This window comes from Indicator indicator, chromosome 39 (genome assembly GCF_027791375.1).
Source record: "Indicator indicator isolate 239-I01 chromosome 39, UM_Iind_1.1, whole genome shotgun sequence".
In the NCBI taxonomy this organism is placed as follows: domain Eukaryota; kingdom Metazoa; phylum Chordata; class Aves; order Piciformes; family Indicatoridae; genus Indicator; species Indicator indicator.
In genome coordinates this window covers 815,477-880,953 of record NC_072048.1, presented here as the reverse complement: position 1 = coordinate 880,953, position 65,477 = coordinate 815,477, and the positions used below count along the sequence as shown (strand labels likewise).

At 56.2% G+C, this 65,477-nt stretch overlaps 5 protein-coding genes across 7 annotated transcripts; all 5 read right to left on the bottom strand.

The window, feature by feature from the left end:
* Positions 1-6,777: 6,777 nt before the first annotated feature.
* SMARCE1 (SWI/SNF related, matrix associated, actin dependent regulator of chromatin, subfamily e, member 1) lies at positions 6,778-22,610 on the bottom strand. Its single transcript, XM_054396795.1, has 11 exons — positions 22,422-22,610; positions 21,806-21,856; positions 21,174-21,260; positions 18,255-18,359; positions 15,875-15,955; positions 14,577-14,708; positions 12,727-12,898; positions 9,827-9,999; positions 8,978-9,079; positions 8,305-8,515; positions 6,778-7,631 (listed from the first exon to the last, which is right to left on the bottom strand). Exons 1-11 carry the CDS (start codon positions 22,608-22,610, stop codon positions 7,420-7,422), a joined length of 1,515 nt encoding a protein of 504 aa, XP_054252770.1. The 3' UTR covers positions 6,778-7,419.
* Positions 22,611-25,674: 3,064 nt separating this feature from the next.
* Positions 25,675-29,832, bottom strand: KRT222 (keratin 222). Its single transcript, XM_054396794.1, has 6 exons — positions 29,806-29,832; positions 28,669-28,797; positions 27,800-28,020; positions 27,347-27,423; positions 27,051-27,162; positions 25,675-25,888 (listed from the first exon to the last, which is right to left on the bottom strand). Exons 1-6 carry the CDS (start codon positions 29,830-29,832, stop codon positions 25,675-25,677), a joined length of 780 nt encoding a protein of 259 aa, XP_054252769.1.
* Positions 29,833-32,057: 2,225 nt separating this feature from the next.
* Positions 32,058-35,744, bottom strand: LOC128978750 (keratin, type I cytoskeletal 12-like). 2 transcript variants are annotated; one of them, XM_054396725.1, is made up of 8 exons: positions 35,127-35,744; positions 34,806-34,888; positions 34,326-34,482; positions 33,793-33,954; positions 33,558-33,683; positions 32,940-33,157; positions 32,633-32,715; positions 32,058-32,155 (listed from the first exon to the last, which is right to left on the bottom strand). In XM_054396725.1, exons 1-8 carry the CDS (start codon positions 35,742-35,744, stop codon positions 32,058-32,060), a joined length of 1,545 nt encoding a protein of 514 aa, XP_054252700.1. The 2 variants fall into 2 exon arrangements, with proteins under 2 accessions (XP_054252700.1, XP_054252701.1); XM_054396726.1 differs by having other exon boundaries at positions 32,633-32,712; positions 32,943-33,157.
* Positions 35,745-37,748: 2,004 nt separating this feature from the next.
* Positions 37,749-43,163, bottom strand: LOC128978751 (keratin, type I cytoskeletal 20-like). Of its 2 annotated transcripts, XM_054396728.1 has the most exons (8): positions 42,756-43,163; positions 41,715-41,797; positions 40,342-40,498; positions 39,327-39,488; positions 39,122-39,247; positions 38,701-38,921; positions 38,338-38,372; positions 37,749-37,894 (listed from the first exon to the last, which is right to left on the bottom strand). In XM_054396728.1, exons 1-8 carry the CDS (start codon positions 43,161-43,163, stop codon positions 37,797-37,799), a joined length of 1,290 nt encoding a protein of 429 aa, XP_054252703.1. In that variant the 3' UTR covers positions 37,749-37,796. The 2 variants fall into 2 exon arrangements, with proteins under 2 accessions (XP_054252703.1, XP_054252702.1); XM_054396727.1 differs by lacking the exon at positions 38,338-38,372 and having other exon boundaries at positions 37,749-37,971.
* Positions 43,164-52,653: 9,490 nt separating this feature from the next.
* Positions 52,654-64,897, bottom strand: KRT23 (keratin 23). Its single transcript, XM_054396831.1, has 8 exons — positions 64,325-64,897; positions 60,394-60,476; positions 57,784-57,940; positions 56,118-56,279; positions 55,904-56,029; positions 54,423-54,643; positions 53,320-53,351; positions 52,654-52,757 (listed from the first exon to the last, which is right to left on the bottom strand). Exons 1-8 carry the CDS (start codon positions 64,871-64,873, stop codon positions 52,654-52,656), a joined length of 1,434 nt encoding a protein of 477 aa, XP_054252806.1. The 5' UTR covers positions 64,874-64,897.
* Positions 64,898-65,477: the final 580 nt, after the last annotated feature.

Here is a 65,477-nt window from a genome sequence, read left to right as displayed (position 1 = left end):
CCCCCTCTGGCACTTCTCTGCTGTGGGTATTTTCCTGAACTTTTGTTCCTCAAAATACGAAGAAAAAAAAACCCCAAAGCCCCCCAAAAAATTCCCCAAAGTCCCCACAACCAGTCAAAGTAGAAACCTTGATTTATAAAAAGCCAACAAAAGCCCCATGGCAGATGAGTCACAGGAGGCACACAGCAGCCCCTGTGCCCTGCTGCTGCCCTGCTGCCTGTGGGCCCCAGGGGCTCCTGCCCTGCAGGACCTGGGAGAGGGGGGGAAGGAGAATGGCTCCGTGTGGATGGGAGAGGGCAGGGCTCTGGGCAGGGGGGGGCAGCTCCTGCCCCGGTGGGGCTGGCATGGAGGAGCCACTGCCCACCTCTGCTGAAGGGATCAGAGAGGGAATCAGAGCTGGGGATGCTCCAGGGAGGAGCCAGGGATGCTCCAGGGAGGAGCAGGAGCTGGGGGAGCTCTGGGGAGGAGCCAGGGCCGGGGCTGCTCCGGGGACCACAGGCAGGGCCAAGCAAAGCTGCTGTGGCTCAGCCCTGGCGGTCAGAGGCTCTCCTGCTGTCGGCCAGAGCTGCACAGCACAAGCTGCAGCCCCTGCAGGTTGGCACAGGTGGGCAGGGAGGTCCCCTTTGTACCTCTGGTTTCTGTCGGCTCTTGGGGAAAGCCCTGGGGGGGTTGGGAACATCACAGCTCAGATGATTCCACAGCTGCCAGCTCAGTGCCTCCTTCTCCCCTCTTTGCCCTCTGCTCACAACTGGCAGAGGAAAGATGTCAGCAGCCCTGTGAAACCAGACCATGCCCTGGTGCCAGGGCTTCCTCGAGCTGCCACAGAAGAAAGTTGCCACAGATCTGCCTCAGCCCTGGTAGGAAATTGTGAATCAAGAGGCAAGATGAGCAGAGATAAGGAAATTCATTCTTAAGTGAGTCCTGCAGAGCTGCTTCGAACCTGCCTCTGCCTGCTGGGGCCCAGGGCACCTCCGGCCTGCACCACTGCAGCCTCCTGCAGCCCCCTGCAGCCTCCTGCAGCCCCCAGGCTCACTGCAGAGCTGGAGCTCCTCTTGCTCCCTCCAGGCAGGTTCAGCACTGGCTGCACACTGCCCATGTGTGGAACCTGCCTCTGCCCAACCCTGAGACCCCTGCAGAGCCTTCAGGAGGAGCAGGAGGACTCCTTGGGGAGAAATCCCTGCCTGGAACAGGACTCCTCTGGGGCTGAAGCAGCAGCCAAGGGCAGCAGAGTTGCAGCTTCTTTCCCAGCTGCACCAGAGAGGCTCTGTGAGATTTTTCTGCATCTTCATTTGTTCAGAGGAGGAGAGGGCAGCAGCCTGAGGGGGCACAGCCCCCAGCAGTGCCCCAGTTCTACAGCAGGGCTGAGCTGCTGCTCTGCAGATGTTTGCTCATGGGAACAGTTTGGGAAGGAGCCTGGCAGCAGGGGGCTGAGCCAGGCTTGCTCCCAGTGCCCTCAGCCTCTCAGCCCAGGTTGCCCAGGAGGTGACATCTCCTCCTGCTGTGTTTTGTCGAGGACACAGAGGGAGAGGTCCCAGCTCCATGAGCAGAGCTCATTTGCCTTGGGACTGAACAGCCTCTTGGAATTGCCTCCAAGCCTGGGGCTGGGTTGGGTTTTTTTGTTGAGTGTTTCTGAAGTGATCTGAAGGTTTTTTTTGAGCTTGCAAAACGGAACTTTGCCTTTTCCTTAGCAGAAAACAGGAGGAGGATGAAAGAATTTTCCAGTCCTTAAATGCTCTGTGCCAGAGGGCAGGAGCCTGGGCCCTGGGGCAGAGCAGAACAGGTACTCACCCCCAGCCATGGTCCTGCTCCCCAGGCAGCTGCAGTCAGAAGGTGAACATCCTCCAGTCCCAGCACAGCCTCTGCACACTGCAGCCTCTGCCAGGACCCTCTCTGGGGACCTCTCTTTTATACTTCCTGCACCTCATGACCCGCCCTGGTGTGGCTGACATTTGGTGGACCCTCCTCCTCCTCCTCCTCCTCCTTCTTCTGGGGCTGTCAGTGATGCAGGAAGGTGGTGCTGTGCCATGCTGCCTCCAGATTCTCAGCCCAGGGCTGCAGGAGGCACCAGGAGGGCTGCATAAACCCAAGCCCCTGGCACCAGGAGAGCTGCCCCAAGCCCCTGGTACCCAGAGCCAGGCAAATGCAGAGGGTTCTGCTTTTGCACTGGCACGTGGGGAGCTGAGGGCACAGGAGGGAAGAGGCTTCTCTCTTCTTCACCCACCAGAACCCAGGGCTGGAGGAGACAGGGAGGGTCCCCACTCCTCCCCCAGCCCCTCAGCTGCCACAGGGGGGGTGCCAATCTGCAGCACTGCAGCACCAACTGCTGCCACCTGAAGCCACTCTGCAGCTCAAGCCCAAATTGAACACACCTGAAGCCAAGGGTGCTGGGGGTGGTGTCAGAAGCTCTGCTAACAGCCACCCAGAGCCCTCCAAGCCCCCCTCAGGCACTGTGCCAGACACTGTGCCAGCCCAGCTGCCACTTCACCTCCTCAGGAGGCCTTGCTGGGGCTGGTGCCACCCAGGGGCACTCAGTGTGCTGGGGCTGGGAGGTGGTCAGGATGGCTCCACAGGAGGTGACTGCTGCTCCCTCAGTACCCAGCACACCCCTGGCTGCTCAGCACCCACTTTTGCCTTCTCTGGGTGGGCAGGGGCAGGTCACAGCTCTCAGCTCTTCACTGCTCTGATTTCCTTTGTTCATCACTTCTCCAGGTCCCCCCCAGCTTTGTCTCCTCACCACTTCCTCCGAGGAGGAGGACTGGAGATCAAAGCCTTGCCTCAGGTACAGGCAGAGCACCCAGCAAGGGTGGGGGTGAAGCCTCTGAAAGAAGCTCCAGGGCTGCAGAGGGAGAGGGGAGGTGGAAGGACTGGCACCAGCACCTCCGTGTGCCCTGCACTCACTGCTGCCAGAGCCAGGGGCAGAGGCTGGGGGCAGCCCCCCCCAGCCCGGGGGTCCCTTGCTGACCCAGCCTGTGCCCAGCAGCACTGAGCAGATGCCACCTCCACTCTCATCTCTGCTCCTTTGATGAGCCAAAGCAGCAGGGAGGGTTTCCCCTCCTCGGCTGGAGGAAGCCAGAGGCCCCCAGAGAGAAGCAGAGGGCAGCTCAGGGTGACCTGTGCCGGTGCCCACTTCCCACTGCCGTCCCTCTTGCGTCAGGAGGGACCCTGAGGTCCCCTCAGCTGACAGCCTGAGGTGCTGGGGATCTCCCAGCTCCTGTTTTGCCTTCTGCCCACAGCTCCCCCAGCTCTGAGCTGGCATTTGGGGGGGGGCAGGATGGTTTGGGTGCTGATCACAGGGCTGGCTCCGGGGGGGGGAGTTCTGCCCCAGCTGTTCCTCAAGCAAACAGCAGAGCAGAAGTGAAACTGAGAGTAAATTCCTGACATTAAGAAGGGACTGAGCTGGGATCCTCCCCCCAGGAGTTCTGGAGGGGGTGCCCTGTGCAAAGCCTCCTGACTGTGATCTCACCCTGAGGTTGCTGAGATTCTTATCCTGCCAGGGGAGGAAGCAATCAGTGCAGGCTCCTAGCAGCCACCTGCACTTGCCCACTTTGGCCCCTTGGTAGCTAGGGCAGGGCAGGGCACTGGGTGGCATCCCTGGGCATGTGGTTCCTTCACACCTGTGCCACAGCCCTGGTGGTGTCCTTCCTGCCCAGTGCCTGCTGCAGAAAATGAAGCAGTTTGAGCAGCCTGGCACCTGCTGGGCTCTGGAGCAGCTTCCTCAGCCTGGAACTGAGCTGTGCCAGGGGCAGCGAGAGCAGTGGGGAGAGGCTGGGCAGGCAGGAGCAGACACTGTGCCCCCACGAGGGGCAGGGGACAGCCACTGACTGTGTGCTGCTGCCACTGTCCCCTGGCTCAGGGCTGGGTGGCTGGCCACAAGATCTGCTGCCCACACTGCCAGGCCCATGGGGAGGCAGGGGATCAGGAGAGCCCTGGAGCAGGCTGCCTGGGGAGGTGGCTGAATCCCCAGCCCTGGAGGGGCTTCAAAGGGGCAGAGATGTGGTGCTGAGGGCCAGGGCTTAGCCCCAGCCTTGGCAGAGTTAGAGAAGGGTTGGACTGGAGGGGCTGAAAGAGCTTTCTCCAGTTCCATACTGGGGGCCTGTGGTGAGCAAAGGAATCCTCATGGATTCCTGACCCAGGGTGAAAGAGACAGTGGTGAAGTGGTCAGCCCAGAATGGGGAGTGGGGAAAGGAAAAGAGAGGAGAAATGGGAATGAAAAAGCTCCTGGGATGTTGCAGGACCTGTGCTGGGGAAGGTCTGTGGCCCCTGGCCATGGCTAGAGAGGGTTTGAAAGCCTTCCCTGTGAAACTGCTTGGGAAGGGCCTCCAGGACATCACTCACTGGTGCCCAAGGAGTGGCTGAGGGAGGGGAGAGAGGTTTGTGTCTCTTGGAAGGGGCTGGGGGTTGAAGGTTCTGCTGCCCACAGCCAGCACCCTTCAGGGGGTGCAGGATTTAGCAGCAGTGCCCTGCAGCCTTGGCACCAAACCTGGCTGCAGGGGCAGAGAATGATCCCTGGGGAGGTGCCTGCAGGAGGAGCTCCCTGCAGGAGGAGCTGCCCTGGTCCTGGCTGCCACGGCGCTGCCATTCTTCAGCCCACAGCACTTCAAGGTGCTCTGACTCCTCACTCTCTGCCTTGCAGTCTGCCTGGTTGGGCTTTCCCCTCAGCCCCACTCTGGATTTGGTGCCAGCATTCAGAGGGTTTTGTTGTGGGGTTTTTCTCTTACCTTTTTCATAGAAGTGAGTGAAAAAAGGCAACTTGAAACTGGCTGTTTACAGAGATGACAGAGCTGCCTGGGCCACAAGCCAGGCTGTACCTGCTGGCTGGCAGCAAAATAAGGCTCCAGCCCCAGCACTGCAAAACCACTTCAAAAAAAGCCCCGTGGAGAGGAAAACAAAAAAGTGTCAAAGAAAGGAACTGAGAACAAAAACAGAGCCAAGGCACAGAAGGGGCTCTTGGTTCAAGCCCACGGCCTGGTAGCTGGTGGCCACTTGGTTGTCAGCACAGATCCCCCTGGGAGGGCTTTGCCCACGGCTGGCACAGCTCTGGGTACAAAAGGAGGGCTCCAAATGCAGGGCTCAGAGCATTTGGTTAAGGATCCAGAGCCATGGGTGGAGCTGCCAGCTCCTCTGGGGCACCAGCAGCCAGAGATGAAGCAAGGTCTCACCTGGAGCTGCTGCTCAGAGCAGAGCAGATCCAACTGCACCCAGCCCACAGCAGATCCAACTGCACCAAACCCAGAGCAGATCCAACTGCACCCAGCCCACAGCAGATCCAACTGCACCCAGCCCACAGCAGATCCAACTGCACCCAGCCCACAGCAGATCCAACTGCACCCAGCCCACAGCAGATCCAACTGCACCCAACCCAGAGCAGATCCAACTGCACCCAGCCCACAGCAGATCCAACTGCACCCAACCCAGAGCAGATCCAACTGCACCCAACCCAGAGCAGATCCAACTGCACCCAGCCCACAGCAGATCCAACTGCACCCAGCCCACAGCAGATCCAACTGCACCCAGCCCACAGCAGATCCAACTGCACCCAGCCCACAGCAGATCCAACTGCACCAAGGCTTTTTGCCTTCCTTGGGAAGGTGACTTCAGTCCTGTGCTTGGGAAGGGTCTTTAGGAGCACAGAGCTCTCAGGGAGCCAAGCTGCTCAGCTGTGGAGCACCTCAGAAGGCTCACTTCACACTGGACACCTAAAGAGCTTTCAGTGTTTACCCCCTGGGCCCTCTCTGTGCTCTGGAGCCGTTGCTGGGTTTCAGTTGTGTAGGTCAGGAGGCCTTGGGGGGGATGATAAAATCTAGTAATTACCTGAATGCAAAAAGAAGAATCCAAGAAACCTTTCAGAGCCCCTTTTTTTAACCCAGGCTTCTTAGTAACTTGCACTGAGGCTGTTTTTGTGGTGAGATGAAAGCATAGTTTGGAGAAGCACCCAGCAGAGAACCTTGGCCTGCTTGGTTTCACCTGCAGAGCCAAGCAAGAGCAGAGCCCTGCTGATGGCAGAGGTCACAAAGCATGAGTCAGGCTCTCAATAACCCTCCTGGTTTGTACTCAAAGAGCAAAACAAAGCAAAGCAAACGACTCCCCCGTGGGAGGCAAGGCTCTGGGTTTGCCTCCTCACTTCCTCCTCAGCCCCTTGGGGGTCTGAAAGTGTCCAACTGTCAGCCAGGGCAACCCTGTCCCTGCCACAGTTGTGTGCTGGCTGCTGAAGGGCAGGGTCCTGCAGCTGGGTCAGGCCAAGCCCAGCACAAATCCAGACTGGGTGCAGAATGGGTTGAGAGCAGCCCTGAAGGAAGAGCCTTGGGGAGGTTGGGTGCTGAGCAGCTCCCCAGGAGCCAGCAGTGCCCTCATGCAGCCCAGCAGGCAGCTGTGTGCTGGGCTGCAGCCAGAGCAGTGTGGGCAGAGGGCAGGAGAGGGGATTCTGCCCCTGGGCTCTGCTCTGCTCAACCTCAGCTCCAATCCTGCTCCAGCTCTGGTGTCCCCAGCAGGAGAAGGACACAGAGCTGTGGAGAGAGTCCAGAGGAGGCCACAAAGATGAGCCAAGGACTGGAGCAGCTCTGCTGAGGGAGCTGGGGGTGGCTGGAGAGCAGAAAGCTCCAGGGGGACCTCAGAGCTGCCTGGCAGTGCCTGAAGGGATCCTGCAGGAAGGCTGCAGAGAGATTTTTCCTGAGGGTGTCCAGAAGATGGCTGAGGAAAGCTCTAAATCTAATCAGGCATCACCCTAAGAGACAAGAATCAGACCACTGGAGGCTTAAAAAACCCAAAGGTGTTGGAGTTTATTAGTTTTAGATCATTTAAAAAGCAACCCCAAAGGATTTAACCCCCAGCAGCTCTGCTCCCTGCTTGTGGCTGCAGCACTCAGCCTGGGCTCTCTCAGCTGGCAGGGCAGGAGCAGCTTGGATCAGTTGTGGCAATGATTTTTTTTTCTTATCTAGGGCCAAATGTGGCATTTTCAGGACCTTTTGAGTTCCCAGAGGCTCTCAAAGCCCTGGCAAGCAAACCCACTCTTTGCTTTCCCATTGTAGCACATCAGGGGCTGCCTGCTCAGACAGCACAGGGTTAGACCTCTCCTGCTTTCAGCTTGGCCACAGCTCTGCCTGAGGCTGTTCCAGGGCAGCTCAGCAGCAAATGAAGGAGTTAAATGGTAAAGAAAAGCAAGGACCTGCTGGAAAGAATCCTCACCAGAGGGGAAAAAAAAGAAAACCAAGCACCTCCCTGTGCTGTCCCAGCTCTGCTCAGGCACCAGAGGTTTGCTTTGCTCTGCTCTGAGAGCTCTGTGCCTCTGGAGTCCCTTGGAGGCACCCTGCTGGCAGCCTGGCAGGGTGCCACCCAGGGGCAGGGAGGGCAGAGAAGGGAAGGAGCAGGCTGGGAAATCAGAGCAGGGTTTCACTACAAACTGACACAGCCAGGAGTCATTTTTTATTCTTTCTTCTCACTGTCCTCAGTGCTGGGGTCTGCAGGAGGCTCCTCCACAGTGGCACTGTTGCTCTCTGAGCCAGTGTTGCTGTCACTGGTGCCCTCCTCAGCAGTGCTGTCAGCCCCCTCCTGGCCACTCTCTTTGTCCTCTGGGGTGGAGGTTCCCTCCTCACCGTTCTGCTGGCTCTCTGTGCTCTCCTCTGGCTGAGGCTCTTCTGGAAGGAGACATTTCAGTGTCACCCCCCACTTCTCCAGCTGCTGCAGGCACGATGGGAGGGAGAAGCCCAAGCTGTGACATCCCAGTGCCCCCCAGCAGCTGTGCCTGTCCCTGGAGACTTGCAGGAACAAAGCTCTGAAGGCTTTTCAGAGCTGAGGATATCAGAGTCCTGTCACACAGTGTCCTGAAAGTCTCAGCCTGGCCAGAGGCTGCAAAGTGCCTTTTTACAGCAGTGCCAGCAGGATGCCAGCTCCTTGGGCCTCTGTCCTTCCTGGTGGCCAGCAGTGCCTGGCTGAGGTGGCAGCAGTGGCAGCCTCAGGTGCAAGAACATTTCCTAATGCCACTGCCCAAGGAGCCTGGAAAGCAGCTTGTGAGCAGCATGGCCACAAGTGCAGCTGCCAGCCCTGCCAGACACCAGGACAAGGACACACTGCCAGCTGCTCTAAGAGGTGACTCAGGGTTAGGACCATTTCCCCCTGCACAGGGCTGTGGGCTTCAGCCTCTCCCTGTCTAGAAAGGAGCAACTCAATGAGAGCAAAGCAAAAGTGTCCAGCACAGGGAACCACTCCAGAGCTGCTCTGCTGGAGCCTTTCTCCACACCACCAGCACAGCTGTGAGGCCTTTCCTGCTGGCAGAGGTCCCTGAGTGCTGCTGCAGCTGGGGGCAGTTACCTGTCTCCATTGGGGCACTCTCCTCTTCCTTCTTCTCCTCTGTCTTGGCAGCTGCCTGCTCCTCCTCAGCTGCTGTGCTGTTCTGGCTGCGTTCTGCTTGCTCAGCTGCTTCCTTCTCCCTCTCCTCCTGCCTCTTCCGAGCCTGTTCCTCAGCCTGGGCAATCTCAGCTGCAATTTTTTCCATATCCACTTCCACCTTCAAACTGCACAGCTGGCAAGGGAGAGAACAGGAGAGCTCTTTACTGCCTCAGCTACACTGAACACCCCCAGTAGCAGCAGGGTGGTAGGGGTTCAGCATTGCCACAGGCAGAGCCATTCCCTGGGGCTGACAGTTCACAGGAACAGGCTCAGTGCCCAGGGAGGGAGATCAGAGCACAGGGCCAAAAGCAGCCAAGCTAACCCCTGGGGTGTGCAGCCAGCCAGGGCCAGGCCAGTTAAGTTCTCCACATGGCTTTAGGCCACCTGCCCTGAGCTGCCTGCAAGCACCTGGAGCCTGTGCTGGCTGAGAGTCACCACTGCAGGCCACTGAAGAGCAGGAAATAGCAACCAGTGCAGGCTGCCCCCAGCCAGGCCCCAGCTCTGGAATCCCACCCAGCACAGAGCTACAGCGTGAGCAGAGCTCTAGCACAAAGGAGGAGGAGGAGGAGGAGGAGGAGGAGGGTGAGGGCTGTACCCTTTTGAGTTCGTTGTTGAAGGACTCTGTGCTCTCCAGGAACTTCCTCTTCTTCTCCTGGTGCCGCTCCTCGATCTGCAGCAGCTCAGCCTCCAGTTTGCGCTGGCAATGGAAGCAGTGGTGAGCAGCTGGCCAGAGGGACACAGACCCTGACAGCAGCATTTCAAAACACACCCACAACAGCCCAGGCTGCTCAAGGCCTCATCCAGCCTGGTCTGGAACACCTCCAGGGAGGAGGCAGACACAGCCTCCCTGGGCAACCTGTGCCAGTGTCTCACCACCCTCACTGCAAAGAATTTCTTCCTCATCTCCAGTCTCACTCTCCCCTCTCCCATCTCAAAGCCATTGTCCCTCGGCCTGGCACTTCCAGCCATTATCAGAAGTCCCTCCCCAGCCCTCCTGCAGCCACTGGGAGACTGCTCTAAGGTCTCCCTGGAGCCTTCTCCTCTCCAGGCTGAACAGGAAGGATTTAGGTAACGGAGATGAGTCAGAAGCTGCCCCCAAGTCAGAGCTGGAGGTGCTGAGCTCCCACTGCACACAGAGGGGAGCCAGGGAGTGTAGAGTGGAGATAATCTTGAAGCACAAACACACCTGAACATCCCTCTGAGAAAGAGAGCCCCACGGGGGAGAGAGAGACAGAACCCCGGGAGACCGAGAGAACCACGGGAGACAGAGAGAGCCCCACCCACGGGGCTGCAGTCCCCCCAAGGCCAGGCAGGGCCGAGCCGCTGGGGCATGTGGACCATCCTCAGCCCACAGCAGAGTCATGCAGGTGAGCAAACGCTGCAGGCCTTGGAGCGCAGCCCAGGAGGGCCCTGCCCCAGCTGCCCCCAGGCCCTCTGCCCGTACCTGGTGCACCATCAGGGACTGGACCTGGCGCTTGAGGACCTGCATGCGCGCGGTGGTGACGACGGAGCGGACGTCGGGCACCACGCTCTCGCTGAGGATCTCACTGATGAGGCGATGGTTCCTCTGGAAGCGAGCAGTGGCTGTGTGCTTCATGGAGAAGCCATCATCATAGTCTGCAAGAGAGGCACTGCTGCACCAACACACAGCAGCTCAGCTGGGAAGGGACCTCTCCCTCTGCTCCAACCTCCCCACCATGGGCCTGCTCACCTCTCACACCAGACTTGGCTGCTCAAGGCCTTCAACGCCCCCAGGCAGGAGGCAGCCACAGCCTCCCTGGGCAGCCTGTGCCAGACTCTCACCACCCTCACACTCAACAACTTCTCCCTCAGCTCCACTCTAATCCTGTTGTCCCTCAGCTCCAAACCATTCCCCCTGGGCCTGTCTCCAGAACCCCTCAGCAAAAGTCTCTCTGCAGCCTTCCTGCAGGATCCCTTCAGGCACTGGCAGGCAGCTCTGAGGTCCCCCTGGAGCCTTCTCCTCTCCAGGCTGCACACCCCCAGCTCCCTCAGGCTGTGCTCAGGGCAGAGCTGCTCCAGCCCTTGGCTCATCTTAGTGGCCTCCTCTGGACTCTCTTCACAGCTCTGTGTCCTTCTCCTGCTGGGGACACCAGAGCTGGAGGCAGGATTGGAATTGAAAAGAAGCCCAACAGGAACTGAAGGGTCCTGGCTGACACCCACCAGGGCATTAGCTACAAAGAGCTCAAAAAATTTCAGCTCATGGAGGTCTTTCCCCCTCTCTGATCACAGCAGAAGAGCTTCCAACTGAGAGCAAGATCCTAAACTTTGCCCATTTCAACCCAGTCCCAGAATCCAACACAAGCTGCAGTGTGTTGGGTTGTGCAGGGTCCTCCCAGCTGCCGGCCCACAGCAGCCTTCCTCCTTCCCTGTGTTTCAAAGGCAGCAGCAATGATTTTCAGCAGGCAAAGCTAACCCCAGGGTCTGCAGGAGTCAGTGGTGAGCAGAATTGGTCTCCTTGTGCCTTTGTCCTCTTCAGATCCTGTTCCTGACATGCAGGACCAGAGAGAGACACAAACCCTGCTGCTGGCACAGCTGCAGACACGAGGCAGGGCCTGGTGCAGCTGGCTCTGGCTGAGCTCCTCTGGCCCAGGCAGCACAGAGCACAACCTGAAGCCCCCAAACCCCAGAGTGGCTCAGGTTGGAAGGGACCTCAGAGCTATCTGCTCCAATCTCATGGACAGGGGCACCTCTGAACCAGACTCAGCTGCTCAAGGCCTCATCCAGCCTGGCCTTCAACAGCCCCAGGGATGGGGACTCCACCACCTCCCTGGGCAGCCTATGCCAATCCCTGACCACTCCTGCAGCAAAGAAATTTTTCCTCACCTCCAACCTAAGCCTGGCACAATTTCAGGCCATTTCCTCTCCTTCTATCACCTGAGACTGGGGAGAAGAAACCAAGCCCCACCTGGCTCCAGCCTCCTCTCAGGGAGCTGTAGAGAGCAATGAGGTCTCCCCTCAGCCTCCTCTCCTCCAGGCTGAACACCCTCAGCTCCCTCAGCTGCTCCTCACCAGCCCTGCTCCCCAGACCCTTCTCTGGACACCCTCCAGCACCTCCATCTCTTAAGCACCCCCAGAAGAACAACTACTGTGGCCACTTCAGTAGGAGGAGGAGAGAAATGCCCCAGTGACACCAGTTTGGCAGCTCCCTCACACTGGGAAGCTGCTCCTTGTGCTGAGCTGTATCTCAGGGCTGTGCTTTTGTAATGAGGAAGGAACAAACAAACCCAGGGTGTAACTGAGCAGATTTTTTCCCCCTCAGGTTTCAACAAGTATTTGGTGCCCTGAATTCCACAGCAGACCTCAGGTGCCTGAGTTTCCCTCACTGGGAGGGGTGCCTCTGCTTGGGCAAATAAACCTGCAGCATTTTCTCATCCCCTTGTCAGGAGCAAGGGCAGTTCACCTCCTGCAAAATCTCAAGTGACAGTTGCTGAGCACATTCCAGGCTCAGCTGCTTTTAATCTGCCCAGATCATGACCTGTCAGACTCATGTGCTTCTGGTTAGAGAGCAGAGAGCTCCCTTCAGGCTGGATTAGATCAGGCAGCTCTCATGATGCCTGTGCTGTAGCCCTGAGCAGAGCTGACTGCACACAGCACTGAGGGCTGGCAGCACTTTGCCACCTTGGCTTTGGATGAGGAGACAGAAATCAGCTGCTGGCTGCATGGGATCCAAAGTGCTGGTGACAAACCACAATGATGGAGCGATTCAGGTTGGAAAAGACCCCTGGGACCATCCAGCCCAACCACTGACCCTGCTCTACAACGTTCATCCCTAAACCACATCCCCAAGCACATCTAAAGGACCTCTAAGCACCTCCAGGGTTGGTGACTCCACCATCTCCCTGGGCAGCCTGTTCCAGTGCCTGACCAGTCTTGCAGGACAGAAATTCTTTCTGAAGTCCAACCTAAACCTCCCCTGGTGCAGCCTAAGGCCATTCCCTCTTGCTCTGCCACTAACTACCTGTGAGAAGAGGCCAGCACCAACCTCTCCACAACCTGCTCTCAGGGAACTGTGGAGAGCAATGAGGTCTCCCCTCAGCCTCCTCTTTCTCAACAGCCCCGTTTCCTGCACTTGCTCCTCAGGAGATTTATCCTCCAGGCCCTTCCTCAGCGTTGCTGCCCTCCTCTGCACCCCTCCAGCTCCTGCTGAGGTGCCCAGGACACCACACTGCAGCTGTGGCACCAGCGGGAGCCGAGCACAGTCCCAGGCAGCACCGTGGCAGCTGCACACTGGGAGGGGTCCACATCTGGTGCCTGCTCCTCCACACAGCTGGTCCTGCAGCGAGGTGCTGGTCCTGGAGGTGCCCCCAGCATGCTCTCTCTTACCATCAGGGTCTTCTGCTGGCTGGATGCTCATGTAGGGCTCTCCCTTCTCCATGCGGGACTGCCGCTGGCGGCTCTCCTCCTCCAGCGCGGCCTCGGCGCGGCTCTTGGCGTTGATGTAGGCCAGGTAGGCAGGGGAGTTGTGGTAGGCCTTCATGGACTCGTTGTACTCGATCTGCAAGGTGACCAACATGCCCTGATTGCACCCCTGGTCCTTCCAGGCTGGGTACCCCACACCGGAGTTCTGCAGGTCCAGCTGGCTGCTCCCGGAGCGACCCAGGGCTCAGAGCTCCTTCCAGGGTCACTCCTGCTCCACAAACCCAAGCTGGGCCCTCAGCTACCTTTTCCAGTTTAAACTCCTGGGAAATTGTCATTCTACAGCCTTGGGTTTTTGGTTACTGCAAACCCAAACAGCTCAGAACAAGGCATCTGTGATTCCCCAAGCTCTGGCAGGTGCTGAGCCTCCACCATCACCTCAGGAGGTTGGAGCAGATGACCCTTGGGGTCCCCTCCAGCCTGGCTTTCTGTGAGAAGGGAAGAAATGAGCTACCTTCAAACCCTCTCAGGGATTCTCTGGAGTTCTGCCTACATCTTGGAACCCTTCCCTTCCCCCAGTATGTCACTGCTGTGACTTCTCCATCCTTTGCTCCATCCCTGCACTGGGATGACCCTGAAGGCTGCAGCCAGAGCAGGGTCTCCTCCTGGCAGCAGGGCTGCAGCTCTATCTCCACCTTCTTGGAAGCAGTTTTCTTTTGTTTCCCCCTTTGAATTGCTTCCTTCACTCCCTTTGCAAACCTGTCCAGCTCCAGGTTTTGCAGAGTGGTTGATTTCCAATGTCAAAAAGGTGTCACCTACAACCTTGTGTAGAGCACCCAGGCATCACTGCAGGCAGGGTTTAGAGGGCATGGGAGTGTTGGCTGGAGGGTTGGACTTGATCCTAGAGGTCTTTCCCAACCTTAATGACTCTATAACCACCTTTTCTGTGTGGTTAGGACTGGAATCCTTCTACCTATATAAAAAAAACCCAAAACAACAAACAAGGTGCCCCTGCCCCAAGGAGCTTACAATCTAAACATCAGCAGGGTAGAAAGGATCAATCAGTTCCTCCAGTTGGTTTCTCTTTTTCACCTTTGAAGTCCTTCTCTATTATTGCCTTGGAACCAAAACCAGCTTAGATGTGAGCAGGTTACACACACAGCCTCGGATGCCTACCAGGTTGTAAGCACAACACAGCAGCTGGACCATGTTCCCTTTGTCCCTCAGGAGCAGGCTTGGAAAGGTCCTCAACCACTTACCAACCACCATCACCTTTTGCATTAAGGTCAATCTCAGCCAAAGCCCAAGCAGAGGAAAACCTCTGCCAGGGGGGAGCAGCTTTATGGAGAACCACTAAAGGCACTGTGTAGAGAGAGTGACAGCAGCTTACAGCATGGCCACCAACCCCTGTGGCTGACTGGGAAGTCCTTTCACAAACACCTCCAGGACAATAGCAGTCGCAGAGCACCAGTTTGGGAAGAGGATTTGGGCGTTGAGACAAATCTCTTTCAATGCTGCTGTCCACAATCAAATCCAGGCATTAAACAGTTAAAAAGACAAAAAAAAAAAACCAACAGAAGGTGGCCCCAATCAGCACCACTTCACTGGGAATTAGGTCTAAAAGCTGAGCAGCCACAGGTGCTGTGACTCCAGACCCTACGAGACGAGGCCAGGACACACACACAGGGCTCTCCTCAACGCCTCAACCACCACTGCAAGGCTTAAGATGGATTTAGTTTTTTTTTTTTTTGGTCTCTTCTCAGACCAGCTCCTAGAGGAATCAGCTGTAAGAAACATCCCAGATCTCTTCCATTTACCTTTTCAGCTTCATATTCATTCAAATACTCTTGCTTCTCTTCATCAGTGAGATCTCGCCACATTCCTCCAATTATCTTGCCAATTTCCCATAACTTCAAATCAGGGTTGGACGCCTTCACTTGGTCCCAGACCTTAACAGAAACAGCTGGAGCTTTACTAATGATATCTAAAGACTTCCAAATTACACATTTTTTTTTTTTATATTGTCATCTCAGAGTTCTTTCTGGAATCACCATGAAAAAACCAGGATTAAGTTAGGGATGAGCCTGGCTAAACTCTCTGTGGGGCAGGAAGGCAGGAGGAAGCCATCTACTGCAAACAGGCAATTGCTGAACTGCTTTTGCTTTCCTGAGAGCATTGATTGGCCTTTAACCCTCTTTTTAATGCTCTTCTGAAATGCAGGAGGAGGACAAGACCAAAGAAAAAAGAAATACTACTCAGTACAACACATCCAGCAGGAGAGATTAGGATAAAAAAAAGAGCACTGAGCTTTTCAGATCACAATGGAAACAACTGCAAAGTATTTTTCAAGTCTTGCTGAGCAATTTTTTGAGTTCCAACAAGTTCTGACTCCACCAAAAAAAAAAAAGTTTCTAACTTTAGAAGGAAAAGGCAAAAAAACAAACACCAAAGAGCTGCCAGAGTTATTTCTTGCTGTGCCACTTGACTCTTAAGGTTTTAGTTTTGTTGATGGTTTAGTTTTTTTTGCCTATGCTGGTAAAGATACTTTACCAGAAGTGGAAGAAACTCCTTCTGGCTCCCCTGCTTCATGCCCTCCCCATGCCCCATCAGCTGTCAGACTCCCCCAAGAGTCTCTCTCTCTCCTACTTTCTGTCAAACAGTTCTCAGCATAGCGAAGCAAACGTTGCCACAGAGCTAGGTTGGTGCAGGAGAACATGCAAAGTCCACTCCTTGCTACTCTTCAGTCCAGCTACAGCACTGTACCAAGCCCAGCAGAGCACAAGGAATCCTTCCTTTACATAAAAAAGTTCTGCCAGTAAGTCACAGGAACTCCTGGAAGTGGTGGGGTGGATCCTTGTCAGCAGAGCCTGTGGTAGGATTTAGCAATTTTAGAGAAAAGCTTTTTTTTTATTTTTCTCCCCCCAGAAATTGTGGCAACAGCCTACTGCTGCCTTTCTCCTGCAGGGCCATGAATGCATCTGGGCTTTACAGCTCCCTCAAAGAATGTGCAGGCTGTTAGAAGGCAGAGTTTAGGAAGCTGAAACTCAGATGACAGCAAATTAATTGTTAGCACAAACAAAGACTAACTGCTGCTGAGCGCCAGCTCTGTACCCACCTTCCGGCTGTACCTCATGTAGGGCATCAGGGGCTTGTCTGGGGGTTTGGGGGGCTTGGGGATGGTAATGCCAGAGGAAGCCTACAAAAGAACCAAAAAATGCATTAATGGGAGTGCTGGGCAGCTGCCACACACAGCACTGCTGGAGAACACTCACTCTGCTGCACTTCAACCCAGCCACAGCCCCCCACCCCCCCGAGAGAAGCAAGCACCAGCACCAAGGCTCTACCCACGCTCAACAGGCACCAAGCAGAGCTGCTCCTCATGGCAGCAGCTCTCCAGGCCCAGCTGGTCCTTTGCTGGGCAGGGTTACAGGGCAATGACCCAGATAAACCTTCAAGGGCTGCTCATTCTCACACTGAAACCCCCACAGCTTGGAGATCTGCATGGAGGCACCAACCCCAGCAGGTTGGGTTTGGGTATTTCCCCCCCACCCCACCCCCCCCCACTTCTTAGGAGCTTTTATTTTACCTGTTTGGATAATATTTTTGTGGCTACTGTCCAGGTGAGAAAAGATCAGGAGCAAGTGTAAGAGCAGGAACTCAAGGTTGGATCTGCACATCATCTGAGCTATGGATCTGGCTGCAGCTGATTTGGAGCCAATGAAGGTGCTCCTTGTGGAAAGCAAAGGGAGCTGCCACCAGCTGCCCAATCAGCCACTGCTAGCCCTCTGTGCTCTGCTCTCCCCCTGGGGTTTGCAGGCTGGCAGGGACACAGCCAGGAGGCCACTGAGCACTGCCTGGTGCTGCTGGGACCTTGCTGTAAAGCCCCCATCAGGATTTTCTCCTGGAGTCACACAGTGACATCAGCCCTGAGCTGCAAAGCCTCCACCCTTCAGGCACTCCCACATGTGAGGAGCTCTGGAAGCGGGAGAATTTTCCTGGCAACCTCAAGCAGGTGGAGGATTTCCCAGGACTCCACAGCCATAGAGCTAAGCAAATCCTGGTGGTTAGCCCCAAAAAGGCTCAAATCCAGTGCTCAGCTTTCAAGTTTGTTTTTTTCCTCTTGCTGTTCCTTTGGGTGTTTATTTTTTGCTGCATTCATGGAGCTGTATGAAACAATGCATACAGAGTTGTGTGTCAATAATGTGCATGAGGCATATGCATTACCAAAATGTATACAGAGAGACACACAGATGGAGCTGGGAAAAAAAAATAACAAAAAAACATTAACAGAAATTGTTTAATGCTTTTAACTCAAGAGGTGGTGACAGACACCATCCATATAGCAATATATGCATGGCAGAGAGGCTGTGTGTGTGTGCTTGTGACATACAGAAACAATGGAGAGTCCTCAAGACAAAACCTTCTGGAAGGAATAGAAAAACACCAAAAAACCCAAGAAGGAGAGGTTCAGCCAAGCTCCAGCTTGCAGGGGGAAGGAATTTGCTGTAAATGCTTCAACAAAGCAATCCTGTTGAAGTTGGGGAGAAGGTTTGAGTGAAGAGGTAAGAAAAAGGGCTGAGACTTCCTTACAAACCACACCTTGGCTCCCTGGTGTCACCTCCCAAAGCCAGCAGGGTGCTTGGAGGCAAAGTTGGAAGTGGAAAAAAAAAAAACCAAAACAACACCTCCAAGTTGTGCAAATTACAGAAATTAAAAAAAAAAAAAAAGAAGAAAATCCTCAGGGTTCTGCTGTGCCTCTGTTGGTAGGGCTGAAAATGCTGCATCTCCACAGCCTGCTTTGGCTGTCCATAACTGCATCCAGCACTCAGGGCTGGATCTGGAGTTGCTGTCACCTCTCTCAGCACTCTTTGCTCCATGAAAAAAAAGAAAAACGGAAGTTGCAACATCCCTTTGCCACACACCGAGTGTGTCAGAGCTGCAAGGTTTGTGTTTTATCACCACCACACTTTTGTTTGAGTTTAAAAAAAATAAAAATTGGTGTTTTCTGGGCCTTTGCAGTTCTCACCAGACTGAGAATGGAAGGAAAATTCAAGGCTTGCATCTCCTGCATGGCTCAGCAGCACGATGCAACTGCTGCCACTCATCTCCAGCTGGCAAAAAAAAAAAATGTTCTTCCTTCTTTTTGTGCCAATCAAACCAGCAGCTCCCTCCCTCAGAGTTCCTACCCACGCTACACAACTCCTCCCTGAGCATGCAGGGGTCCCTGGAGACCACAAAAGCCTCTTTAGGAGCCTTGCACCAACCACCACCACCACGTTCTCCTCTCTGCTTGAGCTGAAGTCCAGAATGTCCTGCAACAGGTTTCAGAGTGAAAGGGGAGAGAGGGGAGGGGGATGGGGGTTAGGGGAAGCAGAATGAGGATTTGTGTTGTCATAAAGAAGTGGCAGCAGCCAAGGCTCAGAAAGGTCTAACTCTAAAGCCATTGCTGGTCAGCTCCTGCTGCTTGCTGGATGAGGTAAAGTTGATTCTCCTACCGTGACCCGGCTGTTGGTGCCCGGGTTCCCTCCCAGCCTGTAGTTGTTGTAGGCCAGATGGCTGTATGGATTGTATCCCACAAACCCTGGGGTGCTGGGCATTTGCTGATGGAAACAAATGAGACAAAAACACGCATGAGAAATGAGGGCTCGACGAGGAGAGGACAGAAAAAAATGAAAATGAGCTGCCAAATGAACTGCAATGCAGAAAAAAAGCCAAAAGCAACCAGAATTTCAACAGGGCCAATGGAGGAGGTGCAGCAGCTGGGAGGTCTTCTCAGCACACACAACTGAAACTCCAGTGCACACCTGAGTAAGGGAAACAGGCTGGGGGGAGGGTTAGGCAAAGGAGGCACTGCAAGTCTCTGTCCCAGGCAGGTGAGATTCTTTTCTGTTTCAACAATAAATCCAGCTGGTGGCATCTCCCCACACAAGGCAGCAGGTCAGACTCTCCCATCCAGAGGGTGAAGCTTCCAAGGTCACCCAGCACAGTGACCAGGAGCCCCCAGTACCAACCTGTCCCATACCAGTGAGTCCCTCTCTGCTCTTCTTCCAACAGCTGTCAGGAAAACAGGGAAAAGAAACCCAAAAAAATCTCTCCAAGTGCCCCCTGAGCACCACAACCAGCACCTGAAGACTCTCCTGGTGATTTGTAAAGTGTAAATATTTTGGGGAGCTGGGAGAGGATAGTTCAGAGGCATCCTCCTGCTCTGAGGAACCACTGCAGGAAGAGCTACAGATTGGAACCCACAAGTCCTAACTGATCACTGAGTCCAAGCCAGTCAAAGAAGTTCATCAATACATCTCCACCCAGCCCTGAGAGGGGATTGATTTGTCCTCACCTCAGCTGAGAAACTCCTGATCTCCTTCCAGTCCCCTCCCACCTATCAGCTACACAGCAGCACCTAGTAGCAGGTTCATTCTGTTCCTCACTTCAATCTCTCTGCCTTTTTTCCCCCCCACTGTCCTCCACTTCCCAGCCAAATTTTATTGGGAGCAAAACACATCAAACTATTTCACAGCAAGTGTGGTCCAGTGGTGTCTGTGCTGGGCCACCACTCCACAAGGGTTCACCACCTCCTGGGGTATTTCCACACATCCAAGTGGCACCTGCACACTGTCCCACTCCCTGAACACACTCTGGTGGTCTTCTCAGCTGCTTTGCTGGCTTGGCCCCACCCTAGCTAACTGCTACCCCAATTCCACAAGGCTCAGGGCTTCAAGAAGCCAGACCTGCCAAAGGCTAAGACTGAACAAACAGAACCTCTAAGCTAAACCACATCAACTCCTCAAGCCTTCAGTTACCTGCAGACACATTCCAGGCAGCTCACTTCTAAGCCTTCAGTTACCCTCAGCCACACTCCAGGCTTTTAACAGAATGAAAGGAGCCTCTTTACCAGGCAGCCTTCAGAGGTTTATTGCCCAAGGTCTTGAGGCCAGCCCCAGCAGCTGGCACTGCCTCACTCTGCCTGTGAGCAGGACACACATAGTCACTGTGCCACCAGCCACCACTTCTCTGTGTCACCACCAAGCAGCTCTGAACCTGTGGCACTACAGCTCTTCAACACCATCAGGTGACAACTGTCATCTCCATCTGCTTAAGTCTTTGTTGCTGCAAGTCAGGAGTTGAAGGTTACCAGGGAGCTACCTTGCAGGCCATGGAGCAGTTTTACTTCAGCTGCACAGCTGTGGTTAGCACTGCTGGGACTTAGTTGACTGCAGGAGTTGGCTGTGGAAGAACAAAGTTATTGGTCTGATTTGATGGCTTGCATCAAGACTGCACCTGGACAGCTTCATAAAGACACAAGAGATGCTGGAAGGATGGCATTAGAGAAACTTCTAGAGTGGTTTGTGTCCCTTTCTGAATGCTCCAGGTCAGTAGACACCATGGAACAAGGTCTCCATCCCAAAGGAACCCCACAACTGCACAGCTGGCTGTGCAGGAATCCAGCTGTGGCAGCAGATGTTGCGTTCCTTCTGACCCTGGTCTGTTAAGCTGTGTGCAGAAAACCTCTGCCCAAGCAATGCCCCCCAGGGTTTATTGATGGAGATGTGGCAGCACTGAGCTGACATTTCCACAGGGACTGCTTTCTAAGCCTCTTTCACTGTAAAGCTTGGCATGAGGGCTGTGAGGAACCATACTGCGTCTAACCCCCCTGAGAAGGTCAGGGACACTCTGGGGGGGACAGGCAGCAGCTTTTCTTTGGCACTCCAGCATCTCTGCTCACTCTTCTGGGCATTGGTTGGGATTCCCTCCGGTGCAGTGTGCTCAGCAGTGGCAGGAGAGCTGCATCTGCTGCCAGCTGCTCTCCTGCCCACAGCATGCTGCTCCTGCAGTGCCTCTGTCCATGCACAAATGCAGCTGACACAATTCACAGCTGCTGTCCACGTTCTCCTCACTATCATTCCACACTGACTAGAAAATATCCATTTCCCATGCCAGACTCCCAAACCCCAGTGACCCCAAGGACTTGCCTGGCATCACAATTGTGCCATTACTCCGCTCCAACCCTTTGCATCCTCCTGCACCCCACTGAGGTGCAGCAGGAACAGGCCAGAACTTGCTGTTTGCGCAGGGGTTGGGCACAAGCTGAGTGGGACACTTTAGGATTACATCCACCAGCTTGTCCTTAGAGATTCCAGTGTCTTGTTGCACCCCACTGTGGATAACCTCAGACCACCTGCCTGCTTCCAGACCATGGAATACCTGCAGGCTGCAGCCTTACAGGTGGAACAAAGTTTGTTCATCAGCTTCTCCTTCACAAACTTCAGAAAAAATGAGATTAAACAATGCCTAATGAGCTACAACTAGTTGGCTGTTTTCAGTACAGGGAGGTGATGTTAACTCCACAATTACTGCTCTGAGTTATTCCAGGCTGTTCCCAGCTCTGGGGTAAGGAGAAAAATCACTATACTTACGGTTGCAGGAGCTGGGGTAGGAGGTGGGGCGTAAGATGGCCTTTCTGTCAAGATATAAATGCAAGCACATTTGGTTTGCTTGACAACCTGAACAGTTCTTTAGCAGGCAGCTGCTGTGGCAAAACATTTTTAAAGCACTTGACAAAACCAAGAGAGAAATTCTGCCCTGAAAGGTTTTGCTTTTTTTTTGCCACTGAAAAGCATAAAGCAAAAAAACCAACCACACCAAAAAGAACAAATTTACGACCATTAAGACCAGACCATTGCTCTGCTGTGAGCCTTACTGAGGCAAGAGAGGGAAGAATAGAAAAATCCATTTATAAGCACATCAAATAAAAAGGTGGTAAGGAAAGGTGCAGCAAAAGAGGGTTTAGGAGTAGCACTGGAGGAGTTAGGAACAGCATTGGGGAGTTTAGGAGCAGCACTGGGGTGTTCTAGGAACACAAACTGCCAGCAATCAGCCACAGCAAGATTTAAGGCCATGGGTTTGGTCAGAAATGAGTTTGCTTCCCACGACCCCATTATTCCTTGCATTAAGAGGAATGATCTCCCAAACAGGTTCTGCTGATCTTTAATTCATCAAGTTAAAAGAAAAAGAAGAAGGGAGAAAAAAAAAGAATCTGAAGACTTACTTGACATTTTGATAGGCAAATTTTCAGCCACCTGACATTATATTTGTACTTCTGAAAGACAAAAGAACATCAGGCTGTTAAATAGCATTCCCTTGGCTTTCCCAAATCTTTGAAACTTTAGCTCCCGATGGTGAAACAAAAAAAAAAAAAAAAAAAAAAAGAAAGTTCACCAAGTTTGGAATAAAATCTGAAGAGCTTCTAAACAACTCTGGAAAGGTTACTGAGCTTTCTAAGGAACACAGCCTTAAAGAGCTGTGAAATCACCCTCGTGTTTATGTCACCTTCACAGTCAACTTTTAAGGTTTTTTTTTTTTCCCCTTAAAACCCCCCAAAATTACAGTCCATTATTTTGCACAGTTTCACTGAAGTGCTATCAATGTAGAAATGCCCAAACTGAAGCCTATCTTCTTTCCACAGGACAAAAGAAACCAGCAGCGAACACAGCAGCAGGGCCGTGGAGTGTGGGCAGAGCGAACCTTCCAGCCGCCAGCCCCCCAGGGGCTGGACCCAAGCAGGACTGTTTGCAGCCTTTCTCTTCGAGTAACTCCACCGAAGCTGCCCCAGGCTCGGACCCTCCTCGCTGCCTCATTAGCACCGTGCTGAGCTTGGGCCTCACACGCAGCTCCTCACCGCGGCACCGCTCCCCGCGTTCCAGCGGGGCCTGCCCCGGAGCACGCCCGGAGGCGGACCTGGGAGCGGCAGAGCTCAGTCGGAACAGCTCCAGCACCGCTGCCCCCGCCGCAGGCCTTCGCCGCCCGCTATGGGGAGATCCCCCCAGCCCCAGCGCCCCCTCCCCGGGCCGCATGGCGGAGTCCAGCGCGCCGCGCTGCTCCCACCGGCAAATACCAGCCCGACCGCAGCCCCGAGAGGGCTACCGGAGACCTCCCATCCCTCTACCCCGTGCGCAGCATCCCCCGGCCCCGCCGTAAGCGCCTGTGGAGACCGCAGAACCCCTCAGGCCCCTCGGCTGCTAACGAGGTGCGGCCCGGGGCCTGCCCCTCACCCCCGCTCCAGCTGGGCTGCTCTCCGGGCCGCGGCGTGCCCCAGACCTGTCCGCTCCGCAGCCACAGGGCCAGGCCGCCCCGGCTAGGCCGCCCGCACTCACCAGCTCCAGCGCCGGCCGCGCTCCCTTTGTTCCCCTGCGGGCCGGGGCGGTGAGCAGGGCGCCTGCGCGCTCCGCTCCGCACTTTCCACACGCAGCCGCCGCCGGCTCCTCTCCGCCGCGCCGGTTTGTAACGGGAGGCGGTTTGCTTGCCCTGCCGACCCCGCAGCCTTCCGACCGGACCAGAAGCTTCCCAGCACCTGTCCAGAGGCGGCGGAGGACGGGAAGGGTTGTGCCGAATCTGCGGGACCGAAAGCTGGGGTGCGGCCCCGCCCTTCCCTTACCGGGAAGGAGGCACTGCCGCAGCCTGGTGCTCCGCGGGGAGCCGGGGACGGTCCCGGTGCTGCCGGCATCGTGCGGCCCGCCCCAGACTCGGTCTCCCAACACCAGGCTCGGCACCTTCGCCCCACGCCAGCCGGTGCAAGCGGGAAGCTTCCTGCGCAGCAGGGCAGCCCCGGCCGTGTTCGCTTGCCCGCGGTAGTGGGGCCGGGGCAGCGACAGCGCTGGATCCCGGTGGCGAATCCGCGGAACAGAAGCAGTCCGGGGGGTGGTCGATAGTGGCTCAAGGCCTCATCCAACCTGGCCTTGAACACCCCCAGGCAGGAGGCAGCCACAGCCTCCCTGGGCAGCCTGTGCCAGACTCTCACCACCCTCACACTCAACAACTTCTTCCTCAGCTCCACTCTAACCCTGCTCTGCCTCAACTCCAAACCATTCCTCCTGGGCCTGTCTCCAGACCCCCTCAGCAAAAGTCTCTCTGCAGCCTTTCTGCAGGATTCCTTCAGGCACTGGCAGGCAACTCTGAGGTCCCCCCTGGAGCCTTCTCCTCTCCAGGCTGCACACATCCAGCTCCCTCAGCCTGCGCTCACAGCAGAGCTGCTCCAGCCCTTGACTCATCTTTGTGGCCTCCTCTGGACTCTCTCCAGCAGCTCTGTGTTCTTCTCCTGCTGGGGACACCAGAGCTGGAGCAGGATTGGAGCTGAGGTCTGAGCAGTGCAGAGCCCAGGGGCAGAATCCCCTCTCCTGCCCTCTGCCCACACTCCTCTGGCTGCAGCCCAGCCCACAGCTGCCTGCTGGGCTGCAGGAGGGCACTGCTGGCTCCTGGGGAGCTGCTCAGCACCCAACCTCCCCAAGGCTCTTTTTTTCACTCCTCTTGCTGCAGCCCAGCACACGATGATACACGTAAGATGCAGACGTCAAGACTCACACCATACTCAGGGGCCACCCCAATTTTCATCCTTGTTTTTATTGTAGCACTACCCTTTACTTTGGTAAGTTTGTTTCCCTGTTTAAAGTGCCTCAAAGCAATTAAAACTGAGTTGAAATTCAAGTATTGTAAAATGTACAGACTCTAAGCACACAGACAGAGACCAAATCAAAGCTGCATAGTGAAAATACCAGAGCAGGCTGCTACATTCAGGATGCCAAGGACTCAAGTATTAACAACACCAGCATTAAGGTTAATTAATGATCATTAGCCAGCTTCATACAGCAGATACAGACCTGTGGCCAGTAGAATTGTGGTGTCCTTGCCATGAACAAAAGGGTGAAGCAGAAATTGCACTGCAGGGGATTTGCAGCAGCAGATTGGGCAGCACCTGCCCTGAGCTGTGAGGCAAATTCTGACACTCAGCTTTGCCAACACTTCCCAGAGCCAGGCTCTTGCCAGGCAGCTGTCTGCAGCCTGGAGAGGAGAAGGCTCCAGGGGGACCTCAGAGCTGCCTGCCAGTGCCTGAAGGGATCCTGCAGGAAGGCTGCAGAGAGACTTTTGCTGAGGGGGTCTGGAGACAGGCCCAGGGGGAATGGTTTGGAGCTGAGGCAGAGCAGGGTTAGAGTGGAGCTGAGGAAGAAGTTGTTGAGAGTGAGGGTGGTGAGAGTCTGGCACAGGCTGCCCAGGGAGGCTGTGGCTGCCTCCTCCTGGGGCTGTTCAAGGCCAGGAGCAGCTGAGTCTAGCTGAGAGGTGTCCCTGGGCTTGGAGGGGAGGTTGGAGGAGATGAGCTCTGAGCTCCCTTCCAACCTGAGCCATTCTAGAATTCTATGATGTGGCCCTGGGCAGCCTGATCCAGTTGGATTTGTCCCTGCTCACTGCAGGGGGGTTGGACATGGTGACCTTTTGAGGGTCCCTTCCAACCCAAAGCAACCTGTGGAGTTGTGCATTTTTGGTGGGAATTTCTGCTTCAAACCCAGTGGAACAGTCTGGCTGAGAGGTTACTGCTTTGTAAACCACTCCAGATGGTTTGATTCTGTGAGGGAAGTTGATTTACACATACTGGCCACTTTGAACAGAAAATCCTTTGTTAGGAGTCTTTGCATTTTCAGAGCATCTCTGTCTGGAATTCTTGCTGCTACAAAGTGTTAACTGCAAATGGATGTCAGGAGGAGTGCTAGGAATGATTGCAGGGACTCAGCAGTCAGGAGTCTGCAGCCTGGAGTAAGGAGGAAGTTGGGATTTGCATTTTTCCAGCTCCAGGAGGAGAAAGGCAGAAGATGTCCAAGTAGAAAGAGTTCTGTAAGAGGTGAAGGTCTACAAAAGAATAGCAATGAGAACAGGGCAGGGCTGCACCTGCCGTATAAAACCAGCAGAAGTTGGGCTCCTGGACTCTGATCTCCTTTGGCTCTTCCCCTGGAGCCCAGGAGGTTCCATGGTGCTACTCAAAGTGCTCCTAAGGTTTGCTAAGTTGCAGCAAGGCAGCAGCCTGCCTGAGTCCACCTGCAGCTAAGTCCAGAGCTTCTGGCTGGAGATGGGTCAGGGATGAATTGCTGGAGGTTAAGGTTTGATGGAGGGGATGCTGCAAGACCTCCTCATCACCAGCCTGACCTCGATGTCAGGGAGAGTTTTCTTCTTGGGGTGCAAGCAGCCCTCGTCCGTGGCTGCCAGGTGCAGGTCGAAGCGCAGCGACACTGACTTCTTCCTGAGCCGCGGGTTGTCCTTGAAGAAAGACCCTTCCCACTCCTTGATCACCTCATCTACTTTTTCTGTCCTGAAACCAGAAAGCAAATATGTTCATGATCAGAATTTTCTGCCTTCAGGGAGCTTCGAAAGTGTAGAGAGGAGTTGCATGTGGAGAGAGGCTGCAGTCAGAGGAGTGCGGGCAGCAGGGCAGGAGAGGACATCCTGCCCCTTGGCTCTGCTCTGCTGAGACCTCACCTCCAATCCTGCTTCCAGTTCTGGTGTCCAGACCTGATCCAGCTGGGAGCCAAACTCTCTGCTGCTGCTGGTAATGGGTAAAAGGGAGGAGTCTCCAAAGGGCAGTGAGAGCAGCCAAGCCTGAATATGTGCATAAACACACCCCAGAGGGCCCTCACAAAACCTTTCTTTGCTCTCAGCCTTCACCAGATGAATTATTCATAGTTTCATTCTTAACAGAAACTACAGATCCAAAGCATCCCCAGGATATTGGTAGCTGAGGAAGTAAAATGCTAATGAAAAGGACTTCAGTGCATTGTTTAAAGATGCCAATCAAACACCTTCAGGAGCTGGCCCTGAACTGCTGGGCTGATAGAACAGATGCCAGCCAAAGGCAGCCTGGAAGCTCCTGCCATGCCATGCCATGCCCTCATGGGTTGAGTTGAATCTGATGATGGAGTATTGCATCCAGTTCTGGGCCCTTCAGTTCAAGAAGGACCTTAGGAAGCTACTTGAAAGAGTCCATCCCAGAGCCACAGAGCTGCTGCAGGCAGTGGAACATCTCCCTGTGAGGAGCTGGGCTTGTTCAACTTGGAGCAGAGAAGCCTGAGGGCTGCCCTCATTGCTGCTGATGAAGATGTGCAGGGCTGGAGCCAGGCTCTGCTCAGGGATGTCCAGGGACAGGACAAGGGGCACTGGGGGCAAGCTGGAGCAGAGGAGGTTCCACAGGAACAGAAGGGAAAACTTTGTCACTGTGAGGGTGACAGAACCCTGGAGCAGGCTGCCCAGAGAGGTTGTGGAGTCTCCTTCTCTTGGGACATTCCAAACCCACCCGGATGTGTTCCTGGGTGACCCTGCCCTGGCAGGGGGGTTGGAGGAATGATCTCCCTTCCAACCCCTACCATCCTGTGATTCAATCCTATGCAGCCTGGTATTGAACATCACCCTCAGATCCAACTCAGCCCACGGCCCCTGCCCACCACTCCCTCTCCACTGCTGTTTTGTTAGAGTCTTACTGTACAGTGCCATGAGCTTCAGCACTTTCCTTCAAGACATTTCCATCCAGCACTGCTTGTTTTGTCAGCAGCTCCACCTTCCCAGCCCCCTTCTGCTTCTCCTTTGCACCATCTGGAAGAGAAAAGGCAGATACAGGAGGCGTGCAGGGAGGGGAGGCTCAGGACACAGGACCTAGAGGTGGTTTTCCTCCTGCTGCACTGGAAGAGGATCCTTATGTGATATCCAAGGATTTGCCCATAGTTAGGACCCTCCTGTGTGGCCCTGACCCCCCAGGGGTTGGTGTCTGACAACTCACAGGCAGGCAGCACAAAGGTGATCTTGCTGGTGGTTGGCTTCTTGTCCTCCTTGGGGGCAGGGACGGAGCAGCCAAACCTGTCAACAGCAGAATTGCTGCAGTCAGCTCCTAGTGCTGAGTTCCTTCAGCCCAGAACTTAGGAGCAGCTCTGAGCAGTGTGAGAAGCATGAGGAGGTCTCTTTGCAGGAGCTGTTTGGTGGCATTGCTCGTCCTGTGCAGCAGTGAAGGTCACTGCAAAGCTCTCTGCAAGTTCTGGGTTGTTTGCAGGCAGTTTCTGGCCACTTTGTGGTGTGCCTGGGGAATGTCCTCAGTGCTGGGGTTCAGCTACATGGAACCACTGCTGAGGGAGCTGTGCTGTGATTTTTTAGTGGCTGCTTCATGCATTTACAGCTCTGGTGGTGATTGCAGTGGGAGCTCTGCACTGGGAGGTACCTCGGGGGCTCTGCCAAGTACCTGTTCTCCTCTTGCTCCAGCAGGCTGCGGTAGGTGGCTATCTCCTCCTCCAGCTTCATCCTGGTGTTCAGCAGGATCTCATGCTCCTGCAGCTGCTTCTCAATGCCCCTCCTGACGTCCAGGAGCTCTTTCTCTAAGCACTCAATCTCCCCTTCCAAGTTCTGCAGCTGCATATGGTACTGCTGCTCCGTGGCACGCAGGGAGCGCTCCAGACCCTTTTCCTGTGGAATTTAACCCAGTTTAAGGGGTGGACAGCAGAGGTGTAAAGGTGTAGTATGTACTCCATGACCAAGCTGTGGGTTTACACCACTTCACCTGGGAATACTCTTTAGGAACAGGACTAAACCTCTCAAGGGGTTGCTTTTGCAGTGAGCTCTGTGCTGGTTTCAGATGGGATGGGAACCTGCAGCTGCATGCTGTACAGCAGTGTCCTGCCACTGCTGGCACCTGGGTGACTCCCAGCTCTGCACAGAGCCTGCCTGCTCTTGTAGCTGCTCTCTGTTGCTGCATCCAGGACACCCCTGGCAGATTTTCTCATGGATCAACTGATGGATGGGGTCTGCATGCTCAGAAAAAGCTACAAACGAGCTGGGAAGTGGTGAGGGAGAAGGGCTGGGCATGTGCTGAGGGAGGAGCATGCCAGCTGCTGCTTGGCAGGTGTGAGAGGTGCCAACCCAGCTGGGTCTGAGGGTGGATCTGAACCATGCTGGGTGCCTGCTGTGTGGGGGCACAGCTCTGCTCCTGGAGGGGGAGGGGGCTGCATTTTGCTCTGTGTGGGGGTGTGAAGCTGAACTGTCAATGGTTTACATCAAGAAAAAGAAAGATTTACTTCTTCCAGGAGGTGTCCAGGGCCAGTTCCTGATGCTTACCACAGCGTGGAGAGATTCGATCTCGATCTGCATGTGGTGCCACTGCCGCCTGGCCTCACAGAGTTCTGCTCTGGCTGCCTTCAGAGCTTCTGCATCTTTGTCCATTCTCTTAGTGGGAGCTTCTCCTAGCTGCAGGGGATGTGACAGAGACAGCAGCGTTTAAAAACCTTCAAGCACTGGAACTAGAACAGCTGAGATCTCCTTGGGCTTTCCCCAGAGCCATGCACTTTTGTGGCAGCCAACAGCAAGGAGTTAATGCACCCAGAGCGTCCTGCTGGGCTTGGGGGGGAGCACTTGGCTACATCTTCAGCCCTCAGGGTTGTGGCAGGGGAATTCCCGCACAAATGAACCTCTTGTACCCGGCCTCTTGAGCCAGTGGGCTTCATTACATGGAAATCAGAGCAGTGCAGGCAGCTCAAGCTTTTGTTCTTATTTTTTGGGGGGAGAACCCAGGTTTGGCTCACCCACAAGTGAGCCTCCAAATTCTTCCCTTCCCCTGCTTCACCTGGGTGCTGCAGGATTTCCAGGAGCAGATATCATTCATCAGCTTGGTGCCAGCCCCAAGCTAGAGGTGGTTTAACTCTCCAGCTGACAGCTGCTGTGTGTCACAGGGTTAGGCACACAGCTCAGCCAGGCTGCAGCAGGAGCCTCGCCGGGGGGGGGGGGAGGGGAGAGGGAAATAAACCTCCAGAATTCCTGCAGCTTCCCCCAGAAGCACCAAGGTGGTTTCCTACCCTCAATTTCCTGATGTCTGGTGACAAAAAAAAAAAAAAAAAAAATCGTTTTGCTGTTTCATTTCCAGGTCCAGCTGGGTTTTAGAGCTGGTTTTAGAACTGGTTTTAGTGTAAATCTGGAAGAACATTGGGTCAGTCTGTGCAAGAGAGCAAACTGCTGAAGAGCAGAACACAGCTCTGCTGTGTGAAAGACCTCCTGAAAAGGGGCAGTTTCCTTTCACCTAGGTGCTAAAAATGGGAGCACTTTGGGTGTATAAATGGATCCCTCTGGCTGCCTTTGGTTTTTCTCTTTTCCTCTGGGATAACCCCATGGAGGTTCCCACGCTCCAGCATCAGTCACTGCTTCTTTAAATCACAGCAACACCCCTGCTGCAGGGCACAGGGACACATCCCGAGGCATGACCCAGCGCTCGGCCAGGACGAATTCCATCCCTTCCCGGCATCCATCCCCCTCTCTCCCAGCTCCCGTCCCCCCGCAGTGCCGGGCAGAGCCCTTCCCCGCCGGGCAGAGCCCTTCCCGCCGCGCTGCATGCGGAGGCGATGCCGTACCTGGGGCGGGGGCCGTGCGGGCAGCGCTGCTCCTCATTCGGGCCGGTGCATGGCCGCTCAGCACCAGGCCTTTATCTGATCTCGGGCGAGGAACGCTTCATGCTTTGCCCCGATCGTAGCGAGCAGCCGGGACGGTGCCGTTCTCCTCCCATCCTCCACCTTGGCTTAACCCAGCCGCGGCGCTAGGATGTGCGGCTGCGGCAGAGCTCCGCTGCCTGCAGTGAGGCTGAAGAGCACCGGCGGCTTTAAAGCTGCAGAGCCTCATTTCTGATCAGACAGCGGCTCCCCACCGCTCCTGGAAGCCTCTTTAATCAAGCCAAGGTCTGGCACTTGTGCAGCAGCCAAAGGAAGGAGTCTTAAGCGACCTGCTGAAGGGATTGGTGCAATAAATGCATCGGCTGCATGCTGTGGCTGCGCTGCAGCTGCGGAGGTTGATAACCTCAACGATGTGAGGTGGAGAGCACAGAGCAGCAAAGGGCAGCTGCACCCCATGAGGTGCAGCCACGGAGGGCAAAGGAGCAGCTTCCCAGCAGTGCTGGTGGCAGGGCCGCTGGGAGGTGCCCTCAGCATCAGTGGGGCAGGGCTGGAGAGGTTAGTGAGAGAGCTTGTGGAATTCCCACCCTTGAAGAGTTGTGAGACTTGGCCAGGCACAGCCCCAGGTGCTGGCCTCATCTGCTGCTGGGGGCTGTCCCTTCTGGAAGAAGAGCTGGGGTCCTGCACAGCCCCCACCCAGCACCTGGGTGGTTTTGTGGCCAGAAACACAGGAGAAGAGGAAGCAGCAAAGCTGATGGTGAAGGCTGCTTGTGTGCCTTGGGCAAGGGCTTTGGCTCCTCTTCTGCAGAGCTCTGCTGAATCCACCCTTCAAAGCCAGCTCCCTGCTGCTCAGGAAGGGCCTGGTTTGCTCTGAAGGGGTCTCCAGTGGGGTCTGCTCACAGAACACACAATGCCAGAGTCTTGTACCCTTCCTGACAGCTGCCAGGGAGGTTTAGAGTGTCTGCTGGGCTGGGTTTCCTGCAGGTAAGTCCTCAGCTCCTGCCCCACTGTAGCTGCCGCATGGCCCCAGTGATGTGAGGATGGCTCTCACCTGTTGTCCTAAGTCTTGTCACTAAAGCACAACAGCAGATATTTAGTGAAAAAAAATAATTCAGATTTCAGTAGGAAATCAAAATTTCCACACTAGGATGCATCCTCAGGCTGTGGATGAGAACATCCTTCAGTAACCTGAGGGCAAGAGCAGTGAGCTCTGACAGGACACTCCTCTGTTTAGGAACATTCTACCCCTTGCAAGTCTCCTTGCAGAAGGATTGCTCATTCCTGGCTCTCCCCTCTGGCACATGTCAAAGGCTGCTGTGTTCTGAGCTCATTTTCCTCAGCTGGCTGTTCTTCAGCTGACCTGGGCTGAGAGGAGAAAGCTTTGCTGCCCACAAGGTTTGCTACAAGTGTCTTAATTTTTCCAGTTTGATGTAGTCCTAAACCCAAAGTATTGGCAGTTTTTCACTGCTGGTCTGAGAACAGCCCCAGATCAGATCCCACAGCTCAGGGCAGGATGGACAGCAGCAGGAGGAGTCTGTGCCTGAGCAAGTGAGGACTTGAAGTGGAATTGAAAACCTCCCACGTCCTTGCCCTGCCACAGTGATTGCTTAACCTGCTGCCAGTTCCCTGGGCCTCAGCACACCTCCTCTTTACACCAGGTGGAGTCAAGGCTGTGGAGTGCCCAGAAATAAGCCCAGAAATAAACCCAGAAATGGTTTCAAACAGAGCTGACATGAGGAATAAAGGGACACTGATACCTGAAAGCTTGAGGAATTCTTTTTATTAGCCAAGAAAAGTGGGAAATGAGGTCAGAACAGCAAATTGTTTTCTCTGTTAATTACTAAACTAAAAGCACAGCTGAGTGCCTGCTGTGTGCAGCATGACTCTGCCTACCGATGATCTGTTTAGCAGAAGAGTGTTGTGTGCCTGCTTAGAAGGAAAGCAACAGGTTTGTCCTGTGGGAAAGAAGCTCAGGGAGAAGCCAATCTCTTGGCACTTAATCCCAAAGAGGAGAGGATTCTGTCTGTGGGAGAGCATGGAGCAAAGGGATCCTCTGCAGGATCAGGTTGTGCTTCAGATCTTCTCTTCCACTTCCTTAACTTGGGATGAAACAACTTTGCCATCTACCACCTCTTCAACTATTGTCTTGATCTTTCTGGTTTTGGTAGGATCTAAGCATCATAAACAAACAAACAAACAAAATATTGATCAGAATGTTAGAAATGTCAGAGCAGAGCAGCACCTGTGCATGACCTGGGGCAGCCTTCTCCTTTCCAGCTGGCTTCTTGTTCTGCTGGGTTCCAGGCTGAGTTATTTTATTTGTGAGCAAGACTTTAGAAACAAATATTGGATGGATCATGGAATTGTTTTGGTTGGAAGAGATCTCTAAGATGACTGAGTCCAACCATCAACCTAAGACCATTAATCCATGCCCCAAAGTAGAGATTAAACTGGGGAAAACAGGGCTCCAGTGAGTGTCAGTTTGCTCCCAGTGTGGGGAGCAAGTTCTAGGAGAACATCTTCCACTCCTTCCATTCCACCCTTTACTGTGAGGGTGCTGAGGCTGCCCAGTGAAGCTGTGGATGTCTCCTCCCTGGAAGTGTCTAAGAGCAGGCTGGATGAATTCTGCTCAGCCAGGTTTTACCTACCCTGAGAAGAGTCCAGGGATTGTGTTTGTGACTTGGACCCCGTCAAGGATGAGCTTTCAAACGTAACTCCCTGTCCTGAGCTCCTAGAGGTGGATCAGAGAGAGGCAACATTGGCCACTGCCAGCATCATGAAGTTCCCTTGCCAGCTTGGTGCTGGCAGCTGCTGAGCTGCTCCATGCCCAGCCAGGGCAGAGCTGTGTCTGCAGAGCTGCTCTGCCGGCTGGGGAATGCACAGCCTGGCTCTGGCTCTGCCCCTGCCTTCCTGGGCAGGGATTTGCTGCAGGGGCTGTGCCATGAGGCCACTCACAGCAGTTCGCCGTCCAGCAGGCGCCGGTAGGTCTCGATCTCCATCTCCAGGCGGCTTTTGATGTCCAGCAGCTGCTGGTACTCCGCGTTCTGCCGTTCCGTGTCAGCCCTCACCTGGAACAGCTGCGACTCCAGGTTCCCGATCTGGAGCTGCATTTGTTGGAGCTGAGCACAGTAACCTCCTTCTGTTTCTGCCAAAGTGTCCTCCAGGGATTTTTTCTGTGTGAGAATGAGGTGAAACCATCTCTGATTGAGGGGAAAATTCTTTACAAAGACAGAGTGAATGAAATGGGCTAAGGGAGCAAGCAGAGCACCACTGCTGTCTGCTTGGGGCACCACTTGGAGAAGTAGCCTTGGCTGCCTCACTGAATGTGACCAGAAAAGTTCTGCTTTGCAGTATGCTGCTTGCAACCCAATGATCTCTATCTCTATCTCTATCTCTATCTTTATTTCTATTCCCATCTCTTTATCCCTATCCCTATCCCATCTCTTATCCCTGTCTCAGTGCTGCTGAGGAAGGAGCAGTGTGCAGGGTGGAACAGCTGCCAGTCTTCAATGCCCTGGGATGGGCAGAGGTCTAACAGCACTTTGGCTGCTGAGCAGCTCCCTGGGGACTCACCATGGCCAGCTGGGACTGCAGCTCAATCTCCAGGCTCTGCAGGGTCCGTTTCAGGTCTGTGATCTCGCTCTTGCCTGACTGCAGCTGCTCAGTGTTGGTGGAGATTTCCCTCTTCAGCTCCCCACTCTGAAAGGGCAGGGAAGGGCTTGGGGGTCAGTTTGCTGTTCCCAGTCCCTGCCTCACCTGGGCAGGAGTTTCCCACGTTCAGGCTGAAGCTGCTGCCTCTGGCTGGTACCTTCTCGTTGAACCACGCTTCAGCCTCCCTGCGGTTCTGCTCGGCGATGACTTCGTACTGCCCTCTCATGTCGTTCAGGAGCTTGGTCAGGTCGGTCCCTGGAGCAGCATCCATCTCAACACTGACTTGGCCAACTGTGCTGCTTTGGATGCCCTGAAGCTCCTGCAGAGGTTGAAAAGAAAGAGAAGTTTCTGTTGATAAACGGCAAAAAGAGTTCCACCAAAAATGTTCCCTCCCTGGGCTAGGGGAAGGTGTCCCTGCCCGTGGCAGGGGAGCTGGAAATGGATAATCTTTGAGGTCCCTTCCAACCCAACCCATTGTGGGAATCTAGAGATAGAAGTGACATAAATCCTGCCTCAGCAAGGACCTGTGGCAGCTGTGTGTGGTTCCTGCACTGCTCCACTCACTGATCTCAAAAGAGAGCAGCAGACAAAGCAAACAGCCCAGGACCTCCTCTGGCAGAGGCGAGGGAACCATCTGAGCCTGCAGAATCCCAATCTGCCTGGGGAGGATTCCCCAAGGACAATCAGTACCTCCTCATGGTTCTTCTTGAGGTAGGCCAGCTCCTCATTGAGGCTTTCAATCTGCATCTCCAGGTCAGCTCTGGTCAGGGTCAGCTCATCCAGGACCCTGCGCAGTCCATTGATGTCAGCTTCCACGCTCTGGTGCAGAGCCACTTCGTTCTCATACCTGGAGACAGGGTCAGGAAACAGGATTCTTTCTGTGGTTACTGAGGTCAGATGCAGGCTTCTTCCTCAGCTCCACTCTAACCCTGCTCTGCCTTCCTGCAGGATCCCTTCAGGCACTGGCAGGCAGCTCTGAGGTCCCCCTGGAGCGTTCTCCTCTCCAGGATGCACACCCCCAGCTCCCTCAGCCTGTCCCCATGGCAGAGGTGCTGCAGCCCTTGCACAGCCTCATAACAACATTAAAACATTGGATGAGGAAAGAGATTTTTTTTATCTACAAAGGAAGTTTTTTGCCTTCAAGTCTCAGGGAAAACTTCCTGCACTCACTTCAGCCTGAAGTCATCAGCAGCCAGCCTGGCGTTGTCCACCTGCAGGATGACTCTGGCATTGTCGATGGTGGCTGTGATGATCTGCAAAGCAAAGAGGCTTCAGGGAGTACTGGCTCTGCACCCATCTTACCACCCCCATCCTAACCACCCCCATCCCACCACTCCCATCCCAACACCCCCATCCCAACCATCCCCATCCCACCACCCCCCTCCCAGCCACCACTTCTGTGAGCTGGACTCTGGTAGCCTCTCATGTCACCTGCTATGGCCATGCACAGAGCAGGTCAGGGGTGTCCAGCCCCCTGCAGTGCTTCCCTACCCTGCTGCGCAGGTCCTCGATCACAGGGCAGAATTTGCTGTAGTCATTCCCAACCCCTGGCATGGCTGTGCCAGGGCCGTTCCTCTCATACCACTCCCGGATCTTCCTCTCCAGCTCCGTGTTGGCGTCCTCCAGGGACCTGACTTTGTCCAGGTAAGCAGCCAGGCGGTCGTTGAGGTTCTGCATGGTTTCTTTTTTGGAGCCAGAGAGGAGGCCTCCATCCCCAGCACCAGCAGGGCCAAAGCCACCTCCAAACCCAGCGCCTGAGCTGCTCCCAAACCCCCCACCATAAGCACTTCCTAAGCCACCTCCATAGCCAGCACCTAAACCACCACCAAAGCCTCCCCCAAAGGCACTGCTCCCAAAGCCTCCCCCAAAGGCACTGCTCCCAAAGCCTCCCCCTGCACTGCTGCCGAACCCTGAGCTGAAGCCAGAGCCTGAGCCAAGCACCGAAGCAGCACCAAAGCCTCCACCAGATCCAGCACCAAACCCAAGGCCACTGCCACCAAGGCTTCCTCCTCCCCCCCCAGACGTGGCCATTCTCAGAGATCCCCCTCCAAGCCCACTCCGAGAGCAGGACTGCCTGGATCCCCCACTGATGCGCACAGACAGGGCCATGGTGCCCGCAGTGCCCACAGTGCCCACGGTGCCCAGGTCACCACTGTGGAGCCTACAGCACAGAGCAGGGCAGGGGGAGCAGGGTTCAGGCTTTTATTGGGGCAACTGTGGGTGGTGCAGCAGCAGTCCCACCTCCTCGGAAGATCTTCCCTGCTCTCCCCACTCTGTGCCCTGCAGGGGAAGTCCTGGCCAGAGCAGGTGGTACCTGCCCACCTTGGCTGCCAGGGGGAGTGGAACCCTGGTGCCCTCCAGGCATTAGGTGTGGGAAGGGAAATGGGTGGGGTAGAGCTAAGCTGCAGGATAATGCTGTGCAGTGGAGCAGAAACATTTCTTCTGGCGTTGAAATCCTTCCTAAATGATTTTGTTGTCACCACACATTCATCACTCAGCTGCTTTGGGGCTGTGCTAGGAGCAGGCTGCAGCCAGCCGAGAGAGCTCTTTGATGCCATCACTGTCAGTGTCATCAAGGGGTCTGCCTTCATCCGGCTCTGCCAGCTGAGTGCTCCCTGCTGTGTCAAAGTCAGAGAGCCACAGAATGGCTCAGGTTGGAAGGGAGCTTAGAGCTCAGCTGCTCCAACCTCCTGCCATGGGCAGGGACACCTCAGCTGCTCAAGGCCTCATGCTCCAGTCCTTGGCTCATCTTTGTGGCCTCCTCTGGACTCTCTCCACAGCTCTGTGTCCTTCTCCTGCTGGGGACACCAGAGCTGGAGCAGGATTGGAGCTGAGGTTGAGCAGAGCAGAGCCCAGGGGCAGAATCCCCTCTCCTGCCCTCTGCCCACACTGCTCTGGCTGCACACACAGCTGCCTGCTGGGCTGCAGGAGGGCACTGCTGGCTCCTGGGGAGCTGCTCAGCAACCAGCCTCCCCAAGGTTTTTTCTTCAGGGCTGCTCTCAACCCACTCTGCACCCAGGTTGGATCTGTGCTGGGCTTGCCCTGACCCAGCTGCAGGACCTTGCATGTGCTTGGTAGCACAAAGCTAAAGATCAGGCACAGCTCTGCAGCTGGAGCAAGTTCAGGTCTGGGAGCTCTGCAGCACCAAGAGGTTTTCTTTTGAAGTTATTTTGGTAAACAGCAAATTTTTTTTTTTCTTTTCCCCCCCTTTGTCCTGGCTTAATTCTATCATTGGATTTGCCAACTGAAATGGATTCATTTCTAATTTATCTACTTCCAGGGTGCTTTTTGGGGCGGAAATGTGTTCTGAGCACAGATCAAAGGTTTGAGTGAAGCCTTTCTGTCAAAGTGCATTGACAGCCTGGCACCAGTGAGTCACAGCAGCCAGAGCAGAGGATTAGTGCCCTTGGCAGCTGTTTATCTACAGCAGGTATCAGAGTGCCCAGGTGGCACTTCAAAAGGAAGAGGGTTTGGGGTGGTGTCTGTCTTGTCAAGAGGAAAATGCTGAGTCCTTGGGCTGAAGGTGTGGGTGTGGGTCAGGAGGCTTGAACTGGCTGGGGAAGATGAGCCAAGGGCTGGAGCAGCTCTGCTGTGAGGCCAGGCTGAGGGAGCTGAGGAAGAAGTTGTTGAGTGTGAGGGTGGTGAGAGTGTGGCACAGGCTGCCCAGGGAGGCTGTGGCTGCCTCCTCCTGGGGCTGTTCAAGGCCAGGCTGGATGAGGCCTTGAGCAGCTGAGTCTAGCTGAGAGGTGTCCCTGGGCATGGAGGGGAGGTTGGAGCAGCTGAGCTCTGAGCTCCTTTCCAACCTGAGCCATTCTGGGATCCTGTGAACTTTTCATTTTCAATGTGCTGGCAGTGAGAGGGAACCCAAGGCTGCAGTTCGTATCTGTCTGGGGAGCAGCCATGCTTTAGCACAGACCAATTTGGTCTCTTTCCACCAAGTCACTCTGTAAGTATCCCAAAACTCTCCTGCATTGTAACTCACTGATTTTTATTAGCACTTCCTCCCCCCAAAACAGAACCAAAGGAACCCAAAAGTTTGGACGTTTTGGTGCTTTTCAACCCTTCTGCCTTTTAGGGACATTCAGATGAGATTCTTCCTAAAATGTCATCTTTCAGTTCTGGCATCAGCTGCAGGAAGCCCAGGGGGCAGATCCTCTCTCTTTACACCTTCTCTTCAATCTCTCTGACCTGAGAGGAGACAACTTTGCCATCCACCACCTCTTCAACAATTGTCTTGATCTTCTTGATTTTACTTGACTCTGGTAAAGCAAATGAAGAGAGAGTTGAAGTGCAGTGTCCCTGGCCAGAGGAACAGGACTGCAGAGACAGCACAAACCTGCAGCCCTAAAGCCCAGGAACCTTGGCACTGTGCTGGAAACTTTTGCCAGGGATGCCAAAGGATCCCTTTTAACCCAGGGATGCTCTGTAGGAGCCTCAGCTCCCTGGGCAGTCAGCAGAGGGGAGCAGATGCTGCTGCAGAGGGTCTTCAGTTGTCCCCTGTCCTTCTCCTGGCCCTCTCAGGGGGCTGTGGCTTTCCTTTGGGCACCTGGAGCACAGGCATGGAGCCAGGCTTTGTGCAGCCCCCTCGGGGGCTCTGCTCACACAGGTGATTGCCCTCCTGCTGCTTGCTTATTGCTCTGGGATGGTTTTGTTTGATGCAGGCTGCCACATTCAACAGGCCAAGGCAGTTGCTGTCACTCACCTTTCTCCATATCTGCTACTTCCACTTGGATGTGGCTGCACAAACAACAAATGAAAATGGATCAGTGATGGCACTGGAGAGAGAGCCTGGCACAGAAATGATGGCAACAGAGTGCCCCTGCCCCAAGGCAGCTGGGCAACAGAATGCCCCTGCCCCGAGCCACTGGGCAGCAGAATCCCCCTGCCCCGAGCCAGCTGGGCAACAGAATCCCCCTGCCCCAAGCCACTGGGCAGCAGAGTGCCCCTGCCCCGAGCCAGCTGGGCTGTGGCAGATGTTAATCTGTCACCACGCAGGGACATAGGCAGCGTTTGGCAGGTGAGCTGCCAGCACACAGCCCCCAGGGGGTGGGGGAGGTGTCCTCACCCGAGGTCCTCCCCCTCCAGCAGCCGGCGGTATGTGGTGATCTCCAGCTCCAGGCGCGTTTTGGTGTCCAGCAGCAGGCTGTGCTGGCTGCTCTGCGCCTCCATGTCCGCACGCAGCTGCCGCAGCTGCGCCTCCAGGCTGCCGATGGTGTCCTGGATCTGGGCCAGCTGGTAGCTGTAACGAGCCTCAACCTCGGCCAGGGAGCCCTCCAGAGACCTGTTCTGCAGGGGGTGGACACAGCAGGGAGCGGTCAGATGGACAGAGCAGGGAGGGGGCAGATGGACAGAGCAGGGAGGTCTCAGCCATTCCTTCCTTGTTTCCATGTCAAAGAGACTCAGGGGCTACAGGCTCTCTCAGGTTCTCTGGGGGGCTGTGGAGCTCTCTGCTCACCAACCCTTTTCAAGTCCCCTGGATCCTTTACCATGCCAAAGTGGGACTGCAGCTCCAGCTCCAGGCTCTGGAAGATCTGCCTCCGCTCTGTCACCTCTTTCCTCTGGACCTGCAGCTGCTCCACGTTGATGGCTACCTCCTGGTTCAGCTCTTCTGTCTGCAGGGCACAACAGGAGGGGCTGTGAGCTGCAGCTGGGCACTGCTGAGCTTCTTGCTGACCTTTAACTGGACCTCACCTGCTTCTCAAAGCGTTCCTTGGCTTCCTGCCGGTTCTTTTCTGCCAGCTCCTCATACTGTGTCCTCATCTTCTCCATAATGCTTGCGAGGTCCGCAGCTGGAGCAGCATCCACCTCCACACTGACCGAGCCTCCCACCTGCTTGCGCAGCCTGGTGATCTCCTGCGGCAGAGCACCGATTAGCATCAGCGACCCCCGGCCTGAGCACTGGGAGCTGATCAAAGCCTACAGACACAGGAGCGGTGCCTCAACAGCACCTCAGGGCGAGGTGACCTTAATCACCTGGGAAATACTGCTCAGTGCTCCTCAGGCTATGGCAGGGCTTGGACGGCACCTGAGCTTAGAACATCTCCCTCAGTTTGTAGCAATCAAAGCTTCATCACAGAGAACCACAGAGGCAAAAGGTGAAATCCTCAGGGCCAGCTCTATAGAGGGAGTGTAGGTGACCCTTTCTGTGCTTCCTTGGGGTAGCAGCTCCTAGGAGCTGCTGGAGTGAGGCCAGAGGAGGCCACAAAGATGATCCAAGGGCTGGAGCAGCTCTGCTATGAGGCCAGGCTGAGGGAGCTGGGGGTGTGCAGCATGGAGAGGAGAAGGCTCCAGGGGGACCTCAGAGCTTGCCTGCCAGTGCCTGAAGGGATCCTGCAGGAAGGTGTCCAGGGACAGGGGAATGTTTTGGAGCTGAGGCAGAGCAGGGTTAGTTGAGAGGTGTCCCTGCCCCTGGACAGAAGCCCCAGATCCTTTACCACCAGCAGAGACCAGAGTGTCCCAGCTGGGCAGCCAGTAGGTGCTGGCAGGCAGCAGAACCCTGCTCTGGGCTATGCCTGCATCACTGCCTGGCTCTCAGTGGTTAGGGCAGAGCCAGAGCTGCATTCAGAGCTGAGATACCACCAGGTGCTTCTGGATCTGGATCCCACCCTAAGGAGGGGTCTGTCAGGTTACCCAGGAAGGTTCCATTGTCCCCAGCTAGGCTGAGCTTGTGCCTCCCACCCAACCCCTGGCCCCTGGCTGTTCTCACCTCCTCGTGGCTCTTCTTGAGGAAGATGAGTTCCTCCTTCATGCTCTCAATCTGAGACTCCAGGTCAGCCTTGGTGAGGGTCAGGTCGTCTCGCACCCGCAGCAGGCCGTTGATGTCGCTCTCCACACTCTGCCTGAGCAGGAGCTCATTCTCGTACCTGGGGAGGGAGCCTGGGGTTGGCATCACACAGAGGCTGGGTGGGAGGCTTGGACCCAGCACCAGCTGCAGCCTCAGCTGTGAAATCCTTTCCTTAATCTTGGGGACTCTCTGCTCTCAGCTCCATCCCTTGGGGACTCTCTGCTCTCATCTCTGTCCCTTAGGGACTCTCTGCTCTCAGCTCCGTCCCTTGGGGACTCTGCTCTCAGCTCCATTCCTTGGGGACTCTCTGCTCTCAGCTCCGTCCCTTGGGGACTCTCTGCTCTCAGCTCCATCCCTTGGGGACTCTCTGCTCTCAGCTCCGTCCCTTGGGGACTCTCTGCTCTCAGCTCCATCCCTTGGGGACTCTCTGCTCTCAGCTCCATCCCTTGGGGACTCTCTGCTCTCAGCTCCATTCCTTGGGGACTCTCTGCTCTCAGCTCCGTCCCTTGGGGACTCTCTGCTCTCAGCTCCATTCCTTGGGGACTCTCTGCTCTCAGCTCCATCCCTTAGGGACTCTCTGCTCTCAGCTCCATCCCTTAGGGACTCTCTGCTCTCAGCTCCGTCCCTTAGGGACTCTCTGCTCTCAGCTCCGTCCCTTGGGGACTCTCTGCTCTCAGCTCTGTCCCTTAGGGACTCTCTGCTCTCAGCTCCGTCCCTTGGGGACTCTCTGCTCTCAGCTCCATTCCTTGGGGACTCTCTGCTCTCAGCTCCGTCCCTTAGGGACTCTCTGCTCTCAGCTCCGTCCCTTGGGGACTCTCTGCTCTCAGCTCCATTCCCTTGGGGACTCTCTGCTCTCAGCTCCGTCCCTTGGGGACTCTCTGCTCTCAGCTCCATCCCTTAGGGACTCTCTGCTCTCAGCTCCATCCCTTGGGGACTCTCTGCTCTCAGCTCCGTCCCTTGGGGACTCTCTGCTCTCAGCTCCATCCCTTAGGGACTCTCTGCTCTCAGCTCCGTCCCTTGGGGACTCTCTGCTCTCAGCTCCATTCCTTGGGGACTCTCTGCTCTCAGCTCCGTCCCTTGGGGACTCTCTGCTCTCAGCTCCGTCCCTTAGGGACTCTCTGCTCTCAGCTCCGTCCCTTGGGGACTCTCTGCTCTCAGCTCCGTCCCTTGGGGACTCTCTGCTCTCAGCTCCGTCCCTTGGGGACTCTGCTCTCAGCTTTGGCACTGAGAACAAGGACCTTGCAGGGACAAAGAGGAGCATGGAAGAGGCTCCATGGAACAACCCTGGGACTTACTTCAGCCTGAAGTCATCAGCAGCCAGCTTGGCATTGTCGATCTGCAGGACCAGTCGTGCATTGTCCAGCTGTGCAGCACTGATCTGAAAAGGGGTGGTTGAGAAGTGAGAGCTCTCTGTGCCCAAATGCACCTTGAATCCACTTCTGGAGACTGATTCTGCACCTGGGCTTCACCTCACTGACCTTCAGCTGCCCACTGCTCAGCCAGGCTTGAGCTGAGTGCCACTGCAAGGGCACAGGAGGAATCAGGGCTCTCCAAAAGGCAAATTACCCTTCAGGAAAGAAGATGTAATGGGGTGGAAGCTCTCTGGGGGGAATCTGCTCATGCAGGCTCCAGGATGGAGCTGGTGAAAAGCAAGAGGGGAAAGGAAGCTCACTGGCAACAGGAGGAGACAGAGCTGAGAGCTGCTGGCTGTGGAGATCTCCTTGGTTCAGCTGTGACCTGCTCTTGGCATTCTTGTCTGACAAACGCTGAGCTCCACAGATGCTAAACTGTCATTAAATATGCAAATTGCCAGTGGTGCTTTCACTAATTGGAGCTGCCCAAGGCAGAGATCATGTCTGAGCCATCTCCCACCCCCTCAAACCCTTCAGCAGCTGAGCAGAACATGGCCTGGCTGCCTGTGGTCCAGGGGCAGCTCTGGTTCCTCTCAGCTGAGGCCACTGCAGTTTGGAAAAGTGAATTTTCTACGAGAGGTTGTGGCTGGAGAGGGACTCCTGCCAAAGGCAAGGGAGTGACAGGACTGGGGCTGGTGGCTTCAGACTGGAAGAAGCTGGTTTTAGATTGGACATCAGGAAGAAATTCTTCCTGGAACAGGCTGCCCAGAGAAGTTGTGGAGGCTCCAAGCCTGGAAGTGTTCAAAGCCAGACTGGATGGGACCTTGACTTCCTGGTGAAGCAGGAGGTGTCCCTGCCCATGGCAGGGGGTTGGAGTTGGATGAGTTTTAAGGTCTCTTCCCACCCAACCCATTCCATGCCTCTGTGACCTATCTGCCAGGGACTGCAGCTCATGGGTGTGCAGGTGGCTCTCTGGGGCCTCACCTGGCTTTGGAGCTCCTCAATGGTCTTGAAGTAGGAGCTGTAGTCCTGCCTCCCCCCTGCAGTGTTCTTCTCGTGCCACTCCGTGATCTGCCTCTCCAGCAGGGAGTTTGCCTTCTCCAGGGAGCGAACCCTCTCCAGGTAGGAAGCCAAACGGTCGTTCAGGTTCTGCATGGTGGATTTCTCAGTGCCAGCCAGCAGCACATCGCTGCCAGTGATGCTGAGCTGGAGGCTGCCACCCAAGCCCTGCCCATAGCTGCTGGAGATCCGAGTGCCGGAGCCGCCCGCACCGCCGTACACACTGGGAGCTGTCCCCTTCTGCACAGACACCTTCCTGGAGGTCACACTGATGGCACTGGACTGGTGCTGGGGGCCTGTGCCCAGCTGGATGCTGCGGGTGGAGAAGGCCATTTGTGCTCTTTGGCTTCTGAAGCAAACAGCTGGGTCTGCAGAGCAGCTGGAGCGAGGAGCAGGACCTGCTCTGGGGCCACCTTTATACTGTGCCCCGAGGAGGAAGAGCAATGGTCACAAACCCCACCTCTGTTGACACACCACGGAGCTGCTGTCAGCACAAAGAGCAGGCAGCAAATTGCCCCTCCACCCCCTCTCCCTGCAGTGCCAGGGGGTGTTCAGCTGCTCCTCTCTGCTCCAGCAGAGCTGCTTTGCTTGGTTTCCATTTGGAATAGAGGAACAAACACAAAGCCACTCCTGAATCATCTACAGCACCTGCCCTGCAGCCCTTGGGAAGAAGCCTGCAGGTTCTTACCCCCATGAGAGGTGACTCCATGTGCCAGGAGTCAATTAAATATTGATCATTACAATCAGGTGTCTGCTTCTGCTGAGCAGGCAATGGCCTGGGCCTCAGGACAGTGTGGGGCAGGGGATGGGGCAGTGTGGGGTAGGGGATAGGACAGTGTGGGGCAGAGGATGGGGCAGGGGACAGGGCAGTGTGGGGCAGGGGTGGATGGTGGTTAGAAAGGAGCCCTGGTGTGAGCTCAGTTTGGAGTGAGCACAAACCAGTGCTGCCAGTGTACCTGGAAGCTGACCCCTGCTGGTGTCAGCTGGGCTGGGTGTGAACTCATTCAGCATTAGGAACTGTCACAGCTGAACTCCAGCTTGAAACTGGGTTGAAAGGAAGCAGAACAAGGATTGCTGTGTCCATAGATACAGGAACACTGAAAGTCTTCATTGCCTGTTTTGTTTCACCCATGAGATGCTGAGCTCTAGAGGTGCTGAGCTCAAGCTTCCCTCATAGCCCGCCCAGCCCTCCTGTGTGCCTGGAGGTGAAGCTGAAGCAGTGCCCTACTGCCTGGCCAGTGCTGCAGACAGGGAGTGCCCACTGAGGAGTGCCACTGCTCTCCTGCTGCTGCCTTCCTTCAGGAAGGGGAAATCAGCAGCTGCTGTGTTCAGCACCTGGGAACACCAAACAGCCTCCTTCTCGTGGACTGGCTGTAGGGGATGTCTTTGGCACAGCAAAGGTAGCTGGAAAATGGAGAGTGCTGAGGGGGTTGTGGGTGCTGCAGGGGGGCAGGAGCAGCTGTGCAGTGGGGCAGAGCTGGAGCACCTTGGGCATTGCACTGGCAGCATTGCAGTGCATTATTGATGGGCAGGGAGGACAGGCAACAGAAATTGCTTTGTTAGTGCGAACAGCTGCTGTGCACACTGAGCTCCAGCGCTGGGGCAAGGGATGGGGGAAACCCTGGGCTTTGGTGGCACTCAGCTGGACATTGGGAGGATCTGCAGGCTGCTGAGGACACCTAAGCTGGGATCTGAGGGAATCAGCACTGCCAGATTGGCCAAGCCCCTGTGCTGCAGATGGGGCTCAGCAGCGTGGGGCCAAGGTAAGGACTCAACCTCCAGAGCCTAGGGAAGGGCAGGGCAGCCTGACAGGATGCTGCCAATTGTCTTTGGACCTTGGACTCCATTGGGTGTAGCTGGCAATGGAAAGCATTTATGACAGCTGGAACCAAAGTCCCCTCTCATATCAGCTGGCCTGTGGCTGCAGAGCCTCAGTGTGGGTCATTGGCTCACTGAGAGCATGCAGGCTGAGTGAGAAGGGAAAGGTGTGGAGCTTGCACCTTTCAGGCTGTATGAGATCCTCTGCAGCTCCAGCCCTGGCTCTGTGTGTCACTGCCTAGAGCTCTGCCAGCATTGGTTCATCCTCTGCCTCAGGAGCAAACATCCTCCTTTTCCTCCTCAGTGTTTACCAGAAGTTGTTCCCTTGATGGGCTCCTTCCTAAGCCCCCGTGGAGGGTCCATTTCCCTCTGTAACAGAGCAGGTGGCAGAGGCTGGTTGTGAGCTGCTGGGCTTGCCTGGAACTGCAGAAGGATGCCAGGGAAGATCCAGGTCAGCTCCTGTGGGTCAGGTTCCTCAGCTCTCTGCTCACAACCCTCTCACCTCCACCTGGAGGAGCAGCTGCAAGGTTTGAGTGTCAAAAGCTGACTGTGTGGTGTCAAATCAGTGTGAGGGCTTTGGAAGGCACAGCAGCTGGATGCTGCCTAGAGGTGGAAGAGCAACAACAACAAAAATCCATTTCAGACAGAGAAATAAACTTCACTGACATAAAAACGTCCAACCCTTGCCCTGGCTTCACCTTGCACAACGAGCTGGACTAAAGTGGCACCCTCAGGAAAAGTCCTTCTGCAGCCTTCCAGCAGGATCCCTTCAGCTAGTGGAAGGCAGCTCTAAGGTCCCCCTGGAGCCTTCCCTTCTCCAGGCTGTTTGTGCAGAGCTGTAACGAAGCAGCCAGAGCAGCACTGGTAAATGGTTTGATGTCCTGAAGATGTCCCCTGGGTGCCAGCAGTGCCAGGAGCTGGGCTGTGCCAACCAGCACAGGGTGCTGCTCCCCACTGCTCCCCAGCCATGGGCAAGCAGTCCTCAGAGCTCAAGGGAAAAGCCACTCCCAGCTTTGCCTGCATGTGGGACAGGGGCTGAAAGAAAGTCTGATCTCAGCCTTCAGTGGGGACCCATTCCAGGAGTGAAATTCAGTAGCCACTCACAGGTCCCTGGTCACTTGCAGGTCCCTGCAACTGCAATGCCAGCCTCAGCCTGGATTTGGTGTTTGGAGGATTTGAGCCTGAAAGATCTCTTACAGCACAGTCCTGAGGGGACTTCTGCTGCACAAAGGGCACTGGGGGAAGAGGGATTCCTTGGTCAACAGTCAGTCAATAGCTGCTATAGATGTGAGCCAGCAACAGGCTATAAATGAAGATATTCCTGAACGAGTGCCAGAAAAAATCCCCAGGGCAATTCCCCACCCTGAAAGCAAACTGCCTGCACCTGGCAGGCTGCTGCCTCCAGCCAGTGCAGATGGGTTGTGAACAGGAGCAGCCAGGAGACAGCTCCAGCTGCAGTCCCCAGCTTCAGCCCTGCGCCTCTCCAGCACAGGGCTTCCCACACTCTTCCTCACATCCACTCTTTGCCCTCATCTCCCTCTCCTTTTCATCTCAGTCCTCACATCACTGCACCTTATCTCTGCCCTGAGATTTAAGCCATGCCTCTAAACCCTGTGCTACCTAAGGCAGGTCCCCAGCCCCTGGAGTGGTGCCTCAGACACTGTCTCGGCTGCATCCTTCCAGCCAAGGGCTGAAAACGAAAGTCGGGAGCTTGTCTTTTCCGTCTCAGCTGCTCTCCAACAGGATCAGCTTTCAGTGCCAACAACAACAGCTCCAGGCCATACAAACGAACCTCCTCTTTTTTTTTCCTACCCTAAAAGGCTCATTAGGAGCAGCTCTCACATCATCTAGGAGACTGCCAGGCAGATCTCCTCCCCAGGTGCAGCTGGGGTGTCAGTGGAATGAGCAAACCAGAAGCCCAGGGAGCACTGCTCACTCCGGTTGAGCTTAAAAAAAAAGGAAAACAATTCATCCTTGTGGGTGCAGGGCCCTGGCTTGTGTCACACTTGGAAACCACAGCAGGACAAAGTGGAGCTGCCACACTTGGAACCCCAAACCAGGACAAAGTGGAGCTGTTTGTCAGGGCTCTGCTCTCCTGACTGCCAGGAGCTACCGTGGCTATTGCATGGCTGCTGCATGGCTATGGCATGGCTGCTGCATGGCTATTGCATGGCTGCTGCATGGCTATTGCCCTTTGGGACAGCACAGTGACCACCGGGCACCCCCCTCCCGGTGCTTGTACAGCCAGGAGCTGCTTGGTGAGGAGCAGGAGCCTGAAGCACCGCTCCAGCTGCTGGATTTGTGTCAGGAAACCAACCAAATCCTGGAGACAGGCGGAGAACGCAGCTCGGAGCTGCCCTGGGCACTGCGCGCCGCCGACAGTGCCCCGCATACGAACACGCAGCGGAGGTCTCCGGGTCAGGGCTGCCCGTTGGTGAGGCTAGCAGGTGGCTGAGGGGCTCGCAGGGTTCCCCGGGTCGGTGGCGCAGCTCGGTGAGCCGCAGCTCGCTGTGCATCTGCGGGGCTGTCACTAGAGGCCACCCCACGCCTGCGGAAAGAGCTCCCGGAGCGGCTCCAGCTGCGCTCCGCTGCATCCCTGCCGGAACCTGCGGGTGGGTTCGTAACAAGGTGTCACCGAGCACCCCCTTCTCTGGCCCTTTAGCCAGGAGGAGACCTTTTTCTGGTGGAACTCTCACGATTCCCAGGAATGTTTCTCCTCCTAGCCACAAGCTGTCACTGCAGGAGCCTGCTGCATGGAAGCGAGTTTGTAGCAATGGCACCAGAGGTTGTCTGGCTTTGGACAGCTCCAAAGCTGCACTTGGGGGGACAGGAATGTTCCCGGTCCCTTGGAACACCACCTGAGGTCCTCTGCTTTATGACTGATGCCTGAATGTCTGAATTTTTAGGGAGCAGTAAGCTCTGGACAGGAAGGAGAAGGCTGCTTGGGGTTGTTTTCTCTCCTTGCTCTGCACAGCAGTGAGGCTGTGCCCAGCTCCACTCACCAGGGCTCTGGTAACTGGTTGAGACTGGTCTGTGCTGGGATTTACTGGGCAGAGCCTGGGCACTGAGGGGGCTCCTACAAAGTCATAGATTCATTGATTCATGGAATGGTTTGGGTTGGAAGGGACCTGCAGGATCATCCAGTTCCAACCCCCTGCCATGGGCAGGGACACCTCCCACCCACCCAGGCTGCTCAAGGCCTCATCCAGCCTGGCCTTGGTTGGGTATCCACAACCTCCCTGGGCAATTCCAGAGTCTCCTCACCCTCACTGTGTTCTCCTGCTTCTCTCTGGAATTTCAGTGGTGTGTGTTGACAGGCTTGGACTTTATTCCTCACAACCCTTGATGCTTCCTGATCCCTACTTCCAACATTTGTTTTCCAGGATGCACATCACAGCAGCAGCTGCTCAGCCTCTGCTCCAGCACTGGGCTGCTGGATTGTTCCTAAATCACAGAGCCACAGATTGCATTGGAGTTGGGTGTGCCCCAGTCAGCAGGGACACCTCCAGCTGGATCAGGCTGCTCAGGGCCACCTCAAGTTTGACCTTGAACTGAAATTGATCAGGAACAAGAAAGAAAACCAAACCTCTTCTGCTCTCTCAGCCCTGCACTGCTCCCTCCCCAAGGGCAGTGTCTGCAGCATTCCCTGTGTCCTCCTTGGGAATTGTTCTGCCCAGAGCCGCTCCCAGAGTGTTTGCTTTGTGCTCTTTGTGCTTTAACTCCTCTATGTGGCTGAGCCAGAGCTGGCCCCTTGCCCCTGCTCTGCAGAAGGTCTCTAAGGTCTATCAGCTGCTCCAGCTTGTTTGCTGCTCCTTCTTTCCCCTGCCTGCTCCAGAGAATGACTCCTGAGCTGAATTACATTTTCTTTAATTACATTCCTGATTTTTTGCTGCTTTCTCTGGAGCCTAATAGCAGTCTATCAAATGAACTCCCTTTGACTTGTCCTTAGGACCTTGGAAAGCAGCAAAATTGCCCCCTGAAGTCCAGGTGGTTATTGGAAGTGCCTCCACCACAGATGATGTTAAGATTTTATGCCTTCAAGCTTCTGCTGCATATTCAGCCTCTCCAAATGCAAATGAATATGTCCAGAAGCAGCAGCAGCAGCCATGCACCTGTCTCACCATGAGGTCACCTCTGGTGCTTTGTCAGCTCTGAGCTCCTGGCAGCAGGGCTCCACCTGGGAGCATTTTGCTGCTGCTGGGTTCTGGAAGCAATTTCCCTCCTGCCAGCCCCCAGCTCCGTTGGCCATGCTATTAAAAACAGCTTCAAAAGGCCACTTGACAAAGGAAATGAAAGCATTTGACTGCAGGAGGGACTGAGAGGAAGCAGCACAGCAAAAAGTCAGCTGTGAGTGCATGGAGCCAAGTGCAGAGCAGAGGCAGTAATGAAGGAGCTTGTGCTGTGTCACTGCATGCAGGAGCCCTGCAGGCCTCCTAAGCACTGCTCTGCTCCCTGCTTCCCTCCTTAGGGATTCTTTCATTTTCTTCCTGATTCGTGCCCAGAACAGGCATCTCCCTGCAGAACTTCACAAACCTTTATAGGTCAGGGTGTGGACACTGGGAAATGTTTTACCTGTTGCCCTGCCTGCTCCCTGCTCCAGCAGCAGCAGTGGAGCAGGGCTTGCAGCAGGGCTCTGAACTTTGGGATTTCTTCCCTTCCCTTCCCTTCCCTTCCCTTCCCTTCCCTTCCCTTCCCTTCCCTTCCCTTCCCTTCCCTTCCCTTCCCCCTTCCCTTCCCCTTCCCTTCCCTTCCCCTTCCCCTTCCCCTTCCCCTTCCCCTTCCCCTTCCCCTTCCCCTTCCCCTTCCCCTTCCCCTTCCCCTTCCCCTTCCCCTTCCCCTTCCCCTTCCCCTTCCCTTCCCACCTGGCCTCATTCCTTTTGCAGCTGCATTAACAAGGCAGCAGAAAGCAAACCTTCAGCATCCTACAGAAGTGTTTGTTGCTCATAAAGCAAAAGCAACCTGCCAGTGCCTGGCCACAGTCCCTGAAGGAATGTGATGAGCAGCAGAGCCTGGCTGCATGACCTCACTGCAGGCTCCTTCCAGGGGATCAACAATCCACTGCCTGTTGTCAAACAGCTTGAGAAGCTGCAGCACCTCTCCAGGTGGAAGGTGGTGACTCAGACACCTTCTGGAGAGCAGTCAAGGTGTTAGAAATCACTGTGGAGGATGATTTAGTGCAGGACTTCCTTAAATGGCAGCTGAAACTGTGAGGAGGGATTTGTGAATGCTGCTGGTTTCAGCCTCCTTTTATAGGCTGTGAGCTGCTGGCTGCTGCTGCTGTGCAAACATCTCCTTACATCATGCACTGAGACTCAGCCAGGGCAGTCTCCTCCACAGAAGGTTCTGACCAACCTATTCCATTTATGGGCAGTGGAAGAGCTTCACTTCCAGTTGTTGTTTCGTGCTGCTTCCTTCACACTTCAATAACTGCAACACCTCTGGGCCTGGGGCAGGCAGGTCCCTGCTGTGTGCATCCAGTGACAGAGCAGAAGCAGCTCCAGCCAGCAGTGTTCAGACACTTTTGAAGAGTTAATAAAATAAACTTTCAAGCAATACAGCATCCCCTTCCCCCTTCCCCTTCCCCTTCCCCTTCCCCTTCCCTTCCCTTCCCCCTAAACCTTCTCCCTTCCCCTTTCTCTTCCCTTCCCCTTCCCTTCAGTTTCCCCACACACAGAACCCCTGAAGCCCCTGGCCCAGTGTCCTGCCCAGGTCTTGGTGAGGCTCTTGGCACTTGTGAATGGGAAAACATCACCAGCACCTGGGCAGGACCTTCTCCAGCCATGCCCATGGGAAGGAATCCATCAAGTGGCACTTTGGTGCCATCAGATAGGGCAGGGGTGGCTGCCAGCTGAGTGTTTCCTCAGAGCTTCCCTGGGTGAGTGGAAGCTGTGAGGTGCTGGCTCCTGCTTTAGCTGCTGCCAGCTGCTGCCTTTCTCTGCAGCCTTGAGGGAGCTGTGCCCTCTTCTCTGCCAGCTGCTCCAGCAGCCCACTGGGAATGCTCTGCCCTCTCCAGTCACCACCTCCCTGCCTGCACCTCTCAGCAGGCTGTGGGCATGCAATGCTCAGTGCATGCAAGGGGCAGGGAGCAGCATCCTTAGTGATGGCTTAGGCTGCAGAGCTGCCCTGGGCACCTCTGGCAATGCACAGCTCAGCTGCCAGCCCACAGCCCAGAGTCAGCAACAGCAGAGGCAGGGCAGCAGAGGGGCAGTGACACAGGGTGAGGTGTTCCAGAGGGGGAAGCTCACAGGATCCCAGAGGACATCTGCTTGGAAGAGACCTCACAGATCACCCAGCCCAGCCCTCCACCCCGGTACAGGGTTCTGATGCCCTGAAGAATCTTGCAGGAAGCAATTTTTGCTCTCATTTAGCAAGCAGAAGGCAGTGAGGCTCCTCCTGGGGTGTCTTAAGGACTCTTTGGTTCACTTCCCTCACTCCAATCAGCAGCTGGGCTGGATGTGTGGTGGTGGCAGTGACCCAGGTGAGCTGTGAGGGCAGCTGGGAGCTGTGCCACTTGCCACAGAAGGTTGCAATCAGCAGAGCAGTGCAGTGAGACTTCTGCTGCCTCCCAGCCAGCAGCTCTTGCAGGGGCTGCACGCCTCAGGCCTGCCTGAGAGGGCACCAGGATGGGGCAGAGCCAAGGCACTGCTCAGGAATGTGAGGTGGCACAGGTATGGTCCATGGAGCACTGCAGAGATTTGTTTCCTTTTCTTTCCTTGTTCTTCAGCACTATAAACCCCAGCACAGAGCACAGACACTTCACAGGATCTCAGAAGGGCTCAGGTTGGAAGGGAGCTCAGAGCTCAGCTGTTCCAACCTCCCCTCCATGCCCAGGGACACCTCTCAGCTGGACTCAGCTGCTCAGGGCCTCATCCAGCCTGGCCTTGAGCACCCCCAGGCAGGAGGCAGCCACAGCCTCCCTGGGCAGCCTGTGCCAGACTCTCACCACCCTCACACTCAACAACTTCTTCCTCAGCTCCAGTCTAACCCTGCTCTGCCTCAGCTCCAAACCTCTGCTGAGGTCTCAGCAGAGCAGAGCCAAGGGGCAGAAGGGTTCTGTGAAGTGAGCAGAGTTTAGGTAACACCAAGAAGGGTTCTAGAAACTCTTGGTCCAGATGCTGCAAGCCCCAGATCTGGCTTGCTGGGTCTGGGCAGGCAGGAGGAAGGACATTGTTAATTAGCCAGGAGTTACTAGTCCTGCACTGCAAGTTTTGCCCAAGCTGAGGAGCCCATTAGGTAATCCATTCAGGGCTTTGGGGATCACTTTGTGCAACCAGGGTGGAGATTTGGGGGGTGGGGGGCAAAAGGGAATCAGGAACTGGTCCTGACATGCCAGGAGGAAGGGACTGAATCCTGGAGCTGGGCTTTGTCTGCTTTGCAGCTGAGCTTCCTTTGCACTTTGCACTTCCTTTTGTGAGGCTCCTTCCACAGCCAGGCAGGGAGCAGGACTCCTTTCATGCAGGTCCCTGTGTGGGTAGGGAGGGCAGCAGGTGACAGTGGCACTGCTGGCTGGGAGGCTGTCCTGAGCTTTGGAATGCAAATCTGCAGAGGTTCTCCTGCTGCCTCATTTTGCCTCTCCCTCCTGCTTCACAGGAGAGAAAAAAAGCAAAGCCAGGAAATTCCAAGGACCAGCAAAAGTGGTGAGAAAGGATTTATTGGCTGCAGGGAGGTCTGTGATGGGAGACACAAGGCCAGGAGAAAAGCTGAGAGATTATTCACCTTGAATGGCAGCTACTGTGCAGAGCAGTGAGGCAGAGCTGGAGATCCCTGCCCCAGGGGGATGTGCACAGGACAGGGCTGGCAGTTGCCCCCAGCCACCTTCATCAAGTTGCTTCTCTCTGGCATTCTGAGGGCTGCAAGCTCCTGAAGCTGCCAGGACCAGCTGCACCCAGCTCTGCCAGGCAGCTCTCAGTGTCAGGCTGCAATCACTGAGGAGAGAGTCGACTCCAGTGTCCTGTCTGACCCAGCAGGGGCTGGCCAAGGCCAGGAGCCAGCTGCAGTCCTTGCTTCAGGCCTGCTGGTGGATCTCGTTGATGGTGGAGGCCACCACCTGCCCATCCACACTGTCATGGACAATGGCTTTGATCTTCCTGCTGGCCAGCCCAGCAGGCTCTGGGAGAGAAGGCAAAGCTAATTAGACAGGAGCAAAGCTGGGGCAGGCTAGTGCAGGACAAGCTGCAGCTGCAGGCATTTACCAGCCACCTCCTCAGCTGATTTCTCTTTCCTTGCTTCCCTTTGAGCCAGTCCCTGTCTGACAGCCACTGCCAGGGCAGAGCAGAGGAGCAGGGCTGCCCCATCCCAGGGGATGCAGCTCCAGAGCAGATTCTCCTGTTTCTGCAGGTCTTGCTCCTGCCAGGATGAGTCCCTAGGCATGCAGCCTGCTCTGTGCTCTCAATCCCAGCACTGCTTCAGCCACCACAGGGAGTCCCTCTCTGTGCCTCCCCACATCCCACCACAGCTTTGGGGTCGAGTCTGGGCTCTGGCCAGGGTCTGACTAGCAGAGCTCAGCCTGCAGGCAGTCCAGGAGCCCCAAGCCCAGCTCTGGAGAGCTGTCTGCCTGAGCTAACTGCCCTGCAAAGCCTCCTGAGGTCCTCCTGTAAGGGTCTGAGGAACACCTGAGGGGAGCTGACAACAGCTAAGAGCTGCTGTAGAGCACCAAACAAGGGACTTTTACCTTTAGCTTTTGATTCAGATTTTCCTGCTATCCTGCAAAGATAATAAAACAGAGAACAAAAAGCAATGACTGGGCTGGTTCCAGGAAGCTTTCCACCCCCTTCTCAGGCTCTCCTCACTAAGGAGCAGCTTTTGCACCACTGTCAAAAGAGGGAGCAATAAAAGCTCAACGAGGTTGGTGCTTTTCCAGCTGAGGGCTTCTCCTCCCTGGCAGTCTTGGGCACAGACACCACCACCTGAAGCTGTTCCTGGGTGCCCAAATTGCTGCTTCACTGATCTGCCTCTGCTGGCTCTGTATGAGCAGGACCCACTCTGGGAGAGCAGAGAAGAGGCCCAAGAGTGCCTGGGTGCTGAGGGTCCTGTGCAGGGTGAGTGCTGCTGCTTGGAACTGGCTGACTCCAGGGCTGCTTTTTGATCCAGAACTTGTAACGAAGCATCATGGAATGGCTGAGGTGGAAGGGAGCTCAGAGCTCAGCTGCTCCAACCTCCCCTCCATGCCCAGGGACACTTCTGAGATGGACTCAGCTGCTCAGGGCCTCATCCAGCCTGGCCTTGAACATCCCCAGGCAGGAGGCAGCCACAGCCTCCCTGGGCAGCCTGTGCCAGGCTCTCACCTCCCTCACACTCAACAACTTCTTCCTCAGCTCCACTCTAACCCTGCCCTGCCTCAGCTCCAAACCATTCCCCCTGGGCCTGTCTCCAGACCCCCTCAGCAAAAGTCTCTCTGCAGCCTTCCTGCAGGATCCCTTCAGGCACTGGCAGGCAGCTCTAAGGTCCCCCTGGAGCCTTCTCCTCCCCAGGCTGCACACCCCCAGCTCCCTCAGGCCAGGAAATGACCAAACCTGCCTGGGCCTGGCACTGAGGCTCTGCTGAGGGGGGGGGAAGGGCAGAGTTATTTTTTAATAAGCAGAGCTATTAAGGGAGGCAGATCCCAGCTGCACAGAGCCAGGGTTCTCTGTGCACTGAAGTGGCTCAAGCTCTTTATTCTGCTCCAGCCCTTGATGTAGTTGGGAGCTCAGAAGCTTTGAGCATCAACAAACAAACAAAGGAAGCTCCCCGGGAGCTGAGCCCTGCCCTGCCCCCACAGGGCTGGCTGTGCCTTACCCCTCAGCCTTCCCTTCCAGCAGCAGGCAGTAGGTGGAAATCTCCTTCTCCAGCCTGGTTTTGATGCCCAGCAGAACCTTGTACTGATTGTTCTGCTGCTTGATGTCGTGGTGCAGCTGCCCCAGCTCCTCCTCACACTTGGAGATGATTTGCTGCATGTCCTGCAGCGCAGCAGCGTAGGAGCTGCGTGTGGCAGCCAGGCTGTCCTCCAGCATCTGCTTCTGCCAGGGCACAGAGGGCAGGGTCAGCACTGCTGGGCCTGGCAGGGAGTAGAGGCAGCAGCAGCCTCACTCTGCAGCTGGCAGCTTGTGGGGAGAGGGCTGGGGGGGTGGAGTACACAGACAGCACCACACAGGATGGGCTGGGCAGGCAGGAGCCTCCAAAGGTCACCCAGGCCAACCCCCCCTGCAGTCAGCAGGGACATTCTCCACTAGATCAGGCTGCCCAGAGCCCTGTCCAGCCTCACCTGCAGTATCTCCAGGGATGGGACCTCAACCACTTCCCTGGACAAACTGCTGCAGTGTTTCACTGCCCTGAGGCATTTGCATCTCTGTGTGCAGACCTCCTCCCACAGCCGTGTGGGGCACGGCGAGAGGCAGCCCCTGAGCCCCTCCTCCCTGCCCAGCAGCTCTGCCCTGGAGCTCTGCCCTGCATTCCTGGCTCTTTGGTCAGCTCTGCCCTGGCTGCCCACAGCTGCTCCCAGCAGAGCTCACTGCAGCTCCTCTGTCGCAGGCAGCAGGAGAGAGCTGCCCTTGGGAGTGTTGTGTCCCTGGCTGCCTGCTCCCCAGCTCATGCATGCAGCCCTCCAACCTCTTTCTTCTCCCCACAGCTTGCTCTAATTTTCTACCATTTCCCCCTTCTCTCTTATGGTTGCTGGCTCTGTTTAGCCCAGGCAGGCACAGTCCCAGTTCCAGTTTCCCTGATACTTAATAATGATAATAAGGTCAGGCCAGGCTCGGGGTTTAGTGAGGGACTGGCCCAGGACAGTTTCTGGGCACTCAGGAGGTGCCAATGGCCTGGCATGGAGGGAGTCTGGCAGGGGGAGGGGGTCTGGTGGGGGGAGGGTCTGGCAGGGGGGGAGGGGGTCTGGCAGGGGGGGAGGGGATCTGGCGGGGGGGGAGGGGATCTGGCGGGGGGGGGGATCTGGCGGGGGGGAGGGGATCTGGCGGGGGGGAGGGGGTCTGGCAGGGGGGAGGGGTCTGGTGGGGGAGGTCTGGCGGGGGGGAGGGGATCTGGCAGGGGGGGAGGGGGTCTGGCAGGGGGGAGGGGGTCTGGCGGGGGGGAGGGGATCTGGCGGGGGGAGGGGGTCTGGCAGGGGAGGGGTCTGGCAGGGGAGGGGTCTGGGGGGAGGGTCTGGCGGGGGGAGGGGATCTGGCAGGGGGGGAGGGGGTCTGGCAGGGGGGGAGGGGGTCTGGCAGGGGGGGAGGGGTCTGGCGGGGGTGAGGGGGTCTGGCAGGGGGAGGGGGTCTGGCAGGGGGTACCTTACTCATCTGTGCCTGCAGCTCGATGTCCAGGGACTGCAGGGTGCGCTTCAGGTCCTTGATCTCATTCTCGTTGTGCTGCATCTGCTCCGGGTCAGGGCTGGCTGCCAGGGTCGTGGCTGAGCTCTGAGAGCAAAGCAGGAGAGAGCTGAGCCAGGTCCGTGTCCTGCAGCAGGCAGCTCGGGCAGCAGCAGCAGCAGCAGGCAGCTGTTACCTGCTCCCTGTACCAAGTGTCCAGGCTCTGCTGGTTCTTCTCGATGATGGCTTCGTAATCTTCCCTTATTGCAGCCAGGATCTTGGCCAAGTCCTCTGGGGGTGAAGCTTTCACTTTGACATCCACCCTGAGGTCCTGTGGCGAGCGACTGGCTTCCATGTCCTGCTCAGGGATCAGCAGAGGAAAGGAGGAAACTTGGTTATGAGTGGGAGGATTCCAGCCCTCTCTTGCCTTCTTCAGCTCCATCCTGGATCAGGCACTTGGTGCCATGGCCTGGCTGATCAGGCAGGGTTGGGTGATTGGTTGGACTTGATGATCTTGGAGGTCTCTTCCAACCTGGTTGATGATTCTGTGACCCTCTCCCACCTCCCCCTCAGACATTTGCCCCCGGGGGAAGGCTGAAGGTGTTGGATTTGTGTTTAGTTAGCACCATCTGGGAGCTGTCTGTGGCTAATGCTGTGGCCTGACTGGGAGCAGAGCCTTCCCCTGCCTGTGTGCTGGAGAACTCAGCAGAGCAGGGGGAGGAAGACCTCCTCCTGGGGTGTCTCTGGAGGAGCTGAGCTCTGCCACTTTGTGTGGATCTCTCCACGAGGAGCCCAAAGCCTTTGATGAAAAATCTCTCAGCCATGGCAGCTCCCTGGCCTGTGTGCTAATATTTATGGAACTATAACCAAGTTTACAGGAGAGCAATGTAAAAAGCTCTGTGTAATTGTTAGAGGAGTAATTGGATTAGAGCCTATAATTAGTGTGTAAACAACATCATTAGGGACGGGTTGGGCAGGCCTGGCTGCATTCCTTTTGCTCTAGCACAGTGCTGGGTGCTGGGTACCAGCAGCCAAAGCAGCCTGGCGAAGAGGCCAGGCAGGGAATGACATCACAGCCTCCAGCATGCAGATCAGCTGCACAGGCTGAGGGCTCTGCTCTGCCCCCTGCTCTGCCCTGGTCACCCCTGGAATATTGCATCCAGTTCTGGAACACTCAGTTCACAAAGGACCTCAGGGAGCTGCTTGGAAGGGTCCACCCCAGAGCCACAGAGCAGCTGCAGGCAGTGGAACATCTCCCTGTGAGGCCAGGCTGAGGCAGCTGGGAGCAGAGGAGCCTGAGGGCTGTCCTCATGGCTGGGGATAAAGATGTGCAGGGCTGGAGTCAGGGACAGCACAAGGGGCAAGGAGAAGTCATCTCACTTGGCCTCCCCCTGCCATTCCTCTTCACCATCATCCTTCCAGAGTTCAAGGTCTGGCCAGCTCAGGCCAGCCTGCTCTAGATGACCCTGCCTGGGCTGGGGGCAGTGAGCAAGGTGAGCTCCAGAGGTCTTCTGAACCTCAACCACTTCATGCTTCTGTGGAGGGACAGATCCAGAGCAGAGGGAAAGGTCTGTGAGGAGTCAGAGCCCAGAGCAAGCAGAAAGGTTTCCCTTTGACCCTCTGTGCTCCTACCAAAGAGTTCCTGAGAGCCCCAGAACAATTCAGCCCTTAGCTGGCTCTGGCACACAGGTTGGTGACTGGGGCAGAGAGGAGGCAAATGCAGCACTTGGTCCTCCTGCCCCAACTCCCAACTTCATTGCCCAAACTCTGAGCCCCTCCTGGGCTGTGCTGGAGCCACACTGAGCTCCTGCACCTCCCAGGCCATGGTGGATCCGACCTGGTGGTGAAGGAACTGTCCCTACCTCCTCGTGGTCCTTCCTCCTCAGGATGTGCTCTTCTCTCAGGCCCTCAATTTCCATCTCCAGGTCTGTGGTCACTATGGTCAGGCTGTCCAGCTCCTTCCGCAGGTTCTCCACGTCCAGCTGCACCCCCTGCCTGCGAGCCCTCTCTGCCAGGTACCTGGAGGACAGGGCAGGGCTGGGGGGAGCAGGGCTGGGGGAGAGCAGGGCTGGGGGAGAGCAGGGCTGGGGGGGGGAGCAGGGGGCTGGGGGGGGAGAGCGGGGCTGGGGGGAGAGCGGGGCTGGGGGGGGAGAGCGGGGCTGGGGGGGAGCAGGGGGCTGGGGGAGAGCGGGGGGCTGGGGGGGAGATCGGGGGGCTGGGGGGGGAGAGCGGGGGGCTGGGGGGGGAGAGCGGGGCTGGGGGGAGAGCGGGGCTGGGGGGGGAGAGCGGGGGGCTGGGGGGGGAGAGCGGGGCTGGGGGGGGAGAGCGGGGCTGGGGGGGGAGAGCGGGGGGCTGGGGGGGGAGAGCGGGGGGCTGGGGGGGGAGAGCGGGGGGCTGGGGGGGGAGAGCGGGGCTGGGGGGGGAGAGCGGGGCTGGGGGGGGAGAGCGGGGGGCTGGGGGGGGAGAGCGGGGGGCTGGGGGGGGAGAGCGGGGCTGGGGGGGGAGAGCGGGGCTGGGGGGGGAGAGCGGGGGGCTGGGGGGGGAGAGCGGGGCTCGGGGGGGAGAGCGGGGCTCGGGGGGGAGAGTGGGGCTGGGGGGGAGAGCAGGGGGCTGGGGGGGGAGAGCAGGGGGCTGGGGGGGGAGAGCAGGGGGCTGCTGGCCTCTGCACAAGTGGTGTCAGACAGAGGCAGACTTGTCTAAGCCTAAGGTGGCTGAGGCCCCATCCCTGGAATTATCCAAGGTGAGGCTGAACAGGGCTGTGGGCAGCCTGATCTGGTTGAGGATGTCCCTGCTGACTGCAGAGGGGATTGGACTGGGTCACCTTTGGAGGTCCCTTCTGACCCAGACCACTGTGTGAGTCCCCCGAGTAGGGAAGTGCAGAGAACTAAAAGCCCAGGAAACAAATCCTGCTGCTCAGAGCTACTCTTTGACTCTCCCTGAAAACTCCTCAGAACAAGAGGAGATCCTCCAGGGTTTTCCTTTCCTCCTCACCACTCCTGCTCCATGCCATGCAGGAACTGCTGCCATTGGCCTCTTTGCATTTTAGCCCTCACCCAGGGAATGTGGCTCTCGAGGGGGTGAGGACTGCACCCACAATCAGTGCCTCCTGGTCACTTGGCAGCCCTCCAGAGCACAGGAGGAGTGTCCCAGCTCCGGGTGGCCCTCTCTAACCTCCTGCACTTTGTCAGCTGCCAGCCCACATCGGAAGGGCTCTGCTGTGTCTCCCCCTGGGCACAGGAAGCTCCTTTGCTCCTCAGCCTCTCTCCCTGTGCCTCATTTCTGGGGGGCCCTGGCAGTGCCTCGGAGCCATTCTGTGACTCCAGTCTCAGAGCAGCTCCAGGGCTCCTTTCTGGAGGGCAGGCAGCTGGGGAAGGGCTCCCTGCTCAGCCTCCTTCTTTGGAGCAGTCTGTGAGCAGCTGGGTACCACCTCCTGCCCGTGGGGCCAACCTCCCTGGCTCCCAGCAGAGCTGTGCAGCCCTCTCTGAGCTTTCTGCCCAAGCACTCTGGCTTTGTGCTGGTCTCAGAATCATCCTTCAGCAATGCCTGAAAACCCCCAGGCTGCTCTGGGCAGCCCAGGTAGCAGCAGCCATGGGCTGCAGCAGAACTTGGGAGACTGCAGAGCAGAAGAGAGCTGGGACAGGAATTTCCTGCTGGGCTGGGCAGGGGGGTGCCAAGTGCAGGAAATGGATTGGGGCTGGCCTGGGGAAGCTGCTGCAGAGAGGAGTTAATTTGTACTCCCAGGTGACAGTTTGAGTGCCTTTTGTCACAAGCATCAAGTGTCTGCTGCAAAACCTGCTCTGCAGGACCTGAGCTCCAGTATCATCAACAGAGTGACTCAGGATTGTTCACCAATCATTTGTGGCTTTCACATCCTTTTCATCCTTTCTGGGTTATTTCTTCTGCCTCGGTCTCATTTACCCAGGGTCAGCAGCAAGCCTCAGCAGAGTCAGGTTCAGCTTGGATTGCAAGAAAAGACACAGAGCCCTGGAATGGCTCAGGTGGGAGGGAGCTCAGCTGCTCCAACCTCCCCTCCATGCCCAGGGACACCTCTCAGCTGGACTCAGCTGCTCAGGGCCTCATCCAGCCTGGCCTTGAACACCCCCAGGCAGGAGGCAGCCACAGCCTCCCTGGGCAGCCTGTGCCACACTCTCACCACCCTCACACTCCACAACTTCTTCCTCAGCTCCACTCTAACCCTGCTCTGCCTCAGCTCCAAACCATTCCCCCTGGGCCTGGCTCCAGACCCCCTCAGCAAAAGTCTCTCTGCAGCCTTCCTGCAGGATCCCTTCAGGCATTGGCAGGCAGCTCTAAGGTCCCCCTGGAGCCTTCTCCTCCCCAGGCTGCACACCCCCAGCTCCCTCAGGCTGTGCTCACAGCAGAGCTGCTCCAGCCCTTGGTTCATCCTCTGGGCTGTGTCCAGCAGCAGCCTTTTGCCTGATCCTCATCTCAGGAGCAGCCCAAGAGAAGCTTACTTGAGCCTGAAGTCCTCCGAGGCCATGCTGGCATTGTCGATCTGCAGCAGGATGCTGGCGTTGGTGATTTTGCCATCCTCGATCTGCAAACAGAGAGCACCAGGGGGTGGTGAACAACCTGTCCTGCTCTGGGCTCCCTGCTGCTGGGAGGAAGCACCCCAAGAGCAAAATTCCCACGGTAAGGAATAAAAGAACCTTGTCCACAGCCTCACTTTTCCCTGTCTCTCTCCTGGGGATGCAGGAGGAGTTTTCTTGCTCCTGGCCAGCTGAGGCACACGGACAGCATCCCCCAGCCCCCAGGGTGTGTTACACACTGACAATCTCTGCCCTCCTCTTGCTTTTTCTTTTTTTTGTCAGCTGCTTTTGATTCTGTTCAGCATCACCAGAAAGCAGCCTTCAGGGCAGGAGCCATTAGCTGAGCACAATTAAATGCTGGAGTTAATCAGATGCTGACAATTAACCCAGTGCCTGAACCCCTGGCTGGCTCCCTGCTGAGCTGCAAAGGGAGCCCTGGGCAGGACCCCTCAAGCCCTCTGTGTGCTGCAGCCTGGAGTGGCATGGATCACCCTCCTGAGAGTCACACACTGCTAGGGGTGGGAAGGGAGCTCCAGAGGTCATCCAGTCCAAGCCCCCTGCCAGGGCAGGGCACACAGGAACACATCCAGGGGGGGCTGGAAGCTCTCCAGGGAAGGAGACTCCACAGCCCCTCTGGGCAGCCTGCTCCAGGCTCCAGCAGCCTCACACCAAAGGAGTTTCTCCTCCTGTTGAGGTGAAACCTCCTGGGGTCCAGCTTGTGCCCATTGTGCTTTGCCCTGTCACTGGACACCACCAAAAGAGCCTGGCACCTGCATCCTGACCCCCAGCCCTCAGATACTGACAGACATTGATCAGGTCCCCTCTCAGGCTGCTCTTCTCCAGGCTCAACAGCCCCAGGGCTCTCAGCCTTTCTTCACAGCAGAGATGTTCCAGTCCCTTCATCATCCTCACAGCCTCCACTGGACTCTCTCCAGCAGGTCCCTGTCTCTCTTGAACTGGGAAGCCCAAAACTGGATACAATGCTGCAGATGTGGCCTCACCAGGGCAGAGCAGAGGAAGAGCAGAACCTCCCCAGACCTGCTGGAGGACAGCTGGATGCTGGAGAGCAGCACCAACCCCCAGTGCTCATGGTCCACTCTGCTATTCACCTCCAAGTGCACTGCAGTGAGCAGCAGCAGGCAGTGGCTCAGGGGTGGCTTTGCTCTGGGATGTTGAAAAGGGCTCAAGGGAGCAGGAGGAAGAGCAGCAGGCACTGAGTGTTTGGCACTGGGCAGCCTTGTGTGTGCCTGCCAGCATCAACCAGCTCTGGACTGGGATCTGAGGATGAAAAGCTGAGTGCTGCATTGCAGAGTGACAGAATTCCAGCAGGACCTCCTGCACAGCTGGCAGCAACCAAAAGCCATGGGGCATGGTGCCCCTGGCCTGGCAAAGGGAGAAGAGGAGCAGGGCTGCAGCTCCTGCAGCTGCCTTCGCTCAGCACCCAGGCAGCACAGAGAGGAGCATTTGGGCTCTGCAGAAATCATCAGGCACTTACGGAGCCCTCAGCACCTTGGAGGGAAACTTCCCACACCTGAATGAGTCACAGAGGGAAGGAAATGACAGAACTGTCCTGGAGAGGCAGAAGTTTGCCTCTCTGGTAGGCCAGAAGGTGCCTGTGGAAGGCTGGTGCTAATCTGTTAACGGGCTGAGCCCTCTTGAGCAATTAGCAGCACACCTGAGATGCTGCCCTGGGACATGATCAAGGGCAGCTGAAGAAGTGAAACAATGCCCTGAACCTGCTGCTGCTGCTGGCAGAGGAGAGGCAGCTCCTGAACCCATCCTTAGAGCATGGGAAATGCTCCTGTGGGAGGCAACAAGGAGATGGGGAAGCAAGGTTTGGGTTCTCCAGCTTTGAGCCATCTCCCAGCCATGTCACATGGCACCAAGCCCCCAAAGGCTCCTTTGGTGCCACCTGAACCCCTGTTGGTGCTTTGCCTGCTTCTGTGGGTTCCTGGTGTTGAGCAGTTGGTGCCTTGGCAGGGTGGGCAATGAGACAGAACCCTTCAGGCAGCAGGAGTGGGACCAGCCCTCAGCCTGGCAGCCAACGAAGAACCCACACAGTGTGGTATGAGAAGTGCCCTCCACATCCTTCCCCAGCCTGCACTGCTTTGTCCTCAGCATTCCCTGTCCTGTGCCCAGCAGCAGCCCTTGGCTTCTCCCTCAGCCACTTTGCTCACTTAGCAGTGCAGGGTTTGAACCAGACACTGCCCTGAGCCCCTGGTGCCAGCTTCCTCCTGCCTGGCTTAGAGGGGAGCCAGGCTGCAGCAAGGCAGCTTCTTGCTCCACCTGGGCACCTTCAGCCAGGCTGCTCCACCTGGGTACCTTCAGCCAGGTCTCTCCACCTTATTCCAGGATCCAGGGACATGTAGTCCAAGCTGTAGGACCCAACTGCTTGCCTGGCTCCCAGTCTGGGCAGGCAGCACAGCCTGGGCTGTCTGGGTTTTTGCACACAGTGCCCTAAATTGGGTCTAAATGTCATCTAAATGTCTAAATTGCTTTCACTTTCAAATTCATGGTTAATTAAATTAATTATGGTTAATAATTAGATGCTGCATTTTCCCTCCTTTGACTGCCAGTCAGGGTGCTAATTGCAATCATTTATAGAGAGAGTAGGAATTTGGGGCTAAAGCACTGCCCTGGCTCCTGTAAATCATCCCTTAATGGTTTTCCTCCCACACTGGGAATGGGCACAGCCAGCTCCCAGCTGCAGGTGCCCAGCCCAAGGAGAGCTGCTTCAGTGCCTTGGGTGCCAGCAGAGCCAAGGGGAGGGCTCTACCCCTTCCAGCTTGACACCTTCAGCCTCAGAGCCTTCCTAAGCCTTTCTGATCTGTGAGTTCCACATCCAGGGAACGCATTGCTGCTCCTGCTGGGTCAGGTTTTACCTCTGGCCCAGTTCAAAAGGAGGGCTCAGGTGCTGGGGCTGCAGAGGGCTGAGCTTTCCTTGGCCTCAAAACAGAGGCAGGTGGTGACAGTTCTGCCTCTCTCACATGGCTGTGGTCATGGCTCATCTGCCTGCAGGCAACACATTTACCTGGGAGCCTGGCTCAGGCCCCAGCCCCAGCCAGCAGAGCTGGGGGCCAGCACCATTGCCAGGCTCTCTTCTCACAGCGTTTTTGCTCTGTCTGTGCTCTGAAACATGAAGGGAAGAGCTCAGCACCGGTCTGGAGCAGCTCTGGGCTCTGCCCTGGATGGCTGCACAAGGTGAGTGACCCTGCTTGGTCCCAGGGATGGCTCCAGTGCTGTGCCCACCAGGGACCCAGATGAGTTCTGTGCTTGAAGCTCCAGACACGTGAGTTTGGGAGCCTGCAAGAGCTGGCATTAACGACTGGCAGGAACCAGAAATTCTCCTTTTAATTACAGTGAAAACATCCACAAGGAATTTGTCACTGCTATTTTCTTAATTACAACCAAGTATTTTTCCACCTGATTACATAAGCTCACCGGATCCCAAACTCCTGGAGTTTCATCGTCTGCCACCACAGGAATCAAAGCAGTGGAGTGCAGGGGAGTGCAGCAGTGTCTGCAGCCAGGCTGCATGGCAGAGGGCAGCAGCTCAGCTCCCGGGCTCTGGAATCTGCTTGGATCCACCAGCGGCCAAGGAGACCAAAGCTGTGCCAGGCAGAGCTGCTCCACCACAGCCTCCTGCAGAGGAGCCAGCCCTTGGCAGCACCCAGGTCCCTGCAGAACCCCCCCAGGGTCTTCTCCCAACCTCTCCTCCTGCTCCCTACTTCTCCTCGTGAGCACCCAGAGCATTTGTGCCCAGCTCCTGCAGCCACTCGCAGTATCTCTGACCTTCCCAAGGCTTTCTGTCCACCCAGACTCCCTCAGACAGCAGAGGGCGACCCCAGCCCCTTACCTGTCTCTGCATGTCAGTGACGTGCTGCTCGTACTGGCTCAAGTCCTGCCTCTTGCCATGGGACTTTGTCTTGTGCCACTCCAGGATGCAGCTCTCCAGCTGAGCGTTGGCTGCTTCCAGGGCACGGACCTTGTCCAGGTAGGCAGCCAAGCGGTCATTCAGGTTCTGCATGGTCTGCTTCTCATTCCCACCCAGAAAGATGCTCTCCCCATGGTGCTCGCTGAAGCCTGCCCAGGCTGCCCCTCCTCCAGCAGGCAGCCAGAGAGGTCTGGCAGGGGAGAAGGGATGAGCGTTGCTGGCACCATCGTCTGCACCTGGAGGTCTGTAGGAAGGTCCTGGCAGGGCCAACCCACACCCGGAGCTACCCCTGAGAGACCCAGGAAGGAACTGCAAAGGGCCTTGGCTGGTGCTCATGTTTAGCTCTGTTGTGACTCTGCCCCAGTGTTTGAGCAGCACTGAGCAGCTCCTTAGCCTTCCCCGAACAGCTTTATGCCTTTTCCTGTGGGAGTTTCCCTTCGATGAATGACTACAGCAACAAGATTGTGTCATCACCAAACGTGCTTCCTCTTGGTCAATTCTGCAGCCTTCCCGAGCAGTGCACAGCTGTTGTTGTTTGCAGGCACACACCGGATCCTTCCCTCGGCGTTGTTTGGGTTGTTGGATTTTTTTTTTCTTTCTCTTTTCATATTCTAATGCTGAGGTGTGGCTGGTGAAATCAGGAGGTGTGGAGCAGGAGCAGCTCTGCCTCAGACGCTTTTCTAACCGTGGAGCGAATCTGTGCTGCTCTCCTGCCTGCCACGGAAGAGTTTCCTCCCGTGCAGGCTGCCTGGAGAGCTGGGCAGGCTCTGCTCCCTCAGGAGCCTTTCTTTCGTTCTCCATCAGCAGCCTGTGACACCCCCCCGGCCCCAGCATATTCTGCCAAGCTGCCAGCACCATGCCCAGCAGCTTCAGCCACACGGGGCTGGGATGGAGCCATCCAGCCTCTGCCACCTGAGCAAAACCCCAGCCCGAGGTGGGGAGGGGCCAGCTCGGCCCTTCAGCTGCCCATTTCCAGGTGAAACACCTGAGAATTGGGTACCTGAGCCTTTCACTGCCTTTCTCCCTGCTGGAGGTGCAGTGGTGTCTCAGCAGTCCTAGAGCAGGTGGCAAAGCC

Excerpts from the sequence above, each read along its gene's own strand:
- SMARCE1 (XM_054396795.1), bottom strand. The coding sequence starts at position 22,610 with ATGCGGCCCGGGGAGGGGGCGCTGGGGCTGGGGGGATCTCCCCATAGC. Across the intron at positions 12,899-14,576 it reads ATGAATATGAAGCTGAAAAG|ATCGAGTACAACGAGTCCAT; the intron begins GTAAATGGAAGA and ends GTCACCTTGCAG. Across the intron at positions 10,000-12,726 it reads GCCAGCAGAAGACCCTGATG|ACTATGATGATGGCTTCTCC; the intron begins GTAAGAGAGAGC and ends CCTCTCTTGCAG.
- LOC128978751 (XM_054396727.1), bottom strand. The coding sequence starts at position 43,163 with ATGGCCTTCTCCACCCGCAGCATCCAGCTGGGCACAGGCCCCCAGCAC. Across the intron at positions 40,499-41,714 it reads GCTGATGACTTCAGGCTGAA|GTACGAGAATGAGCTCCTGC; the intron begins GTAAGTCCCAGG and ends CTCCCTCCCCAG. Across the intron at positions 39,248-39,326 it reads AGGAACGCTTTGAGAAGCAG|ACAGAAGAGCTGAACCAGGA; the intron begins GTGAGGTCCAGT and ends TGTGCCCTGCAG.
- KRT222 (XM_054396794.1), bottom strand. The coding sequence starts at position 29,832 with ATGGAATTCGTCCTGGCCGAGCGCTGG. Across the intron at positions 27,163-27,346 it reads CACCTTTGTGCTGCCTGCCT|ATGGTGCAAAGGAGAAGCAG; the intron begins GTGAGTTGTCAG and ends TTTCTCTTCCAG. Across the intron at positions 25,889-27,050 it reads GAAGCTCATGGCACTGTACA|GACAGAAAAAGTAGATGAGG; the intron begins GTAAGACTCTAA and ends TTCTGGTTTCAG.
- LOC128978750 (XM_054396725.1), bottom strand. The coding sequence starts at position 35,744 with ATGGCCCTGTCTGTGCGCATCAGTGGGGGATCCAGGCAGTCCTGCTCT. Across the intron at positions 34,889-35,126 it reads TCGAGGACCTGCGCAGCAGG|ATCATCACAGCCACCATCGA; the intron begins GTAGGGAAGCAC and ends TTTGCTTTGCAG. Across the intron at positions 33,158-33,557 it reads TGCAGTCCCAGCTGGCCATG|AAAAAATCCCTGGAGGACAC; the intron begins GTGAGTCCCCAG and ends ATTCTCACACAG.
- KRT23 (XM_054396831.1), bottom strand. The coding sequence starts at position 64,873 with ATGACACAATCTTGTTGCTGTAGTCATTCATCGAAGGGAAACTCCCAC. Across the intron at positions 56,280-57,783 it reads GGAGGAAGGACCACGAGGAG|GACATGGAAGCCAGTCGCTC; the intron begins GTAGGGACAGTT and ends ATCCCTGAGCAG. Across the intron at positions 56,030-56,117 it reads ACACTTGGTACAGGGAGCAG|AGCTCAGCCACGACCCTGGC; the intron begins GTAACAGCTGCC and ends CTTTGCTCTCAG.